The 72,089-nt window shown below is 42.9% G+C and overlaps 2 long non-coding RNA genes across 2 annotated transcripts; one reads left to right on the top strand and one right to left on the bottom strand.

The window, feature by feature from the left end:
- Window positions 1-24,301: 24,301 nt before the first annotated feature.
- On the bottom strand, window positions 24,302-54,747 carry LOC308474413. The gene is made up of 2 exons (XR_013984709.1): window positions 54,706-54,747; window positions 24,302-24,527 (listed from the first exon to the last, which is right to left on the bottom strand). It is a non-coding gene; the product is annotated as an uncharacterized lncRNA (long non-coding RNA).
- Window positions 54,748-55,459: 712 nt separating this feature from the next.
- On the top strand, window positions 55,460-62,338 carry LOC308472551. Its single transcript, XR_013983578.1, has 3 exons — window positions 55,460-56,036; window positions 61,627-61,745; window positions 62,182-62,338. It is a non-coding gene; the product is annotated as an uncharacterized lncRNA (long non-coding RNA).
- Window positions 62,339-72,089: the final 9,751 nt, after the last annotated feature.

Genomic DNA, 72,089 nt, shown 5'->3' with positions numbered 1-72,089 from the left:
TCGGGTTAAGAACTTAATTCGTTCCGGAGGTCCATTCTTAACCTGAAACTGTTCTTAACCTGAGGTACCACTTTAGCTAATGGGGCCTCCCGCTGCCTGTGCACCACTGGTGCACGATTTCTGTTCTCATCCTGAAGCAAAGAGAGCCAGTGTGGTGTAGTGGTTAAGAGCGGTAGTCTTGTAATCTGGGGAACCGGGTTCGCATCCCCGCTCCTCCACATGCAGCTGCTGGGTGACCTTGGGCTAGTCACGCTTCTCTGAAGTCTCTCAGCCTCACTCACCTCAGAGAGTGTTTGTTGCGGGGGAGGAAGGGAAAGGAGATTGTTAGCCGCTTTGAGACTCCTTAGGGTAGTGATAAAGCGGGATATCAAATCCAAACTCCTCCTCTTCTTCTTAACCTGAGGTACTATTTCTGGGTTAGCGGAGTCTGTAACCTGAAGCATCTGTAACCTGAAGCGTCTGTAACCCAAGATATCACTGTATGTTATATTCACACACTTTGATATAAGCTAATCGGCTTGCTTTGTTGTTATCCTTTTATGTGTTCTTGGGGTGCTGGGCTCTTAGCCCAGAGAAAAGAAACTATCTATAAGATTTGGGTATTTGCCACCTATACCCTCATCTGGTCAGGTGAATTGGCGTACGCTGCTTTGTGTATAAAGAATGTATAAACATTTGCTTGGAGGCAGACAAGCCAGCTCCCTGCTGCTGTGTCCATTCCACGTCTGTAAAGCCTGGGAGACGGGGCAGGCTGCTTTGCTGTAAGTCTACACCTTCTTTGGAAAAGCACTGATGTTTTTGACACACTTCTTTGGTATGCCTGAATCCAACCACTGCCACAAGCCCTTCTTTGGGTCTGCAGTTCAGAACAGGGGGGCAGTTGTCCCTCCTGGGTGAACCATAATTCCAACTTTTTATTTGTTTCTAAGAGTACGTTTCTAGCATTTGTAGAACCCAATATATGAGGTAAAATGTACAGGTACTATTTTTCTGATTTGTTCTGTGAGAAATTAGCCTGCTTCCATCTTTCTGTGGTTTTGGCCAATGAATGAAATCATAGCAATGACTGACATTCAGGAAAGCCAATTAGACAATGTTAAGGCTAGAGTGAAACACACATTATCCCTACTTTTTAAAAAAGAGAGAGAGAGAGAAAAGCCTTTTCTGTTGGTCTTCCCTGGTGGAAAAGTGACTGCTGTTCCACAGAAAACAACTTAGGTATCCAGGAGGATAATGTGCTCCAGAGCTCAGGAAGATCAAGGTTCCACTGGTACAGGAAGCACTTTTATACTCTTCCCTCCCTGGAAAAAGTTAATGGCCAGAACGTGTTGGCAGAGTCAGCCTATCATCGAGAAGCCAGCTCCTCCTGTTTGGTGGTTCACCCTTCCGGGGGAGCAACACGTAGATCCAGCAGCTCCTGATGGATCTCTCACACTGTAGGGAGAAGCAGACATCATAAACTTCCACACTCCTGCTTCTTGCATATGCTGACAGTGGAAGCATCCATGAACTTTGCAGTACCCGCATGTCAAGTTGTGACATACATTATACCTGTGGTGCTGAGGAGATCTTGTTGGCAGCCTGACTCAACAGCCTCAGACATTTTATATGGACAAAGTCCCTATTTTCAAGCCCTAGGGTCCTCAACGGAGCACATTTTTTTTTTGTATTTATAACACAGCTATTATGATCACTGATAATGAAAACCCGCCAAGGCAAGCACAAAAGACGAATAAAATAAAAAAGACAGTTGTGGAAAAATTAAACAAAATAAATAAATAAAAATAAGTAAAACAGCTACAGAATTTTTTTCTAAAATGTCATTTAACCATCCCAAAGGCTTCATCAGGCAGTCTTGGCTTGATAAGTACAGTTCAGTCTGAATCCAATGGAAAACCTACTAGCAAGTTTTGTTGCTCTAAGCCAGCTGTCCATTAACAACAACAACAACAACAACAACAACAACAACTAGTTGCTTGTTACCAAGGTCTCCAAGCAAGGAAGATTTTAAAACATAAATACTGTACCATTACAATTCATCTAAAACATTAACCTCCTCACACAAACACCAGCGATTCATATACACACAGATACATGGGGAGGAGGGAGTTAAGACAGAAGCCCAACTACCATAAAAGCCAGAGGAAACTTCGGCAGCGCAGCGATGGCAGAACATAATCAGCTCTGTCCATCAAAAGCCCTGGGGAAATGGCAAGGTAAGTCTACCTGGAGCTGAAAAGACATCAGTGAAAGTGTGAGGCAGGCCTAGCTTGGGACGGCATTGCACAGATGGAGAGGTACAACTGAAAATGCCCTTTCCATATGTAGGAAAGGAGTAACAGCTCCTGTGCATTAACTGAACAGTGGTACCTCGGGTTACATAAGCTTCAGGTTACAGACTCCGCTAACGCAGAAATAGTACCTCGGGTTAAGAACTTTGCTTCAGGATGAGAACAGAAATCGTGCTCTGGCGGTGCAGCAGCAGCAGGAGTCCCCATTAGCTAAAGTGGTGCTTCAGGTTAAGAACAGTTTCAGGTTAAGAACGGACGTCCGGAACGAATTAAGTACTTAACCCGAGGTACCACTGTACTCCTGTAAAGCTCCCATTTCTTTCAGTGGTCCTTGCATAGAACATCTCCAGTTGGATGCTGCCCCGAGTCTCTTAGCTGAAGCGGTTTGCAGAGTGCCACCACAAAAGCAAAGGGAGGAAAAACACCCAGCTGTTATTTCAGGTTAAAATAGTTTGCGGTGGAAAATTTGGATTTATGAGACATAAACCGTACGAATTTATCAGCAGAAAGAGAAAGCGAAGCATGTGTTTATCCCTCCACACCGAGGAAATAAAATATACAGCACAGCAATCGGAGATCTGTGTTGCTGCATAACAAATTCGTTAATGTCTTCTCCCTTGACTAGGAGTAAAAATGGTAAACATTATGTACCACAGGAGGGAGATACTGGAATCTGGCTAGGAAACCTCATTAGAGACTAATGTAGCAGTTGGTCACCTACAAATTATGGTAAATTGCTGTGTAGAATTATGAGACTGGGGTTTTCAGCTGGTGCTTGAGTATTACCTACTGGTAGTCAAAGGGCTCATGCATTCTGTCTTTTCGACTGCCATGGGCTTCGGATTTCAAAAAACAACCACCCAAACCTGACTTCCAATAGCATTGTCTTTGTGCGGACCTGTAAAAGTTCCTTGTTTTTCCACTAGCGTGTGTTTACACTGCTGTTAAACTTCTCGGCAGTTAAAAGGTCCTTGCATCTCACTCCTCACAGTACAGAAATCCTATGTATGCTACCTTAGATGCTTAATACCACGGGCAGCTTCCAAACGCCTCAGTGACCTTCCCCTTCCCCTCCCTTCCCATCACATGCTGACACATCCAGCCTAAATTTGCGTCTTGCATCACCTCAGGATACTCATGGCTAATTTCATTATTTTGGAGAGAAAATGCAAATGAGGCCAGACAGCTGGTGCTTTCCTTGTGGCTAGGAGTGATGGAGAGGCCTGAGGCCTACCTCATCAGAGGCTCTAATACCCTTTTGCTTAGACAGGCCCTGGTGAGAAGAGAGGAGGGAGGCTGCTTGAGCAGCAGGAACAGATGGCAAGGAAGGGGAGAAGATGGGGGAAGGAAGGCGAGCGGTAGCTATTCGGAGGAAGTTGTAGTGTCAGTTATCTGGGCAGACTGATACGGCATATTGCAAGAAGGGGGGAAAGAACGGCGTCTTTCGGATTCCTGGGCTTTTCAGGTTCATAACCTGACGAAGAGTTTATAGTCAGAAACTTGTTTAAAAATGCATATAGTTCTGAAATGCAGTTTATTTGACGCAGCCAGGACTAGTCAGAATCAATAAAGGCGCACCCAGCACAACTTAGCTGTCTGTTAGCTCAAGTAGATTGAATGGCTATCCCCCTTTTTAGAAAGATGCTGCTTTTCAAGAAACATTAAAGGACTGTTCATTTTTTATATAAAATGCTTTTTAAAGGTTATCTTTGCTAATTATATATATAGAGAGAGCTCTCTCTCTCTCTCTCACACACACACAGCTTTTTTCTGTGGTTTGCAGAGGTAAAGCTCAGCTACAGATCTCCATATACCCAGAGAAAACTAACATGTGAAGGGATAAACGTCTCGCCATCACCAGTCAGAACCAGCCATGCTGCAATTCATTTTAGTACATGGATCTAATTACAGGTGTGACCTGTGTGCTATTTCTTTGTATGTCAGGTATCATCTGGAAGGCATACCATGAACTTCCATAGCTACAAAGCTTGAAAAGAGAATTGTGCATCGCATCAGCCTTGTGAAGCTTCCTGTCAAGGAAACTATAAAAGAGGCTGTCTGAGGATATATTCTGCTGCAGCTATCTGTACAACTAAAAGTGCAGCTCAAGTTCGTTTCAACATAACAAGGGCAGCACTTAGGACCAGACTAAAGTGACCAGGTCTCCTTACTTTGCAGATGTTCAACGACCTGTTAGAGAAGACTTCTCATGCCCTACTTTACAGAGGATATTGATGGACCGCAGTTTCCATCATCCCTGACCGTTGGCCTGTGGCTGAAGGAAGTTGGGGCCCAACAATATCTGACTCCTCTCTCAGCAGCCATCTAGCACAGGCTATTCCAGAGATGGAGATGGCTCTGTCTGGCTTCTCCATTGGCTCTGCTGAAAGGCAGTATCTTTTGACTCCTCCCCAAATCATTCTAATCCAGCCAATCATTACAAGAATTTTGCAACTAAAATCTAGTGCATGAGCTTGCTTTCCCCCCTCCTCCATTTTCCTTTTGTTTTAAGTCTTCTAGGACTTAGCTAGATTGGTAAAGAAAAAGGTTTATATGCATTGTATATGCAATATAACGCTGTGCCACCATATGGCGCTGTGGAGCCTTGTCTTTCCCAAGTATGAGTTTACAACACGTTTAACTGAAACACTTCTTTGATGTGTCTAGATCCAGCCCTAAACTGTAAGTCTGAGGGCAGGGGCTGTTTTATCAGTACTATTTTTAAGCCACGTGTTTTTTTTGATGAATAGTGGGGTACAAAAGTGTTGAATGAATGAACAGCAGGTTCCATAAAGGTAAAGGGACCCCTGACCCTTAGGTCCAGTCGTGACCGACTCTGGGGTTGCTGTGCTCATCTCGCTTTACTGGCCGAGGGAGCCGGCGTACATCTTCCGGGTCATGTGGCCAGCATGACTAATCCGCTTCTGGCGAACCATAGCAGTGCACGGAAACGGCGTTTACCTTCCCGCTGGAGTGGTACCTATCTATTTACTTGCACTTTGACGTGCTTTCAAACCGCTAGGTGGGCAGGAGCTGGGACTGAGCAACAGGAGCTCACCCCATCGCGGGGATTCGAACCGCCGACCTTCGGATCGGCAAGTCCGAGGCTCTCCACCCACATCCCTACCCCTGCTAAAAATACTAGTATCCAACCCACTTGCCCAATGAACAGAAGTCTATTCGTGCAGTAAGACTTTCCTCCTCCACCACCACCATGCTTTATCTCCTGGTTGCCTTGAAAACGTTTCCTGAGAATTAGAGGACCCTCATGAAAGGCCTGGGATGTGCCATGGGGAGCTACAGTGGGAGGAAGGAGATTGCCTAAAATTGGGTGGTGCCATCTTGTGCAAGTGGGGAGTTGAACCACCTGACTGCAAATCATTTGTGAGCCATTTTTAGGGGTGCAGGGGAGCAATGGGCTCCTCAGACTTTGGAGAGCCCTGGAAGTAAGAGTAAACAGTACTGGTCAGACAAAATGAATATGAGACAGCCTCTTGCATCCTTGCATTTACACAGTAGGCACCTGCTTTTGTATATATGTGTGTCCAATAGCCAGTGAACACTTGGCTTTCTATCAACAGGCAAACAAAGATAGCCGGGCAAAGTTCTGTTGTATTCCTTTGAGGTGCCTTATGCCTTAGTGCCACAGAGTTAAGGTCATGGATGCCACGCACTTGATCTAACTGGGCTCTGAGGCCCATCTATTTTCTAAAATATGAATAGCAAATGTCTGCCAAAGTAGAGAACACAACATGCTCTCAGTGATTGCCCTTTGAACAGAGGCATTTGCTACATATTTAGAAGTGGAGAGGAGCTGACAGTGGCTCCTGGGGAGGTCATTAGTTTACCAAGCCTGACCTTTGCTCTCCACAGCATTTGCTACAGGCCTGATCCTGACCCCAATGAAAGCAGAAATATCACACACACACCCTACTTATTTAACCAAACGAGACATTCTGTGTGAAAACTGCAATGCAAAGAACAAGGAGAGGATGAGGCCTGAACAAGGAGAGGCAAGAGATGGGGAATCAACATGAAGCACAAGGCACTCTGTGAGCATTTGAAAGTCAGAATTATGTAAGAAGGTTGCCAGTAACGATATAGGAGACTTATTTTGGTCTGAACTTGTATGTAGCCTTCCACTTTTTAACCTGATTCTACAAATAGTTTTCTGAGCTAGGGGCTGAGCGTTATTTATTTAATTAAAATGTTTTAGATCTTACATTTCCATGAAGCATACCCAAGAGGGCACCCTGTGTATTTACCATTATAATTCCCTTAAATAAAATATTTAAGTCAATGTGTTTTCAGTGCATATGTTGCTCCTAAAGCAAAAACTATGTGTGGTACATGACACCCATGATCAAGAATCTCATGGAATTAAAAACAAAACCAATAGCAGCCATAGGGCAGGGTGGGCCACATGAATCTGACAGGGTGATCATTGATGCATCTCCCCAAAAGTGGAAATGTGCCATCCAAAAGAAGCCCAAAGAGGACACAGGTGTGCATAAATTTTAAAGTCGCTAATTTACATGCAGATTTACAAATAATTGCCACAATTAACATGTAGTCCACCTCATCATAGTGGTGGAGACTGTGATCAGGTGACTGTTGTGCTTGCTCAGTTTGCTGTCCAGGTGATAAGTGCTGATGGGCAAATTCACGTCTGCTGCTTGATCTTCTTCTTTAAGTGGGACTTGGACCCAACAACCCTTCAGACTAGAGGGCTGCTCCAAATAAAGGACCATTCTCAGGTGCTTCAAATAAAGTACAGTGGTACCTTGGGTTAAGTACTTAATTCGTTCCGGAGGTCCGTACTTAACCTGAAGCACCACTTTAGCTAATGGGGCCTCCTGCTGCCGCCGCGCCGCTGGAGCACGATTTCTGTTCTCATCCTGAAGCAAAGTTCTTAACCTGAGGTACTATTTCTGGGTTAGCGGAGTCTGTAACCTGAAGCGTATGTAGCCTGAAGTGTATGTAACCCGAGGTACCACTGTACATAGGAACACAGGAAGCCAAGCCATCGGTCCATCAAGTTCAGTACTGCCTACACTGACTGGCAGTGGCTTTCCATGATTTCAGGCAAGGTACTCTACCAGCTCTATCTACAGATGCTGTGGACTGAACCCGAGACCTTCTGTATGCAAAGCAGAGGCTGCACCCTGGTGCTGAAGCTCTTCCCCATAGCCACTATAGAAACTGCTCAGGACTGCATTTGCTGGAGGAAGACCTAATGCAGCCACTCGTTTCTATGCTATTTTTTTCTGTTTTAAAAGACCTGGAAGTTGAAAGGACTATCCACACATTAGTACTCCTAACGCCCTTCACATTTCTCTTTGCTCCAAACCTTGCCCCAGTTCTTAAATCGTAAGGAAGGGTAAACAACGCTTTGCTATTTGCTGTTTCCCCCCTCTTTGTTCTTTGCTCTTCAGCAAGTGCGACCTTGCCCCGCTCCCTGTTATACACTAATCTGTTGATACAAGAATACCTGAGGATGCCAGGATAGAAAGGCACAGTGCAGGTAAACAATATATTAAAGCAAAATGTCAACTAGACGCCTCCTGCTCTTTAAGGAAGATTTCCCTCCTCCTCTTCAAATGTGGAAGATGGTAGTTGGAGACAAGAGTGTGGTCCTTCTAGAATCTGCCACTTCAAACAAGTTCATGGTGAGAACTAAGGTAATTGATCTACCAAACCTAATCTTTGAGTTATATTGAACTAATGTTTCCTCCCAGTAAACCTATTGAAATTTATGGCCATGACTAACTTAGGTCCACTAATTTCAGTGGGTCTACTGCGAATAAGAGTTACTGGAGTACAGCCCTTTGCTTTCCACAGCACCTGCTAGCAGCAGCCTTCCTCAACCTGGTGCCCTCCAGGTGTTTTGGACTGCTACAGCCATCAGCCCAGACTAGCATGCCCAATGGCCAGGAATGATGGAGTTTTAGGGTACTAGGTTGGCAAATGCTGTGCTACAGAACCAATCCTAATCCAAATATACTTTATCAGGTAAGGCATGTTCTTGGCCTGAAAGGCTCATTGCCTAATGTTGGCAATAGAATTAAACAAAAAGTTCATCTAAGAGAGCTCCATTGATCATTACTAGCCAAGACGGTCAAGGTATATAAGATGCAGTACAGCTCTCGTGATAAAGGCTGCTAGTAATCTCACTTCGAGTGCCAGTCCTGACATAACCACAATGGGACATTTACAGACCAGAAAGAGATATCAGTAGGCTTGTGGAAACCCCTAGGTTTGCAGAACAAACAAACAAGCAAACAAACAAGCAAACAAAGAAACAGAAAGAAAGAAAGAAAGAAAGAAAGAAAGAAAGAAAGAAAGAAAGAAATCCTAAGGGAGGACACCTCCCCCTGCAATGAAAACTAAGCCAGGCTTTGCCAGCTATGTTGCTGCATTAATCAACAGTTTTGTGATTTTTTTGTATCTTCCTATGCAGGGGAACACCTAGACGTTGGATCCAGATTTTCTCAAGCTAAGTGTGGTTTCCTTATATAATCACGCAAAATGATCTTGAACATATGGGGGCATTTAAAGGACAATATAAAGTACCCTCAAGAAAAGCAGTTTGTGTGGAGGGGAGGGAGAATGCCAATCTCAGATTTTGCAGAAATGCAATTTATTTGGAAATTCAACATTTATGAAGAAAAGCAATCTTTCTTTCTTTCTTTCTTTCTTTCTTTCTTTCTTTCTTTCTTTCTTTCTTTCTTTCTTTCTGCACAAGAATTACAAATGATAGAGTGAGCACAAGGGGAGATGTCTTATTAAGCAGGTGTTCTGGCTGCAGACATGTGATAAATTGCACTGTTACAGTTTAGGTGGTACGTTTATTTATCATGTAGCTCACAAACTATCATGTGGGTATTCCTTTCACATATCTGCTGTACAAATGTAGTGTTAATGTATCTACACTGTAAACAAAGAAGGATCTTTTCTGTGTGTGGGCTCAGAAAGGCAGTGCAAGGCCTTTTCGAAGAATCATAATTTTGGAAAGGCACAGTCCACGGAAAAGTACTCTACTGTGCATTCCAACAGGGTGTGTGCAGGAAAACTTTCCAGACAGCTGTGTTTTAAAGGGCCTTGCATTCAAATTCCATTTGGAACGCAGGACTACTCAGACACCCAACCTCAGAGTTTAATCTAGGGATGATAGCCAATGTTTAGTCAAGCTTGGAGTAGATCCACTGAAATTAATGGACAATTAGCCCAAAGTCCATTCATTTTACTGGGTCTACTTGGATATCGCACTATGTATTTAAATAGGGCCAACTTACTAGTACTTCTATGAAGTTCTGCCCTCAGACATCAGACTACAAATTCCTCTACATTTTTCTGACATGTCTGTAGATCCAATACCATGGCTGGACTTTTTGCTTTGTTTTGTTCCATTTACATAAAAATAATCACAGCTCTTCTATAGGGCTTCAGGGAGTGTTCTTTTACAGCTGCCTTTGAGAGCGGATTCTTGCCATTTCAAAAGGAGATTGTTTCCATTGTACAGGGTGCTTTTCATAATCCTTATGTCATTGATACAATTGACTGTGTGTCACACATTCTCATCGTTACAGCTAAGAAACTTCAGCTCAGAAATAGCAATCTGTCCATGTTAACACAGTTGCCCCAGCTGAGCTGTGGCTTAATTAATAATATGACAATATTTATTAAGCATTAAGCTCCTGTAATATATGGCCCAGCCCCAAAACATGCAAACTAATCCATGTGCAAATGTGAACGCCTAAATTTTGGTGAACATTGGGGATCCCAGATCTATTTTGACAATGTCAAAAAAATAGTAATCAAGCAGTCCTCTGTTGGGATGCTGACCCTTATCTTAATGACAGCATATGATATTGTACCTAACATACTTAGAATATTGCTTATGGACAGGCACAAATATTTTTACCTGATTGAAAAACCCATTGGAATGCAACATTTGAAACCAAACCATTTCTTTTATGGATAAAGCTTGGCAAATTATGACATTTCTTAATACATATTTTCAGGGGTAGCATATCTGGGCAGTATAACCTGATAAAATTGTCTTGGCGATTAAATTCCAGTGCTGTTTCCCACTAAATTGGAGGCTGCATATATTCTTCATTATTTTTTCCCCCTTTGGTGACCACTGGTACGCCAAAGCATTGCTTGATATCTCATTCAGATTGCACAAGCAGACAGATCCTGTTTAGCAGACAGCTTTTTTGCTCTCTCTCTTTTTCTTTTTTCTTTTTTGCTTTTAAAGAGGCCTCTCATTTGACCATGAACTTTAGACAGTCTAGTTAGCGTTACTGTCAAGCATCCCGCGGTCTTTTTGAAAAGCAGGACTTGTCCGTGCTGCCCTCTGGCCAACTTCAGTGGGACTAAAGCACTGTCGAGAGCCATCAAACTGCCTGACAGCTTGTCACCAGTGTGGCTCCATTAATTTACACACATTTTCCACTGTTTGGCATTTACTATGATAACTCTTTTCTTTCCAACCGGCTCCCCGTTTGCATTTAACACTTGGGTTAATTTTCATCAGAGTTTAAATTTAGCCATCAGTTATTTCAGGGGAGCTGTCAGCTAACATATGGAGGAAGGGGGGGGGAATCCTTCTGAATTCATAATAAAGTTGAATCTGTTGAATGTGAAACAAAACAAAACAAAACAAAAAGCCACTGCAATATACCGCAAGGCCCCGCTGGGGCAACGAGGGTCAAGAAAGAATAGCAGAGTGGATTAGTTGTTCTATTCGCCAGAGTGGCATCTGAGCACCTCAGGAGCGTCTTGATATATCAAAAAATGATGGAAAGACACAGTTCAATTTGTCCCCCTTTTATAAAGGATAATTAACCTGTCAGTCTTGCTACTTTAACAACTTCATTAAATTGGAGCTGATATGGGTGCGGGGAACCCATGCTGGTTTTTTGAAGAGAACACAGAGCACTTGAAATAATTCAGAAGGGTGTCCGGGTGGCAGATCCAAGATCAGGATTATTTGGGGCTTGCTAAAAATAAAATAAAATATTTTTTTAAAGCAATTGGAACATGCTCTTTTAAATTATGTAACCCAGCTGACTTTTATATGACCCTTGAGCGGTAATTTACTTAACTATGAAAGGTGTGCAGGGGGGGTGGAGAGTAGCAGACCATCGAGGAAATAAAGCAGCATAGTTGAAAGATTGAGGTGATAAGGTTGCAAATGCTGTTGAACTGTTAAACAAGCAGCATGATGCCTTCTAGAGGTGAACTACCTTTTCCAAGGAGCATGCCGTGAAAGTGGGGGGGGGGGGACTAATCAGAACCGAATGCAACATTAAGATTTATGCACTGCCCTCTCCGCACAATGATGCAGATACTCAAGCAGCAGCTTTTGGCAGGATGGAGATGTTGGGAGAAGAAGCACAAATACTTTCTACTTCCTGTTCTATGGAAAGGACCGTCGTTTAGGGATAGAGGACATGCTTTGCAGGTCCCATGTTCAGTCCATGGCATCTCCTTTAAAAAAGCACCAGGCAGTAGGTGATGCGAAAGGCCTCTGCCACAGACCCTGGAGTGTTGCTGCTGGTCAGTGCTGGGTTGTTGTTGTTGTTTAGTCGTTTAGTCAGGACCGACTCTTTGTGACCCCATGGACCAGAGCACACCAGGCACTCCTGTCTTCCACTGCCTCCCGCAGTTTAGTCAAACTCATGCTGGTAGCTTCGAGAACACTGTTCAACCATCTCGTCCTCTGTCGTCCCCTTCTTCTTGTGCCCTCCATCTTTCCCAGCATCAGGGGCTTTTCTAGGGAGTCTTCTCTTCTCATGAGGTGGCCAAAGTATTGGAGCCTCAGCTTCAGGATCTGTCCTTCCAGTGAGCACTCAGGGCTGATTTCCTTAAGAATACGTTTGATCTTCTTGCAGTCCATGTGACTCTCAAGAGTCTCCTCCAGCACCATAATTCAAAAGCATCAATTCTTCGGCGATCAGCCTTCTTTATGGTCCAGCTCTCACTTCCATACATCACTACTGGGAAAACCATAGCTTTTACTATACGGACCTTTGTTGGCAAGGGTTAGGTGGGCAAATAGCATGACTTTCTATAAGGCTGCTTTTAGGTCCGTATTGAAAAGTTCAAGTGAAACTTACTGCTTTCTGTGCTCAGTCCACCTTTCCACCTTGTGAATATGTTGCATATGACCGGGGGGGGGGGGGGAGATGTGGAGGTTTCACTTCAGCAGCTACAAAGGACTGTGCAAAATCTACCCTGGATAGCTCAGTTGGGTTAGCGTGTGGTGCTGATAACGTCAAGGTTACAGGTTCGGTCCCCCTATGGGACACTGTTATTGCAAGGATCCTCAAAGTCCCTTCCAACTCTACAATTTGATGGTTCTATGAAATGGGAAGTAGGAGACAATGTGCTTCCTGCTCCCCCATAATGCCCAAAGTTCTTCTCTAAAAGCAAACAACAAAAGCTACCCAAATTCCTGGGACTTTGGTCTTTCAGATTTCAGCGGCACCCTGTGTGAGTCCAAAATGTGGTGCCCCACACCTAGCCTTCTGTTCTTCTCAGTTCGCTACATAATAGTTGTGATGTCTCCCAGGCTCAGCACCCAGTGTGGCAGAACTGTTCGCACTGCCCTAAAATCCGCCTCTGAGTTCTCTATGGTAAAGAGATCTGTGCATAAAAGGAATGTGTACATGAATGGGCTACCTGCACTGCAAGAAATGGGGGAGGGGAATCCCTTGCAAATGAATATCTCTGTATGACAGCACAGACAAGAACATGGGTAGGCAAACTAAAGCCCGGGGGCCGGATCCGGCCCAGTCGCCTTCTAAATCCGGCCCATGAACGGTCCAGGAATCAGCGTGTTTTTACATGAGTAGAATGTGTCTTTTTATTTAAAATGCACCTATTTGTGGGGTCTGCCTGGTATTTTTACATGTGTAGAATGTGTGCTTTTATTTAAAATGCATCTCTGGGCTATTTGTGGGGCATAGGAATTCGTTCATTCTCCCTCCCCAAAATATAGTCCGGCTCCTCACAAGGTCTGAGGGACAGTGGACCGGCCCCCTGCTGAAAAAATTTGTTGACCCCTGGACAAGAACACCTACAAAGGATCTCCTGGTGCACAAGAGAAAAGAGGCAAATCTTGAGATCTGCCTTAAGCATGCCAAGACTGGCACAGATCTCCCTGTTTGTATTTAATCCGACCAACAAGCTGGGACGCACTCAAGATCAATTGGGTTAAATGAATTTATTAATACGGTCACAGACCAGCGCCAATTGGGTTAAACTTTCTTTCTGGGAGCTAGGGGCACTGTACATAGAGTTTTCCTCTTTTATCTTCACAGCAGCCCTGTGAAGTAGGTCAGGCAGACACATTATGAATGATTTGTGACTTTGCAGTTGGCTTTGTTTATTTATTACAATAATTACATGCTGCTTTCATTCAGTGAAAACCAAAGTGGTTAAGAGCATTGAGACAGCAACAATGTAATAATAACATCTTCCAGGAAAATTTTCAATAAATATTAGCAGACACCACCAACTGAAGATACTGAAGAACTAGTTAAAGGCTGGGGAACGCCTGAGCAAAGATTTACAGCTGACCAAAGATTTATACTTGTCTCCCCAATTGCTAAGCTGTAGACTGTGTTCTAAATGCAGAAAAAGAGCAAACTTCTGTACCTTAATTTTTTTAATTAAAAAGTCCACATGTGGCAGCTTCATTTATCAGACAAGAATTCATTTACCAGGTGATGCAATAAACAATATGACAGAGTTTGCCTGATTCCCATTTTTGAGATCTGTCTGCTTGCATTTGTAAACACAGATTAAAATCTTGATTATCTTTCATGCAGGGCTATTGTGTGAGAAGAAATACAATTCAAAATGGCAACTGCTCTTGCCAGTGGTGGTTTCCCAGCTTGAGCACTGCCTCAAAAATTTGGGCAGTAGATGTGGAATGTCAGTGTTTCACCATCTCACTGATGTCTAACTTCTTTATAGAATTTGTCATGCTTGTTAGCTGTTTTCTTCTTCTTTTCAGGCTCGGGGGCCATTGCCAGTTGTGGATTTGTGCTTTGCATTAAACTCTCAAGCAAGCCGAACCACAGTTTGAAGCACGATGAGCATAAACAGAAATGACTTCTGAGCAACTTGGGTAAAAGGTTTGATTGTTATAATGGCTACCGCCACCATCATATGTATATCTGCTTAGACGGAAGTCCTATTCAGTTCAAGAGGCTTACTCCCAGGTAAGTTGGTTCAGGAGTGCAGCCTCAATAAAGTAGGGGTCTTCAAGTGGCAGCCCCTGGGCCAAATTCAGCACATTAAGGGGCACCAACCAGCCCTGGCTCTAGAAGCAAAGAGTGGGGGGAGGATGTAAAGGAACAACAATAGGAAGCTGCATTGTATCGAGTCAGACCGTTGGTCCATCTAGTTCAGTATTGTCTTCACTGACTGGCAGCAGCTGTCTGGCATTTCAGGCTGGGGCTGTTCCAAGTCTCCAGCATCTTCAGGAAATCCCAAGCAATATGTCAGTCGGTAGCTTAGTCAGTAGAACATGATATTCTTAATCTCAAGGTCGTGTTCAAGCCCTATGTTGGGCAAAAAAATGCTTGCATTGCAAGGAATTGACTAGATGGCCCTAGCGGTCCTTTCCAACTCTACAAATCTAGGAATCAAATCTTCTGCAGGTTTGGTTTCCTTTTTTGTATGAAAGAAGCTGAAGACTTATGGTTCTTTTAACAGACTATTTCCAATATACAGATGGAGGGGCTATGGAGCAAGAAGGAACACAAACAAGGCACTGCTCACTCCAAAACAACATCAGTGCTCTAAAGCCTAGAGATTTTTTCTTTCAAAACATGGCTCATACTAAATCACAAAAAAATGTTTACCCTCCCTAGCAATAAAAAACAACACAATAATAATAAATTAGATCTCTATATTTGCACAAGTCAGTCGTTGCACAGCCCCTATTGGAGGATTTGTAGCGCAGCATTGTTGCTGGCATTGTCCATCTCGAGAGACAATGGAGTGCACTTCCGTGGGTGAAGTTGAACTGCTGTGTTAGCAGCACCAAAGTGTCCTCCCCAGGGTGCAACCTGGGCAGAGGTCCTGGGCTGCCCAGATGACGAGACCCCCTCCCGGCTTCGCTGGCGTGGTTCAAAGGAAAGCAGAGCAATACATTTGGCACCAGCTTGGCTGCAGGGACCCTGGTGGCGCTGTGGATTAAACCACAGAGCCTTGGACTTGCTGATCAGAAGGTCGGCGGTTCGAATCCCCATGATGGGGTGAGCTCCCCTTGCTCGGTCCCTGCTCCTGCCAACCTAGCAGTTCGAAAGCACCTCAAAGTGCAAGTAGATAAATAGGTACTGCTCCGACGGGAAGGTAAACGGTGTTTCCGTGTGCTGCTCTGGTTCACCAGAAGCGGCTTAGTCATACTGGCCACATGACCCGGAAGCTGTATACTGGCTCCCTCGGCCAATAAAGCGAGATGAGCACCGCAACCCCAGAGTCGGTCACGACTGGACCTAATGGTCAGGGGTCCCTTTACCTTTACCTTTACTGGCTGCAGGAGTTGTTGGAAGCAGGTGTATAAGGCGCCCATCTTAGGGACTTCACTTCTGATTTATACAGTGGTACCTCGCAAGACGAATGCCTCGCAAGACAAAAAACTCGCTAGACGAAAGGGTTTTTTGTTTTTTGAGCTGCTTCGCAAGACGATTTTCCCTATGGGCTTGCTTTGCAAGACGGAAACGTCTTGCAAGTTTGTTTCCTTTTTCTTAACACCGTTAATACAGTTGTCACTTGACTTCGAGGAGCAACTCATAGAACGCGGTGTGGTAGCCTTTTTTGAGGTTTTTAAAGACTTTGGTGATTTTTGAAGCTTTTCCAAAACTTTCCCGACACCGTGCTTCGCAAGACGAAAAAAATTGCAAGACGACAAAACTCGCGGAACGAATTAATTTCGTCTTGCGAGGCACCACTGTATAGAGTTTACTCCTTAGCCTTTTCTTCTGAGGACATCCTTCAAGGCAGAGGAGGTTTAGGATAGGAGTTTACTTCTCCTAGATGGGCTACTTTCCCAGCATCACTATCCTGGATTTGCATAAAGTCAGAGTGCAGCCTCCATTGGAGGTTTTAGAGTGCCTCATCACATCTCTGGATTTGCATGAAGTCAGGGGAGCAAAAGAGAAGACAGGTTGCACAACCGCTCTCGTTCATTGCAACTGGTCCTGCGCAAGAGAACTTCCTAGTGGATTGTGACTACCTGTCTGGATGCAAATTGGCAGGGACTAGATACACAGCTTGTAAAACCAGATCCATCTATTTGGAGTGGTTCAGGTGAAATCATAGCCTTTTATTGACACATTAACTCTTGAGTACAATGCAAATAAAACCTTCCGCCGGAATGATTTTACATGACAATATTTTACTGTAGGTGCTGTTTGCAGCCATGATTTATAGTATGTGTTAAAATGAAAGGGGGAAAATGCAACTATATACTTATATGGGGAGGGGGTGCTTATTCCCTAAGCAGCTGTAGAACCTCATTCAGCATCGCATTTAGTAGCTGCCACACACAATGAAGAATGAGCTCATAAAAATAGATGAGGACGGGCAGATAAAACATTTTTAAAAATCAGGGAGGGCTCCTTTTCTTTTGTCTTTTTAAATGTATTGACATGTGCTTATCCTGACAGTATCAAAAACTGAGTCAGTAGACAGCGATAACATGCATGTGCCCATAGGGCAGCTTTTGTTAACCTGATGGGAATTGTAGTCCAAAACACATGAAGGGCACCAGGTCAGTGAAGGCTGCCATAATGTGACCAGAGGCAGAAGTGATTGCCTTCGCTCATAATGCATATGCCCACTCAACTGCTTCAATCACCAGAGCTGGCATTGTTGCAGGTACCCCATAATACTTGTTTGGCATTTGTAAGAAGTCAATATTTTAGTATGGCCACAATTACACTGTGGAACTCCTTGCCAATTGATACCAGGCAGCTGCCTTCACTTGTATTCTTTTCAGCACCTGCTAAAAACATGCTGGTTTAGACAAGCCTACCCAGATATTGAGAATGTTGACGTTTCTTTTAAGGTTTTTGTTTATCATGGATTTTAATTTTTTTGAATGTTTTACATTGTTGTTTTTTTAGCCAATAATTTTATAGTTTTATTCTTTTGTAAGTTACCTAGAGGTGGGTTTTGTTTTTGTTCTTTGCAATCAAGTAGTATATAAATTTTTAAAGGTAAAGGTAAAGGGACCCCTGACCGTTAGGTCCAGTCGCGGATGACTCTGGGGTTGTGGCGCTCATCTCACTTTATTGGCCAAGGGAGCCAGCGTACAGCTTCCGGGTCATGTGGCCAGCATGACTAAGCCACTTCTGGCAAACCAGAGTAGTGCACAGAACTGCCGTTTACCTTCCCGCCGGAGCAGTACCTAATTATCTACTTGCACTTCGTGCTTTCGAACTGCTAGGTTGGCAGAAGCAGGGAGCTCATGGGAGCTCACCCCGTCACAGGGATTTGAACCACCGACCTTCTGATCGGCAAGCCCTAGGCTCTGTGGTTTAACCACCTGCGTCCCAGTATATAAATTTTTATAAAATAAATAAATAAAAGAAGATGGTGGCTTTAATTTCTTCAGTTTTCACATGGCACCTGCCAAAATCCCCCTAGTAAATAGTCTGATGCCCCATTCTCTGTTGCATCTGGCCACTCTGCATGTGCACTTGGTAAGTGCTGAAAAGCGCTTGGAAATAAATAGAATGACCGGGTTTCCTGTATGCCTGCCCGGTCTGCTGTCAAAGTGCTGATGGGCAACTTTAGCACATAGTCCTGTCTACATCCAAATGAGGAAACAATAACACCTCCAGAGAGGTATAGATGATAAGGTATGGAATCAATGTGCGAATCTCCACATGGGATTTCTGTATAGCTTACCCCTTAAGCATGAAAACTGGAGCCACAAGCTCCATTTACCTGCTCTTGTTTCAGAATGATGTCTGGAACCACTCTGTGTATAGCTCCTGCAGAGGAAAACAAAGACCTATAATAAAAGATGTGACTGCTCTGTCCTTTCTTGAGTGCATAATCAGCATTTCTGCCAGAGTGGGAGAACAGTCACCTTCTGCGGAGTTCCCCCCGCTTTGCTGTGAGGTAGAGCAACGCCAATGCCTTGATATTAGCAGGCTGACAAATGGCTGGTATAGTGACATATCTTCCATCAGTCAATAGTGAAAATGTGTTTATAGAGTTCTATGTTTCACTCACTTCAGAGTAAATAATTGGTGTGGCCACTCTATGTCTTAATCGCTTCCATTCAGCCGCTCCAATCGTTGGCTGTGCTCCTATTTCTGTAGTTCTTTCTGGTAGCTTCATTTATTAATTGGTAAAAGCAGCAGCTACTAAGAGTCTTGTGCCACCTTGAAGGCTAACAAACATTGTGGCATGAGCTTTCATGGGCCACAGTTCACGTCATCCACTGTTGTTTTTTTTTTTTTTTAAAGCAATTTATTGGGTTTTACAATAAAAGTAAACATAATAAACAATATAACATTTGTCTTAACATAGTTTCACATTTTCTTTGGACTTCCTCACATCTCCCGCTCCCACTTTCATCGTTATAACATTTTGTCAGCAATTTATCATCTTATTTAAATTCTTATATCCCTTCTATATTTCATAATCTTATAATTCTCGAAAGGAGTTAAATTTTCACAGTCTTACTTATTTTCTTAAAAACTTCTAAATTTAGTGGTGCTCAGTTATTTTAGTCTAGCATCTTATTTAGCATTCACTCAAATTACAATGCTTTTGTAAATAATTCTTAAATTTCTTCCAATCCTCCTCAGTCCTCTCTTCTCCCAGGTCACGAATTCTGCCGGTCATTTCAGCCAGTTCCATGTAGTCTATCAGTTGCATCTGCCATTCTTCCAGTGTGGGTAGATCTTGAGTTTTCCAGTGTTTTGCGAGAAGTATCCTTGCTGCTGTTGTTGCATACATAAAAAATGTCTGGTCCTTCCTTGCCACCCCTTGGCCGACAATACCCAAAAGGAAAGCCTCTGGTTTCTTAGTGAAGGTATATTTAAATACCTTTTTCAATTCATTATAAATCATTTCCCAGAACGCCTTCACTTTAGGGCAAGTCCACCAGAGGTGGAAGAACGTTCCCTCACACTCTTTACATTTCCCATCCACTGTTGTTTTTGGAGCAACATGGTTCTCCCTCTGGAAACATGTTAATTGGCAGTTTCATATGGCAAAGTGCTTGTGTGGCAGTGGCTGCTTATAATTTCAGCATGTGTGACCTTTGGCCCTGTGGTAAGCTGCCCCTTGCACTAAGCAACTGTGTGTCTGCAACTGCAACGGAAAGGGTAACAGATTCTTGGGAAACGCCAACTTCTCTGTGTAGTTGGTTCATACAGAATTATCAACTCCAAATGTGGATGCTTCACTTCAACAGTGGCTGCTGCTGGGGTTAGATAAAGTTTCATGCTGATGACAGGAAGTGGTCCTATAGCAGGTGTGGGGAACCTGTGACCCTTCAGGTTGTTGGACTTGAACTCTCATCATCCCCAGGAAGATGGGGAAGGGCCTTAGCTCAGTGGCAGAACATTTGTTTTGTGGCCAAAAGGTCCCAGGTTCAACCTTGGCGTCTCTAGGTAAGGCTGAGAGAGTAACCTCTGTCTCAAACTGTGCAGAGCCCTTGCTAGTCAAGACAGACTGGGATGGGATGGGGGACTGGATCTGGCAAGAGGGCCAGATCCTTATCTCCCCCACCTGCTGTGGACCAAATTTGAATGGTGATGTCAAGGTGGGAGTCGGGTCTGCAGTACAAAACAGCTCAGGCCTACTGATCACAGCAACTCTTCCCAATTTGTCTTGCCCCAATGAGGCAGTTGCAAGGACTGACGGTCTGTACCTTCCACTGTTCTCTATGGCTCATCCTCCCTTAGGTCCTTCCCCAGCAACCTGAGGCTCATTTGTCTTGTCTCTCTTTGCTCTGCCCTCTTCTTTCCTCTTCGTGTCCTGGGAGACCAGGGAGAAGGGGAGCTGATCATGGAAGAAGGGAGAGACCCTCTGGTTACTTCAGCAGCCTGCCTCATCTCTGCCTCTTGGCCCCCCTCCTCTCTGGCTTCTGCCACTGATTCTGGACTGCTCTCTGCCACATCCTCTTCCTGCTCACTAAACCCTGTTACCACCTCTACCCAGTCTGCTCCGCCTTCTACCTTGACCGCTCATCATCACTCTACCACCAATCCCCTGGCTCTGGGACTTCTTCCCTTGGGGGTCCCCCAACTGGTGCCTTCCACCACTTCTCTGCATCTAGCCAGTCCATGACAGGTGAGCAGCTCAAATCACCTAATATCACAACGACATCATGAAACTCTCTCTTTTTTTGCCCACATGGATTGAAAACAGACCAAAAGGACAAAGCAGCAACCTAGAAAATGCTGCACAAGACCAGGCCATCAGCTGATGGCCAGATCTTGTGCTTTGCAAGGAGCTTCTAATAATTTGGTCCTGCAGAGAGCTTAGCAGGAAATGCCGACCTGCTGATCTGAAGTGTGTGTAAGGCCTCTTCAGCTAAACCAGTTCTTTACTTGCCCTTCATCTGATGTCTTATATGATGTTAGGCGCAGGGCAGGTGAGTGCTGCTTGGCCAAAATGAACTGGGGGTCAAATGGGGGTCAGCCTGGTGAGCTGAATTGATGGAAACAGTACTGAGCTAGTCTGACACAGCTTCCTGTACTCTCAGCCAGAATGACCAATGGTTAAGGATAGTGGGAATTGTAATCCAGTAACATGGGGGGGGTCACAGTTCGTTACCCTTGTCCTATAGATTACAGGGAGATGTAGAGGCAAGGAAGCAGCACTCCTGTTTCTCTGTAACATTTACTTCCATCTTCAGCCTTAACACCCTAATCCTAAGCCCCCTTCACATTGCTCCCCCCTCCTCTCAAACAGATAATAAAACGCTTTGCAAACCGTGTGTGTGTCTGCATGTTTCGAGTCAACACATACTAAATGCACTGGATCTAGCCACCTTTTCCTGAATAAAAGTCCGCTAGCAACTCTTTGCACATGGCAGTCTCCAAAAAAAAAGGCACCTGTGGTGAAGAATGAATATTCCGACGTTTTCGAACCTTTTGGTGAAGGTGAAGGGGGCTTGTTGAGAACATTGCTGTGAGCAGATGGACCCCTGAAACCATCTGCTATCCAAGCAACTAAATGTTCAATGATGCATTACGAAATTATTTAGCTCTCAAAGAGCCTGAAAGTAGTTAGCAATGATGGCATCTGTACTGAGAGCAAACAACCTATTTATATATGATCTATCACTTCATAAACTGCTTGGAGACCATCTTTTTATTTTTTTTTTAATTCTCTCTCCCCCTTCCCCACCCCCAAGATGCAGTAGTCATATTGACTCCTGATGTATAAAACTGCAGAACAATACAGACATCAGCCATTGGGTCCTTAGCAGATTCAGATCTTTCCTCCTTTACAAATAAAATAAAATAAGAATCAAGAATATATTTTAATGCATTGAGCATTTTCTTTCTTCAGTGTACTTTGTCGGTTTGATTACCATTTTTTCTCTTGGCTGTTCCTTCGCTATAATTAGAAAAGTCAGGTGTTTTGGGGTGAGGGGGGGTGAGGTGGCCCATGTCTTTGTGCTGGGCTTGAGCTTTATTGTTCTTTTCCTTTACTTTTTAAAAACTGTTGTTATTTTTTGCTTACAAAGCGGCTAGGTAAATTGCCCCTTAATTTGCCCAGAGGCATCTATACATATTGATTGGCATGTGCAAATTTGTGTCATGGGCCTAGCAATCCTCCAGGCTATAATCGTATTAGGGTACCTTCTCCCATCCCGTTCCTCCCCCCCCCCGAACCATGATCTGGGAGAGCTGTTGGTCAGTGATACGTCAATATATACTGGCTCTTAAATTCAACCCATAACTCTTCTTTTTAATTTCCTTTTCCCTCACTGCATTTCTCTCAATCCCATCCCATCTCTCATCTTACCTCCAGCGTACTTCAAACAGAGGCCTTGATGCACTAGGAGCAAAAAATAAAAAGGGAGAGACTGGGGGAAAGCCCCCACGGAAAATGCTCCCTATATATAAGACTGAAACAATACATGCAGCATGATTGAAACAAAAGGCTCCCGCGTGCAGCTGACTCATAGCGCCCATCGCTTCCCTTTCTTGAATACCTGTCAATCAATCACCAGTCAATCACAGGAAGGCCCAATCAGCCACTTAATGACAGCCAGATGGCATCTACTCCCTATGAACTGTACTCCTGAAGTCACACACTTGCTGCCGATAACTAGCAGCGTTGCCTGTCCTGCGAAGTAATGAGATGTTTTTTGTATTCAGGCTAAGTTGTAGTGCCTCGCACCTCTGACAGGACAGCCCCGCGAACAGAATACAAGGCCGTTATTGGGCTGGCATTGTTTGGCCTTTCGTGACAGAATCAATGGTGGCTTTATAAACATTGATGCCCTTCCCATCATCCACCTTGCATAGACATCAGTCAGCTTCACTGGAGAGTAAGTATGACTTGTAAATAACATGGAGATAGATAGATAGATAGATAGATAGATAGACAGGCATTTGTAATTAAACTATGCAGACCAGACAGAACCAGGGTACCTACGCAGAGTCTGACGTGATCTGTTTCATGCTGGTTTACCAACGATTTCAACCTTGACCTGAAGGGAACACTTTTTCTTCAACTGATCGGTAATTTAGCCTCTTTGCTTAGTTCTGGGGCTCTCTTGTAGTGAATTATGTATGGTGCTTCTGTGGTGCAGGCCTCTGTCCACAGAGAACACAGCTGAGGCTGTTAAATAGCTCCTGGAGACCTTAGTTAAATACAATTCCAAACGATTCCCTTCAGCCCTTGTTTGTATCTTTCCAGCTCTGCAGGGGCTTTGGCTGTGTACACATTAGCGGCTTAAAAAGCAGTTCTTTATCTCAATTTGGATAGAAGCTGGTTTGGAGGGAAATGCTTAAAAATGCAGTATTTCATAAGAAACAACAGGAGAGGTACCAGATATGGACTGTGGCTAATGTCATTTGCATCCTACTTCCCAAACCAGTGATGGGAGAGCACTGGATGCCGAGGAAATGGGAGTGTGTATACAGCCTTTTTCAAAGAAACAAACAAAAAAACCCCACTGTACTTCAAAGTCATTACTTGCCCCTTTGAACCCCGATGGTGAATTTCTGGGAAGGTCCTAAGGGGGCAGAATTCCTTTTACAAGAAGAAAATGCATAAAAGAGCCTTCCTGAGTCACAGCGCAACACCCTCCTTTTGGTAGCAATCAACTCATAGATGAGTGGGATTGAACAATGTGTGATACATCAAGCCAGCTGCAAGTCTTCAGCGGTCGAGACTCATATGATATCTCACCACAAGCTCAATAAACCTATTGCTTTAGCGGTCTCCCTAGGACCAGAAGATCATAAGGCTGTAGTTAACTTGGTGGGTTACAATTTTGTGCAAGACTCTTGCAGAGGAAGTCCATAGGAACCCAGAGAGCATTTTCTGTTGTTCACCCTTGGTGCCTTCAGCCACCAATGGGAAAGGGCCCAATGGCAGGCAAGCAGAGGAGGCCTTGACTCTTCCTCTGGTGCTGAGGGAAGAAGTCTTGGTGAAGTTGCTCCCTCTGATGAATCCAGGGACAATGGCATTTCCCTTCTGCGGTATCTCAGCTTTGCCATGTCCAGTTTTTCTTTGCAGTTCACACAAGCACAGGATGTTTTCTCCCACCCGTGGCTCTCTTTTGGGGAGTAAGAGAGGGATGGTCCCTTGTCACTCAAGGGCAGGCAGGTTTGCATCCATTAAGGGTGGAATGTAAATGGAGGCAGGTCCCCTGTGTGAGAAGCGGAAGCCCTCCCTATGCTCTCAGCACTGGCTGCTGGAATGCAGGCCAGGGAATCTCATTAGGAACCTAATACAAAAAGGGCACATAGATCCTGGGTTTGCAGGGGGAGAAATCAGATTAGCTTCATTACTTTATTCTGCACCTCACAGCGCTTCTGCCAGTGGACAATTACATTAGATCAGAAAGGAGATCAAAAGGCAAAATCTTCCTGGAACGCCGCTTTTCATTGTCTTATTGGTAGTGAGGTGTGGAGGTGGGGATAATTCATGCAGATGGAGGCCACATCCACCATTGCTAACAAACAGGTTTGGGATAAGCCATTATTTTAGAAAGAGGGTCTGTAAGAAAGAAAGGAAAAAACGTTACTGCTTCATCTGCTAAAACTGAGAATCTCATGGAGGTGTTAGCCTTCACAGCAATACATTCCCTCAAAATTTGGCCACACAGCTTTATTAACTCATTGTGCATTTTTGTAGGTGTGCAAGTTAGCATTACCTCTCCTGGTTTTCAGTTAAATAAAAAATTATCTCCTGCCCCAAAAGGAAACAGGCCTATCTTGTTAGCTGTGGTACTGGTCAAGAAGAGAATGGCCACATGGCCCACAATACACAATGGTTTGTACTACAGAGTACAGCTGGAAACCCGTGACCAAATAATTGTGGTACTTAATTCTGACTAGATTAGAAAAATAATCTAAATTTATAACCCGTTGGCTTAGTAGATACAGTGCTCTGATTTTTCCAGCTGGGAGCCATACCATAATCAGAGCAAATCCAGTTCAATAAACAAATGACATTAGTATCCCATGTCTAGTATGAGAAGTGACTACTCATGGGAAAAACACGACAAGCTTTGTGTGGAAAAATGCCACCTTGTGAGGTTGTTATTTAGTCTTTGGCTATTTGGTAAATGTATAGCCTTTCCACCACATACTATTCAAAGTGGCTAGCTACAATAAAATACAAACGCAAAAAAAAAAAATCCTCACAAAAACCCCCAAAAGAACAGGTGAGGTAAAATACATTAATAAGACTAATTTTTTTTAAAAAAAGCTTTCCTTTAAAAAGGAATGGCCACAATCAATCAGATTGTGATGATGATTTCATTTATCAATCTCTTCCTATGAGGCATTTCAAAACATATCATATGAAAGTTCTATTTCAATAAAAATGCCTATGGAAGATAGCTAGGGAGAGAGAGGGTCAGGCAGCAGTTCCAAAGCCTAGCAGCAGAAACAAAAATGCCATCAAGTTCTTTGTGAAAGGTGCTTCAGATATTGGTGGGACAGACAGAAGAGCCTCTCTGATGGGTCTTAAAACACACTGGCCGGTTCATATGAGAGAATAGCATATTTCAAATCTTAATTGTAATGGCCAACACTTAGAATCATGCCTGAAAACTGACAGGCAGGCAGCAAAGATGTGATAATCTGGGAGTCACATGCTGGCTTCAGTTAATTGTCTGGTTGCAGCTTTCTGAAGCAACTGGAGTTTCTAAACACTCTTCAAAGGCAGCCCCATGCAAAGCGTGTTGCAGTAGTCCAAACAAGTTATAAACTAAAGCATGTCATTGTGGCCAGATCTGGTAGGGACAGGTGTAGTTTGTGTACTGTCCTTAGCTATGCAAAAACACTCCTGGCCACTGCCACACCCTGGGGTTCAAATTGCAGGCCTAAATTGAGGCGTATATCCTAAACCATTTGCACCCCATCCAAAGATCTGCCTTTCTACTGAACGAGAACATGTCTATCTTGTTCATATTAATCATCAGTTTGTTTGACTTCATTGATTGCTATGTGGGAGGGTGGAGGGAATTTAACCAGCAAGTTCTCTTAGATAGGACAAAAACCAAACCAGCCTCAGAAACCCTTAAAAAGGAGGGAGATGAAATCGCTGAGGAAGAAGCAGAACAACAAAACAAAGACAAGACAGCTCAAGGCAGTCAATAGCACAAATAATTCAAGAAGAATAAGGAACCATTTTTTCCCTCTTCTCCACCGACACACACAAAAATCTATATTGTAAAATATTACTGACAAGAACGTCTGTTTTACAGTCTATCAAATCATTTCAAAAAGCCTTTAAAGGGCGAGATCTCTCTAGTAATTTCAAGGGACATCAATATCTGCAGATTTTATGCTGTGTCTGATAAACCCACTTGAGCTGAGAGGGATGCCTGAGTGCTGGATTCCTTCCTCTACATTCAGGGGTTTTGAACCTGCCGCCTGACAGCTGCATTCTTGTGGCCGAATTTAAGGCGAGTATCAGGGAAAGATCAAAGGGAGAGAAGAGTGAAAGGGGGGGGGGGACAGAGATAAAAGTCGAAAGAGTGGTCCTCACCCCTCTTCCCCCAGAAGCCTATTGGGCAGGTAGGAAGTGGAATAGGGAGGTAGGGGGCTGTCAGAAATGGGGAGACAGAGAAGGTGGCATAAGAAAGAAAGAAAGAAAGAAAGAAAGAAAGAAAGAAAGAAAGAAAGAAAGAAAGAAAAGAAAGAGGCTCCATCTGTACATTTTAAGCAAAAGGATACTACTTTAAAAGTAATGGCTTCCACCAAATAAATCCTGAGAATTTGTAATTTGTTAAAGATGTTGAGAATTGTTAGGAGACCCCTATTTCCCCTAACAGAGTTACAATTTCCAGAATGCCCTGGGAAGAAGTACTGATTGTTAAACCATCCTGGGAATTGTAACTCTGTATGGGGTCTATGCCTGTTGTCTTTGTCCATGGAGTTTTCTTGGCAGGGATACTGGAGGAGATTCTTGAGAGTTCCAGGGACTGCAAGAAGATCAAACCTATCCGTTCTTAAGGAAATCAGCCCTGAGTGCTCACTGGAAGGACAGATCCTGAAGCTGAGACTCCAATACTTTGGCCACCTCATGAGAAGAGAAGACTCCCTGGAAAAGACCCTGATGTTGGGAAAGATTGAGGGCACAAGGAGAAGGGAACGACAGAGGACGAGATGGTTGGATAGTGTTCTCGAAGCTACCAGCATGAGTTTGACCAAACTGCGGGAGGCAGTGGAAGACAGGAGTGCCTGGCGTGCTCTGGTCCATGGGGTCACGAAGAGTCAGACACAACTAAACGACTAAACAACAACAACAATGGGGTCTATTAAAAGCTCTGAGCACTCCTAACAAGTTCCAGTTCTCAGGATACTTTGTGGAACGCCATAACTGTTTAAAGTGGTATAATAGATCTTTAAATGTACAGTGCAGATGAGGCCAAAGGCAGTCTTGTGGTCACAAGGTTGTGTCCCTGGCAGATTACTCCCAAGAGAACACAGCTCCTGACATAGAAGAGGTTCCCCACCACCCCTGATCTAGAAATTCCCCTCACGTGCCCATCCTTTCCTGTTTCAGAAAAGGAGCCCATTGCAAATCCCTTCCGTTTCCTTGCCCGTTAACTTCTAAGCTGACAGAATATGAAACAGGGTTTAAAGGCGAGATGTTCTGACAAGGAGAATTCCTTGTTTAAGAGTTCTAGTCATGAGGCACCCTTAATTAAAAATTGTATTGATTTCTCTCTTCCCTCCCTACTTCCTACTCCTAATGACAGGCACTGCTGTGGAAGTCCCATTGTTAGTCCGGTTGACAGTTTAAGTAGTGAAACAAAGGGCATTTATGCAGCACTTAGTGCAAAATTATTACTGATTAAAAAGTGATTTATCATGGTAATGGTATCTGCTTAGACTTTGGTGTATATAACACACACACGCACGCACACACAAATGGAAGTGAAGAACAACAAAAGAGTGCCCCATTCACTTGATTCCGGATCCTTAGCCGGATGCAGTTGTTGATGGTAGAGATTGCTCACTAGATTTCAGAACAGTCTCTGAGAGCCAAGGTGATACTGTAAGGTACATACTAGGTACTCCCCTGCAAGCATATGCAGCAGTAGCCAAGCACAGCCCTACCACTGGGCAGAGTGAGGCAAGTACCTCCAGTGGCAGAGGCTAGGGAGTGATAGCGAGGTGATGGAGGGTAGAGCTGTGTGTGCCATGCCCCCTGCCCCCTTAAGCTAGCCTCCTCAGAACAGGTTCAACTGCTAGTCTGTACATCAACAATACTGAGATGGACCAGTGGTCTGCGTAGGCATAAGACAGCTTCCTATACTCATATTTTGCATACCATTGCTAAGTCCTGGCTCAGCCCAGCCTTTCTACCTGTTTTCTACTACTTCTTACATTGGGAGGCCAACACAACAGCCTCTTTGATACCAAAGAGGAAAAAGGGAATGGGATCAAAACTGATACATCAATTAAACCATCATGGCTTTCTCTTCTTGCCACATTCTTTTTATTCTACTGTATGCCAAGGATGGGAGCCCTGTAGCACTCTGGACGATGTTAGGCTCCAACTCCAGTTGGCTTCAGCCAACAATGTCCAGCAATCAGGGATGATAGACGTTGTAGTCAAACAACATCTGGAGAGCCACAGCTTTCCCATCCCAGACATATGAAAACAATTGCCTCACTTTGCTTAAAGAAGCAACAATCCACACAGCTTGATGCAGATAATTTATCACACATATGGGATTTGGGTTCATTCAGTTGACTAGGCTTAGTACTTCTCTTGCTAAGGTGGCCGACATGTGACATATATCCTACTTCACAGGCTCTGGCCCAAGACAGGAGGACTATCCATGCCAAGTCTGGTTTAAAGATAAATAGCAATAAAAGGAAGAGCCAGGGCTCTGAAGTTGCCCACTGACCATTAGCACCTGCCTTGCAGACTTAGCAGGTATGCAGGTCACCTGATCACAGTATTTCCCACTATACTGAGATGTACCGTATTTTTCGCCCCATAAGGCGCACTGGCCCATAAGACGCACCTAGTTTTTTGGGGGGGAAATAAATGAAAAAAAAATTTCCCCCCAGGTGCGAGGCTGGGGCGGGAAGCTGTCCCCCGAGCTTGTGGGGCTGGCGGCGGGGAAAAGCAGGCTTCTCCCACCGCCAGCCTTCAAACTAGGTCCGGGGACAGCGGGAAAGGCGCGCTGCGCCTCTCCCTCTATCCCCCAAGTTTGCGGGGCTGGTGGCGGGGAGAAGCAGGCTTCTCCCGCCGCCATCCTTCTAACCAAGTCGGGGGACAGCGGGAAAGGCACGCTGCGCCTCTCCCTCTATCCCCCGAGTTTGCAGGGCTGGCGACGGGGAGGAGCAGGCTTCTCCCCGCCGCCAGCCTCCAAACCAGGTTGGGGGACAGCGGGATGGCGGCGTTCCACCTCCCCGCTGTCCCCCGAGCTTGTGGGGCTGGCGGTGGGGCTCTCCAGGCTTCAGCGAAAGCCTGCATTCGCCCCATAGGACGCACACTTTTTGGAGGGGAAAAAGTGTGTCCTATAGGGCGAAAAATACGGTATTTCATCCCCTTCTTTGGTGATGCATTCCCCCACCCCACTCTTCCTAGGACGGATCCACTAGTAGCACACTGTAATTATGTACATTTTGTATGTGCTGAAGAAAGTAGCTGTATAAATGACAGCTAATTATGAAGAACTCTCCTGGGCATTAGTATCATTCTACCTGACTACTTTTAATGCTGTATACCTAGGCAGCTATCGCAGCAGTTCATTTCACAAGAGAATTATACTGCTGACCCTTCAGAATTAATTTACAGAAAAGCATAGCAATCCTCAGTGTAATGGAACAACCACCCATTATTTCAAAAATAAAATGGGGCACAATCCAGCCACCTGTAAGTTGCTTTGAGTCCCCTGGAGATCAATGGGAAGAGATGAGTGCTTGACTTATAGTTATTTTTCCTTTGTATTATCTCCATTTATCCAGGAAACTTTCAAGTGATGTTACAGATATCCACTGTGAACCAGCAAACACAGGTTTGGGATTGATTGATTAATTGATTTACAATATCTATGCTGGGGTCACCAACATGGGTGTCAAGTGAGCCTGCTAGTATCTGTTTTCATATTATTGTGTGTTGGTGACGAGGGTCGGTCTGTATGATGTCCCTTCTATTTCCTGGGATCCTGGATCCAGCAAAGGTTAAAATCTAGAGGAGGATTCCGTTGTTGAACTAGTCAGGCAAGTTTCGTTGTGAGTTGACATATGTCCGGAATATCCCGAACATACTCAGATTACTGTAGCCCCCCCTCCAAAAATAGCTTAACAACTTTCCCAAAATAAAGCAAAAGCTCAACAACTTTTCTGTCCGGATTTTCACTTTTTGAAACATGGCAACCCTAGAGTTAATAGACCTAGGTATCATCATTAGATGAAGCTGATAGCTAGAGAGACTGAACCATTCTTGATTTCTGCTGGAATCCAAAGCTATGGGGGAAGCAAGACTTCAAATAAGAGCAGATTTATTTTTATTTTATTTTTAAAAAGCATTAACATTAAGATTAAAATACAGAGACAAAGCAAATCAGATCAGCACAGTAGGCCAAATAACTGTTTCAATAAAGTAGAAGTTTCAACAGCATAATATTACGACAAAAGTTACGGTAAGTAAAATGCAATAAAGCAATCTAGTTATTTTTGCACTGTTTTGAAAACTATTTTAGACACCCTTATATGTTTGCAAATCATATTGGCATGCATGTAAAATGCAAAGATTTGTTGCTGTTGTTAGCAGTAGTAGTATTTCTGAAGCAGGAGGAAAAGTCATGCCTTTTTAAATACAAAAACCTACTCTTTTCCCTGTGACTTAGCAATGTACAACACTGAATCAAATAGTGCAAAAATCTATGGCCCAGGCATGCCCTCCAAGTGAATCTATGCGATCTGTTTTGACATAGCTGAAATCCAATTTATATTACCAAAGGATCTGGCAAAGTCCTTTAAATTTGGCATCAAGATACTAAACAGGATCTAAACCAAATGAAACAGCCAAATTGTTCATGGTGGCAATAAAACCTGCACATTAATCTTGAGTTTCAGGACAAAACAAATGTGCCATAAAAGGACCAAAGACAACAATAAAAAGGAACAAAAAGAAGCATCAATTAAATATAATAGGTTTTTTTTAAATAAAGAAAAACTAAAATAGCAAGCACCGCAATGCCTCGCAACAGTAGGAACGAGAGTGCAGGTGAGATCTTTGCCAGAGTCAAAGCCCTGCTGCCTGTGCTGTGATCTTTCAGACTAATTTTCTTAGCAGTCTGCATCTTCCCCCCCCCCTTCCTCGTTGACAGACTGCGGCTGTGCTAGTGAAGTGGCATTTATTGCATAAGCAGGTGTCCTAGTGGAGATGCAGGTGTTCTCTCCTCATTCTGGCATAATCTAGTCCTATGGGGATAAATAAAGTTGCTTCTCTGTAGAAAATATTTTCTACGTGCCCTTGAAGACAATGCTTGAAATTCTAAGCGCCTGATTATGCAATGGCATCTGAATGGAGCTTGGCCACCTGAGTGCTGATTTCAAGCAAGGGAGCTGTGAATTCGCAAAGTGTTAGCCAAAGGCTAAAGTTGCAGTCCAGCACTGTGATGCGCAATTAACCAGTGCAATCCTATGTGCACGGAATGACGTATTACAGTATACAGTGGTACCTTGCGTTAAGTAATTAATTCATTCCGGAGGTCCGTTCTTAACCTGAAACTGTTCTTAACCTGAAGCACCACTTTAGCTAATGGGGCCTCCTGCTGCTGCCGTGCCTCCAGAGCACGATTTCTGTTCTCATCCTGAAGCAAAGTTCTTAACCCGAGGTAATATTTCTGGGTTAACGGAGTCTGTAACCTGAAGTGTATGTAACCTGAAGCGTATGTAACCTGAGGTACCACTGTACACTGGTGTTTATTCTCAAGCATCCATATGGTTGCATCCTGAAGCAACAAGCCTACGTAGACTGCATGATTAATGTAATATTTAATTTGGCTCTAGACTTGGACTATAACTTCCCTAGTTGTTGATGGCTGAGTAAGAGTACCCATTTCCCTCTGCAATGGTGGGGAGTGGTAATTGCAGCCTCCTTGGCCATGGAAAGCATGCACTTCGTCCTCCTGGTCATGGCATGAAAGGAGGGGTCACTTCATGCTCCTCTGGTTGCACTAACAGCTGGGAATCACTTGCAAGGCTCAGTAGCCAATCGTAGGTGCTGAGGAGGTGCAGCTTTGGAGCAGACCTGAGAAAGAACTTCCTGTCTCTGGTCTGATCCCTGTTCTGGGGTGCAAGTGCCCTCGGTGGCATGGAGGGCCTTCCACAAGCTTCAGCTGGTAGCCCAGCTCTGACATCATCTGGGTACAGTCTGGCTTTAGTCGTCTACGCTCTGGTAACTTCCAGGTTAGACTATTGCCATGCATTGCACATGGGGCTGCCTTTGAAGATGGCCCCAATATGTAGAACTGTCCATGTTTACACAGCACAGAAGTTAAGGCAACATCCTTTGGTGTATGTGGATTGGTTCCAATTGTTCTATGAAGCTGAAAGGCTTTTGTTTTTTGGTCTTGAAATATTTTACAGCATGACCTGAAGTGACACTTTATTATCTTATAGGAACGAGCAGATAACAAGCAATGAGTCTTAGTATCTGACAACATTTAATAGACAAAATGCAGCGGTAATTAGTATTTGAAAGTTGAGAGCTTATGAAGTTTTGTGACTGGAACCTGGCAAAAGAAAAAAACATCAGAATCTGGAAAGCAGAGCGAAAGGGGTCACTTTCAGACCACAAATGTGAGTTCAGGATTCAAAATTCAGAATTTGAACAGTGGGAATAGAAAATTTGTAAACATACATCTCAGCCTTCAGCACTGAAATGTAACTTACATAAAAGGCTTTGCACATGCTGCTAGATCTCCATAAAAGCCAATTGTTAACAACATGAACCCAATTCCCCATTCTGTCCACCTTAAGTGTGCTTTCCCATCCTTGCTGAAAACAAGGATGGTATTCTTTTCCATCCAACAAAAGTCCCCCCCCCCCCCCTGCAATTCATCATCATATCCTACACTTTGGCTCTTTGGTTTATAATAGGGAATGTTAGGATTTGTCCATAGGAAGAGAAGGCGGCAGATATACTTTTGCCTAATGTTCTCTTTCCTGTATCTCATGAGTTCCCATGTGAGCAGCTGGAGGTAATGAAAGGTAGGAGAGAAGCGGCTTGATAGGATTACCTAGGAATTAAACCCATTCTTCTCTACCTTGCTTCCCCGGCTCCCCCTTCTATGAGGGTTTTTCTTAATAGGCTTTTGAGCGAGGAGACAGAAAGAAGGAGTAGAGGGCAACTTGCATTGTGGCAGATTGGAGCAAAAGTAAAAAAACTGCCCAGGCTGGGGGCAGGAAGGAGAAAGCCTTCTTTCCGATGGTTGCTAATGGCCTGCGGAGGAGCTGCACAGCAGTCATTTCACAGATAGTATGGCAGGTCACCGCGACAGATGTTCCCAGCATATGTGGAGAATTAATTACCCACTAGTAAACAAAATCTGTGATGCGGAGAGTCATTTTATCCAAATTTCTTTCGATTTTGCTGTTATTAGGAGCTTAATTTTTCTTGATCAGCCAGGCTCTCTTGAATTAAAGCGTTCCTTAATGGGCTGCGCCGAACGTTTTCTGAAGTAAAGTGTGGAGCGAAAGTGGTAAGGAGGAGGGGGCTGGGGCGAGAGAGATGAGTTTAACTGGAGATGAGTTGATTGGGATGCCACAGTGAGCGATTAGGAAATTATTTGATTAAAAGGCTGGGTACTGTTCATATAGGATTTTTTAAAAAAAGTATTCTTACAGCCAACCTGTATCCAATAGCATTTTCACTCCATTTGCTGCATATTATGAAACAGCTGGAGCCCAGGGGGTACATTATAATGTTTCAAGAGGAAGGGCTTTGGAAGGGAAAATGGCTGCGTTTTCATTCGCTGTCAATATTCGGATGTGTTAATGTCGGGGGACCATATTGTGCCATTGAATTTTAAGCAAAACTCTATTTAAATCCACGATGAAATTGGGTTAAAAAAAATCAATGGTGGTAATAAAGGCCTTGCAACATTAGAATACTATTCATATGTTCATGACCCAGATAGTGGAGCAACAAGGCCAGGAACCACATGCTATTTCTCACACACTTCCAACCCACTCCTTATGGTGAAGTAAAGCATGGATAGAAGCAGATTGTCAAGGGACAATGAGAACTGAATGTTCTGAGGCAAAGGTCATTTTACAAGTGTGAGTCTCCTTCATTCTATGGAAAGGATGCAGTTGTGTTCTCAGTCCTCTAAGCAAATTTGCACACGATCTCTCCATTCATGTGCTGAACTTCTGTTTCCCCAAGAACACGATTCTTCTTCTGAATTGCTGTGTTGTCCATGTTTACTCTTCTTTGGCACCACCATGTAATGCTTGCTGAGTGCTTGACGCAAAACAATGTGCCGAATCTCCACAAAATGGATGTGGGTAGTTGGCCATATTTGACTTTGAAGGTGATTATGGAGTTGAAATCTGTGGCTCTTATCAGTGCTGTATCTGCATATTCTAAGGTATTCATTTTCATTACCAACACTTGTTTGATACATTCTTTGGCGTTAAATACAATCTATACATCATCTTATAATAAGTTTCTTTCAAGCCGTAACGTACTGTAAATCTTATATCTGTTTTCCAAAGCTTTTCCCAGGCAGCAATATCTATCTTGTGTCCAACATCTTTTGCCCATCATTGTTGTTTTAACCATTTCATCCTTCGTTTCCCATGCTAGCAACAGTTTATACGTTTTGGAAATTAATTTCTCATTGTTTTCATGCAAACTAACTTCAAAGTATGATCGTTGCTCAGCAAATCCATTCTTTAAATCCTCTTTATAAATTTCATTTAACTGGCGATATTGAAACCAGTTGCTCACTAGGTTTCGTATTTCATTAAATTTTCAAAGCTTACATTCATTTTCATGGTTACGACGGCAGCTCTGATCCAGCTGCTGTAAGCAGAGCCTGCAATTTTGTGCCTACTATTCCACTTGCTTCCTGCCCATTACCACTTGTGTCAAGTTAGCCAGAGGGCCTGGTTACCTTCCCTCCATCAGAAGGAAAAGGAAAAAACCAAAATCCACTACTGACTGACGGGGGGGGGGGGCAAGTTAACTTGGGAAGGGAAGTGTGGTACTCCTGCAGTGCTCTTAGGTAACTGTAAAGCTTTTTAGGGTTTCTCACTGGTTAATCAACTGAAACGGTAGTTGACTAATCTACCTAATAAACCTTATTTAACAAGCTAGCAATTCTATACCAACAGAAGTGAAGGACAGTGAAATTTCATCCAGTATTTTAACACTCCTTTGGCTGAAAGATCACCCAGAAGAGATAGAGAGACCCAGCAGCATGAAGGCTGGTACAAATCATAAGACACTTAGTTACAGCAGTGATGAAGAGAGGAAACAGCATGCCTGAAACCAAGGATACTTTTTATTTTATTTCTTGCTCTACTTATTGATTTCCTGTCTCTGTTTTTACAGGCTTGACCCATCGCAGGAAACACAAAATTCCTTGAATAAAAAGGGATTTGATATATAACACCAGCTTGGGTTATATTTCTACTGCTAGAGTCCACATATTTATACGGGCAAAAGCTTATTGCACCTGCTTCCTCCGGCATGCTCGTTTTAGGGGGTTACAAAGAATCCATCACCCTATCTCTCAGTATAGAATCGTCAAAGGCAATTTAGATGTTCATGATGAAATTCTAGCTTACTGGTTTCAAGAAGCCAATGAGAACGTTGCTGTTGGTGGCATTGAGTGAGGATTACTATTTAGTTCAGTATAGCCTAGGAAGCTGCTTTATAAGGAGTCAAACTATTGGTCCATCTAGCTCAGTATTGCCTGCACCGATTGGCAGCAGTTCTCCAGGATTTTTGACAGGGGTCTTTCCCAGCCCTACCTGAGGATTCAATCTGGGATCTTCTGCAAGCCAAGCAGATGCTCTTGTGGCACAGGCAGAGTTAGGGAAGCACAACTGGTTTGCCCACACTGAGTGCCAAGCCAAGAAGGCATCACAGCAGTCGCAACAAGAATGACTTAGAACAAAAAGTGAAAGCTGGGGAGCACCGAATTTTGGCATCGCAGGAGACACAGATGAAATGTAAAAACACAAGGCTTCTGGTTCCGCTCTGCCTTAATGGAGGCAGCCCAGGTGGGACATCATAGGTGAAGGAAAAACTAGGATGACTGAGGGTAAATCATCCTTGCAAATCCCCCCCCCCCCGGGACAGGGAGAAAGCAGTGTGTTTTGGTACCTGGCTCTCACTCCAGCATGCAATGTGTGGGGCAGGGAGGTGCTGGGTGCAAAAGCACTTCACCTGGTGAAAACCCTCCAACGCCGTCATTAAGAAGCAGAGGTTCTCCTGTTAATTAGAGCTTAATTGGACTAAAGGACACACATGTGCGAGAAGAGATGAGATCACAAACTGTGGAGCAAACCAGCTGCATGACTTTAAGGTTTGAATTTGAGATAAGACTTCATTCAGTGCAAAAGACGTGGGGGGGGGGAGGGGAGTCTATGGTATCTTTATTTAAACTTTTCTTCTTTACATTTATGATTCAGCAACCCTCCTCTGAATGTTAGTTCAAATTATATTTGTACAAGTGAGGGTGGACGAAATTGGATTATAAATATGGAGTATAACATCAAATGGAACTGTGTATGTAAAAAAAATAGGGAAAAGGGAGCAAAGCTCTATTTTGCAAAAGGTTTACTTAGAGCTGACTCTTCCTCATCCTTTATTATGTTACAAAGTGAACTGAATAACGCTAAGAGAACTTGGAATTTAATTTAATTGGAAGGATAATCAGCTGGAAGGAAGGATGAAAGGAGTCTGTGAGCTGCCAAGGAACTGATAAGATTATTTACTGAGTCATCTGCAGTTCAACAGACTGCTCTTCTTCCCAGGCTGAGAGAAAAAATGGTGACAACAGTTTATTTACTGGGACAGAGTGACTTTTGCAGCTGTCATTAAAGTTCTCAGTGCAAAACAACGAAGCACTGGATGGAGATATGGAGAAATTTCTGGAACAACAATGGGATATCAGCTTCGCCCAAGGCATGATGGATAACAGCAAATCGGGGGAAAGAAAGACATAACATCTTAGAAGGACAGGAAGAAACACCATGGGCATAATAATTGCCACACACAGGAAGAACAAAGATATAGTTTGAGTTCCTCACTTGAAATTTTATAACTCATTTAATGTGTCAACACGAATAGAAGTTGTTAATATTGCATTTGTTGTATAAGGGATAATTATTATGACTGGAATGTAATTGATTTTGGAACACAGAAATAAAATAAACCATCAAATCATCAAATCTAGCATGCAGGTGGCCACTTTAACTAAATTGTATAATTCAATACTTGAATGAATGGTATTAATAATTGTATTATAAATTTGTATTGTTATAATGAGACTATTATTGGACTGTAATTGAAAACTAATACAAAATTATTCAAAGAAAAGAAAAGAAATTTGAAAACGCAAAGTCTGCTTCTGGAAGGTTGCCTGGAAGAGAATGTGCCCCTAGGGCTAAAAAAAAAATTCCCACCCCTGTTCTAGTGGGGACATGGAAATATTTAGAAGAGCAGATGATCTTCACAATAGTTCTGTGGGCTTTACCTGCCTGCTCTCCTCCTCTGTAGCATGGAAGCATCTCAGTGCACGGGAAAGAGACTTTGAAGTTGGCTAAGATGTAAATTTGAAGTGATTTGGAGGAGGACAAGCACCTCCTCCTGGTCTTCCAAAATGACGAAATGATGGTTGCCCTGCCACTATTTACTCCTCTCAAAAGTAATATAAATGATTAGGTGTAAGTCAGATGGTAGAAAAATGCCATGCCAGCAAGTTAGGGAGAGCGCAATGTAAACCAAGCAGTCTACCAACACTCAGAGGTCATTAACTGCCCCCCCCCCACAGGTAAGGTAGGCTGTCCCCTGGATTCTCTTAAGTGCTGCTTATGCCCAGAAAATGCTTAGTTCAAGAAGCATCTTGTATGGACTTCATCTGCTCTCATTTATTATTCCCAGCAATAGATGATTAGACCAATTCTCTGATTAATCAAAGGCTCACTTTGTCACCAGCTGTGTGAGACCAGAATTTTAAATCAAACGCCAAAGGCTGGAGCAGAACAATCCCGAAAAAAATTAATTTTTTGCAAGAAATATTTAGCAAATAAAGTCTAATTTTATTTTCCACTCAAAGTTCGTTTCACAGCCAGGCGTCATTTATCCCATAATTGTCCACTTCAGTTCCTGACACACAACCCCCTCCCTGTTTGCTTCTACAGAAACACTTCATATTACTAACTGCTGGAAAGAGCATGCCTGCGTATCCTATGTGTGCAATTTTCATGTGGGGACTCAGTTCTTTTCGTCTAAACACATTTTGCAAAATCTCTTTCCTCTTTCTTTCTTTCTTTCTTTCTTTCTTTCTTTCCTTCTCGCCCTTCCCTATCTCCACCCTGTGTGCCCATCTTTGCCTCTCCCAATCTTTCCTTCTTTCTTCCAATGTGGACTTTGTCTACAGCAGGTTTTTGGTTGTTGCTGATGTCGTTTACATTTGGATTGGGGATGACGACATAGAATTTATATACAGTGGTACCTCGGGTTAAGTACTTAATTCGTTCCGGAGGTCCGTACTTAACCTGAAACTGTTCTTAACCTGAAGCACCACTTTAGCTAACAGGGCCTCCTCCTGCCGCCGTGCCGCTGGAGCCCAATTTCTGTTCTTATCCTGAAGCAAAGTTCTTAACCTGAAGCTTTATTTCTGGGTTAGCGGAGTCTGTAACCTGAAGCGTATGTAACCCAAGGTAAAGGTAAAGGGGACCCCTGACCATTAGGTCCAGTCATGACCGACTCTGGGGTTGAGGTGCTCATCTCGCTTTATTGGCTGAGGGATGACTAAGCCACTTCTGGCAAACTAGAGCAGCACATGGAAACGCCGTTTACCTTCCCACTGGAGCAGTACCTATTTATCTACTTGCACTTTGTGCTTTCAAACTGCTAGGTTGGCAGGAGGTAACCCGAGGTACCACTGTAATTTAATATACTTGTTAGTCACTTGTTACCTGAAGGGCTCCAAGTGACTTACAACATATTTAATACATTTATATTAACACATCATGCCACAAAAATGAATATGAAAATGGAAATACCCGCGTAACGGCCAGTTTGGCAGTTCACTAACAAAGCAAGGGCCTGAGGAAAAGAAGATAAGTCTTTTCCTGGAGCCAAAAAGATGTTAGTGAAGGCACCAGGGAGGCCCTGTTGGGGAGAGCATTCCACAGATGGGGAGCAACAACTGAACAGGCCCTCTCCCTTGTCACCATCCTCTTAGCTTCCCTATGACGGGGTGCCTGGACTTATTAAATAATTGTAACAATCATACTGGGGTGACGGTCACAAATATAGTGATTTGGTTCATACCAGGGCGTGCAGGGCATCTGAACACTTATTTACAATAATTTTTACACCTCCTGCCAAAGCAAAAGTCTGCTCAAAGGTGATGAACTGAACTGATCTTTTGATGATGATGATGATGATGATTATCAATATTTTGTCTGCCTGCAATGCATCCGTGAAGTCTAGCAATGCCTCTTGCTTGTCTGGATGAGGGACACAAAAGTGTGGGTAGACAGAAACTAGCCTACAGCAGAAAGGTAACAATTTCATTCATTGCTCTGCCTGCTTTTGCCTTTGGCCCTGTTCACCATTCACCACTGGCATGTGGCCCTCAGAAGATTGTGCAGGGGAGAATGCGGCCCTCGGTCTGAAAAAGGTTCCCTGTTCCTGTACTATTCTGATGGGTAGCAGCTCTCCAGGCTTTCAGGTCGAGGCCTTCCCAATAATCAGGTAATTACGTCTTTTAACTGGAGAAGCTGGAGATTGAACACAGAATATTCTGTATGCAAAGAAGGTGCATTAGCCTTGGGCTTCAGTAACTCCAATAAGCAATTCCTGAGCTAGCTGAACATTTTTTTTCAGTCAGGTAATACTTCTAGCTGTTCCTCTGCTTTTTCCTTTGAACTCTCCAGAATCCTATAGCTCTCTTTCTCTTTGGCGATCACTCATAGCCGAGTAAGATTGTCTTCCATAAACACTGTTTTAACAATAAATCCATAAGTGACTGTGGAGGCAATTCTGGATCCACACGTCCTTCCACAGTGGGGACATTGGTTTCCGGGTAGGAGTTGATCATGATGTGGATTTGCCAAGTGTGCCTTCCTTTTAGCATGTTTCTCCCTTGTGTCCTGAGTTCAAGTGTCTTCAAAGCCCATGACACCTTTGGTAAAGGCTGTTCTCCAGTTGGAGCACTGGCAGGCGAGTGTTTCCAATTGTTGCTGTTTATACAAAAAAATTGCCTTGAGACAGTCTTTAAACCTCTTTTGTTGACCACCAGCATTACGCTTTTCATTTTTAAGTTCAGAATAGAGTAGTTGCTTTGGAAGATGATCATCAGGCATCCACACAACATGTCCAGTCCAACGAAGTTGATGTTGAAGAATCATTGCTTCAACACTGGTGATCTTTGCTTCTTCCAGTACACTGGTATTAGTTCACCTATCTTCCCAAGATCACCGACTAATACGCTCCTATAGCATGACTCACTGAAGGAAAGCTTTATTGGAGAAACTATACTCATTTGCCCTCGTAGTTTTCTCCTTAAACAAGCAATGCAAGCTTACTTCATGCCCATGGGTTTTCCCCTCGGCTTTTTGATGTTGTGATCATTTATACACACATATTTACCAGAGAGGTAGTGTTTGTCCTGAACTTACACTCAGAACTTCATCCGTAGGAATAGCAAGTGGTAGGCGGGTTACTTAAAGGATGAAATTATTTCCATTAGCAAGTTACCTAATGGCACTACACATTTCTAATTAGTCACAGGTTCAAATGATACTGTTATTGGTTTATGCTTCAGGGCATGAACAACCTTGAATTAACAGAATAAACTTATTATAAACTGGTAATTAAAGGTAATTATAAAGTAGGTTTAAGAAATCAAGTGATACAACTGGCTTATAAGAGAATACAGAGGATTGAGATTAATATTGTGCGACATAATTTTGGGCCTTGAAACTAAATTAATGTATATAATATTTAAATGCATTTTGTAAGAAAATTTTGTAATTGCGGGAAGACATTAAGGGATCATTCATGGCTTGTTGCATTGATGGTAATATTAATTCATGCTTGATATACCTCTTGATTATCATCAATATACAGCTAGACATGAATTAATTCACCTTGGTTCACACACTGTCATATTTGGGCTTCATTACTCTCAACTTTGCTTTGTATCCACTGACTTGGTTTGAAGGATCCTAAAATATCATGTTCCATATGTAAACAGGTACGTTAGCGCATGAATTCCCCTAAAAAACACTGGAGGAGATGAACATAATTTGAGAATAGGCCTTTAAAACTTTTTCTAAAAAACATGAGAGATGGGACCTGCATAATATCCATAGAAATTGCATACTATAATAGGGGTACCACTGCCAGAAGGCCCTGTTTTGCATGTTGACCAGGCTAATCACTTTTACAGGCATGAGTTACAGCTGGTTCTCTGAGCTAGATGTCAAGATATGGGTACAATTATATGGGTGCAAGTGGTCCTTTAGGTAACCTGGTCCCAAGCCCTTCAGGGCTTTAAAGGCAATAACCTGCATTTTGATCTGGGCCCAGAAACACACTTTCAACCAGTACAACTGATACATAATGGGTGTTACATGTTATGGCTGCCTTGTCCCTACCAGTAATACAGTGGACCCTCTGGATACAAATTTAATTTGTTCCGGGGATCTGTGTGCACCCCAAAGAATCCGTATCCAGAGGTGCCGCTTCTGCACACACGTGTGGCGTGATAGAGAGCTTCTGTGCATGCGCGAGCGGCGAAACCTGTAAAAATACTTCCGAGTTTGCCACTTTCGCAACCCGAAGTTTACGTTACTCAAGAATAACGTAACCCAAAAGTCTACTGTAACAGGGTGGCTGCATTTTGTACCAGAGCCATTCCCAAAGGCATGCACTGGATGTGACAGTGCACAGTCAACTGAGTTGTGATCTGACTTCTCTAGATAGGGTTGCAGTTGGTGCACTAGTCTAAGCTCCTACAAGGCACTCCTAGCCATCATCATGATCTGAGCTTCCCCAGTGAGCGATGAGTCCAGCAGTACCTACAACCTGCAAACTTGTTCCTTCGGAGTAAGTGCAACCTCATGAAGGACAAGCTACCAGTCCTTTCTCTGGGGTTTACCAGTTTCCCCACTTGCAACATGTCCAACATCCCCACCTCTGTATTAAGCTTTGTATTGCACCTTCCCATACATCTGAAAATGGCCTCCAAACACTGGTTTAGGAGCCTCTCTGAGATGAGTTGGTGGGAAGCAGAGGTAGAATTGAGTAATGTCTGCATACCAATGGCACTTCAGCCCAAGCTTTCAGATTATGCCTCCCAGTAGCTCCACGTAGATATTAAATAGCATGAGTTTCAGAATTTGAATTTGAACACCCCACAGACCAATGGTCATTGGGGGGAGAAAGGCTGCTCTCTCATGATGACGTCTCAGGAAGGACCAGAAACACTGTATATCACCATGACTCCTAAGCCCAGTCCAGATAACTGGCCCAAGAAAATGCCATGATTGGTGGCCGAAAATGCTGCTAAGAGGTCTAGGAGAACTCACTGGGTTGTAGTCCTTCTACTTACTGTATTCCCTGATGCAACCAACAGAGCAATCAAGGCTGTTTCTGTTCCATAACTAGGTCTAAAACTTTATTGAAATGCAACCAAATAATCCGTATCATCCAGCACTGCCTGCAGTCAGGCCACTAAATATCGACATTAAACTAGAAGATTAATACTTAAGATCCTAAACATGTGTCCTCCGAAGTCCTACTCATTTTGATAGAGTTAGCCATTCCACAGGCACCTTTAATATTGCATCTTTATTTTAATTTTCAGTTTATGAGTCCTAATTTGCACGTGAATAGTGCCTTTCTCTCAAGTTATTAAGTTCTGAGTGTCCAGAAATTGGTGGTGGTGTGGGACAGAAGCAGAATCAGTGGCCTGAGTCAGTCAGTATTCTGGCAGCTTCTTACGTCATATGTTCACCACGGATGAATGCAGGTAAACTTTCAAACTTTGATTCAGTTCACTTCTAAGATTGATATGACAGCTTCGTACAGCCCATAACCTTGGAGAGCTTATAACAAACTCTGGTGAAAAAGGAAGGAAAGATGCTGAGTAATAGCCTATATAAAGAAGGCCGAGAGTCATTAATACTTTGCACAATAGCAAATCTGGATTTGCCACCAAGTATCAGTGTGCATGATATACATGCTAGTGCCATCACACTATGCCTCTTAAAGTGTACACTCAAAATATCTTAGCAGTAAAATTGTAATGTGTGAATTGGCTGCAGAGATGCCTCTTTACCAAGTACGCTACCACCCTGCCAGCAATGATTGAACTTGATGCAATATTCTCAAGGACCATTTGAAAATATGAATGTGTTTTGTGCCAAACTTGGGTTGGATCCAGACTAAGCTATTGAGTCTAGGTTGCATTGATATCAATGGGACAATTTATTAATGACTTCTGTAGTATTGGGGGACTTATATTCCATTGTTTTTATTATTACAGTGGTACCTCGGGTTACATACGCTTCAGGTTACATACACTTCAGGTTACAGACTCCGCTCACTCAGAAATAGTACCTCGGGTTAAGAACTTTGCTTCAGGATGAGAACAGAAATTGTGCTCCGGCGGTGCGGCGGCAGCGGGAGGCCCCATTAGCTAAAGTGGTGCTTCAGGTTAAGAACAGTTTCAGGTTAAGAACGGACCTCCAGAACAAATTAAGTACTTAACCCGAGGTACCACTGTATTACTACTACTACTACTACTACTACTACTACTACTATTTACTAAATTTGTATACCACCACTGAAAGATCACAAGGCAGTTTAGAAAATAAAAATACAAAATGAGAACACAAAAGACACAACAGAAAACAACAACAAACCAATAACCCACTTCCCACAAGCACAATTAAAAGGTCATAGATTGTTTAATTTGCCAAAGGCCTGGGAGAAAAGGGATATTTTTGGCCTGGTGCCTAAAGATATGTAATGAAGGCCCCAGGTGACGCTCCTTGGGGAGAGCATTCCACAAACAGGGAGCCACCACAGAAAGGGCCCATTCTTGTGTTGCCAGAGAGAACTTTCAGCCAGCTTTATCTTGATCTGACCCCATTTCCAAACCTTAATAAGAGAAAGAGATGAAAATAAGAAAGCATTCATTAAGTTGTGGAGAAGCTAACACTGGAAAGAACAAATGGCACAGCTAAAGCAGCAGATTTTATTCTTAAAACAGAGATTAGCCTTTGTTGTGTTGTGTTGCCTTTGTTGTGTTGTGGACTACAACTCACATCAGCCCCAGCCACCATAGTCAATGGTCAGGAATGATGGGAGCAGTATTACCGGATATCTGGGGACCCCCACATTGTCTACCCTTGCTCTAAAGAAATCTATCATATGGAGGCATAGCTATGAAAGCTTTAGTTCTGCATTGTGTGTGTGTTTGTGTTTGGAAAAAAAGAGAGAGAAACAGTGCTTGAGAATGTAGGTCAGAGCATTAATATAAATTTGATCACTTTCTTTTTATTCTTCAACATTCCCTATAATAAATCAGCTCACCTCCTCACCCCTACCCCCCTCATACATTTCACCCTTTCCGTCCTGATTTCGGATCACCGAATGTAAATCTGTGACAAGGGTATCTATATATAATATTAATGGGGCTGGGGAGGGTTGGTGTGAAATGTGAGTGCTTGCCAAATAAGGAGCGATCAGAGCCGAGCTGTTCATTCTCTGTAGCATGCTCTACATCATCTGCAGGACAAATGTAACATCATTAGGCAAAAAACCTAGCCATTCTGCACGGAAACGGCTAAGCTGGAGGTACCAATCAATCTAGCCGAGCCAGGTCCCCTCTGATACTGTCAGAGGCAACAGACAAAACAGATTGCCGTCTTGATCACAGAGCTTCCCAAAGCAGAACAAAAACAACCCTGCTCTTATCTATGAGATGCCCGTGTAACCAGTTGTTGCATTCTCAGAATAGATTTAGCCGGATGGACCGAACTTGTATGCTTCATTTCCAAATAAAGGAACATTCACATGATATCCAGCCCAGCAGTTCAAATACTGGGGTTGTGCACTTATACAGTTGTCCAGAATCTAAACCTGACCAGGCAATGATCTGTCCAGGACAAGGGGAAACATATCAACTTCCAGCACTCTCAGAACATCTTTTCCCTATCCAGAAAAACAAACAAGGCCCAGTATATGGGAACAGGTCCTATTTCATTCATTCATTTATTTGAAAGCATTTGTAAAGGGTTAAAAAAATTAAAAATCATTTGGGACAGGCCCATGGCTATGAAAACCTGAACTGTTCCAGCCAGGTATGAACACAATATGATCATTGAAGTCATCCAAGACAATAAGCCTTGGGAATTCTAATGCCAATGTGGAGACCACCCTGGTCAGCTTGGGTAGAGAGACTTTAGGCTATGGGATGGGTGCTAAACCAACACTAAATGCAAATGTTCAATTCCAGAAGATTTTGGCATAGGTTATGTTTACTTTGGCAGGGCATGTTTACATGAGAGACTTGCACGTTCATTTCGAAGTAAGTGCCACTGAGTCAAATACACTGATTTCCAGAAAAATTAATAGGTCTACCTGAATAGTTTAGAGTTTACAAAAATGTATCACGCACACAAGTTTCTCTCTCTCTCTCTCTTGTATATCATGCAGAAAAAAGGAATCTGCAAGGTTCCAAAATAGTGCTGAAGAATCCGCTGATCATAGCACTCTCTTTCCCCACCAAAATCTTACTTTTTGATCTAGCAGTAACATTTAACTCATTGATAATTCTATTATTTAAAAACTTGCTCGTGTTTTCCCCCCAGAATCTATTTTTAGCACCCAGAAAGGGTTAAATATACCATAGGTTATTTCTGTATCTCTCTGTCAAGGTCACAAGGTGCAGGGAGCCCAGTTCATCGTTTGCAGGACTAATAAATCTCTCCAAAGGTCAGCATCTGCACTCATTATCAGCCAATCAGTTTTAATTCCAGTTTTAATACATAAACCGCTTGGAAATACACAGAAAACATTTTGTGGGTACCTGCATCCTATTTTATTCCCTTCTCTTTTTTTTAAAAAAGAGACTGTTTGAGTCAGTTTATTAATAGTTTAAATAAAGGAAATCAATAGATGCATTAGAGGTATTTATCTTTAAAAGCATTTCTGTTTCTAAAAAATATTAACTATAACAACAATTAACAGACAAATATGTCTCCAGCCAAGCTTTTCATTATATCTGATGCTTCATTTACAGAACCGGGACTTGTGAAGGCTGTTTCTCTGCTACATATGTTGTGCATCTATTTCTTCCAAAATAATCTAATTCACAGATGAGTAATCAGCGATGAGTTTCATATTTTACTCACTATTTCAAATTTGGGTTCTAAAACCATAGCCAGAGCAGCCTAGTGATAAGAGAGTTGGGTCTGAAATATATCTGTCAAACATGGCTGTGACAATGTCATGAGCAAACCACAGTTCCATGTTACACCCAAACACAGGGAACTGAGGCTTGTTCTAACCGAAGTCACTCATTAAACCAAATTCAGAAATTATTCCAAATAAGAATGTCTAGTAGTAGTATAAAAGGAAGAAGAAAACAGAAGTAGGGCATTCTCTCAGAAGGGAAAGTGATGGAACACTGTAACTGGGAATGTTAGAAGTTTGGAAAACCTCTGAGGAGGTTCTCCTTGCTATGAGAATACAGCAGAAGCTGATATTGAGGAGCACTTCTAGCCTAGTTCACTTTATATTGTAAATGGCCCTGTGATCCTCACAATGAAGGGGAGTACAGAAATTGAATAAATAAGTAATTAATAAGGGGAAAGCACAAAATTGTATCCAGTGCTGCAAAAGCATCAACTGCCATTTACGAAGCAACCCAAAACCAGTAATGGCATCTCAAGTAGCAGAAACCAGCAAGTTAGATATGGACTGCAAATCCATTTACAGCTTTTCATTCTTATAAGTGTGCTTCCACTTGGCAAAAAGGAGCCCTGCATTCTGTTGGGCACAGCTCATGGGTGGTAAAACTCCATATAACATTTCAGTGTAAAAGCATCCACACTCTCTCTTTGGAAAGTCTTCTATCATGTCAGAAGCAACTCAGAGGCACAAGTATGTGAGATGTTTCTGCTTGAAACAAATAGTTCCTTTCCTATTATCTTGCTTCTCTTCTACCACAAGGAGGAGCACTGCTAAGAGGGACTGTAGCTCAGTGGTAGAACACCTGCTTTGATTGCAGAAGGTTCGAGTTTCAATCCTTGACATTTTTAGGCAAAGCTTGAAACTCTGGTGAGATTGCTACCGATGTAGACAAAACTGAACTAGATGGACTTACAGTCTGATGGTACTAGACAGCTTCCTGAGTTACAATGAATTTTTATTGTAATACTTATGTATCAGTTTACAAATTGCCTTCTCTGTGTGGGTCAAGGCGATTTACAAAACAAAACAAAAATCCTGAAAATAGATTTTAAAACAATACAAAGATGACCATCTATGGCAAAGGCCTTTTCATCCATCTGGAAGAGTCTCACCTCTTGGTGTCCTTTCCCTGTATAAATTGCCCATGCAAACTCACCATGGAAACCCTTTATAATGCAGTCCTGTTTTGTTGTGTTTTAAACAGAAACTTCCAGGCATCTGTATGTGACACTCCAAGTTGCACCTGGATAACTGCAGCTATGTAATCATAGAAGCCCTTGAAAATAAATCCTACATTATGTATAGAGTTTGCCTTATCGCCTACCGTACCCTTCGAGGGGAGATAATAAATCTAATTGATTCACTCGTGCGTTATCTTAATGCCAAAGAGTCCAACACAAAATTGTACAGCAATATTGAAATGACCACCACACAAAGTCAACATGATGCCAAGGAAAAGAATAGAACAATATTCTTAATTCTGAAAAACTGTATTGATAATCAATTGAAATGCAGCCACCATTGAAGAGCTGTCCAATTTTCAACTGCAGTATAAGTTGGGAAACAATTTGAAAATAATGGCTCATACAAAGAGGGTGGGTTGCTGGGTAGGTTTTTTTTTTTAGACAGTCAATATGGACTTCATCTGAAGGACAAATAAGATTTTGGCAGCCTTTGTGCTTTAGACATTATCTGCAGTACACGCCAAAGTGGCCCAACTCCTCTCAGCGCGTGAAATCCTTGTGCTTGACTTTAGTGAACCTGCATTTAATGGGATACTCATCCTCCACAGCTATTTCCAAACAGTGATCACAACCACCAGTGCCACTATTATTAGTATACAATCACTGTAAGTGTGGGTGTGTCGACTCACTCCACATATGTGGCTTGCTGAACTGATTCTCATTTGAAATGTTTAATTACTTTGTAATACTTCCTCTTATCATGTCGGGCTGCATAGTCTCTGGGAGTAAAACAGTTGCAAGTTGTAGCTCACCTCTGCAAAAGAAAGTTAATAATTTTCTTGCCCGTTGGACAACACAGTTTTCAGTGAAATTCATTATTTCTGCTCCTTTGATTGAAGGAAACGAGCCTCTTTATCCAGGTTTGATTGCCCATCTGCTTTAGGAGGCAAGGCCTGGCCTTTGAAAAGTCTTTAAAAAACACACACATAAACACATTTTGGTGGAATTATTATGGATTTGTGAGTAGGTATGAATGGCAGCATGCAATAAATGGCTGTTGGGAATAAGATGGCAGAGTCGGAAGCCATTATGAGCAATAGGGAAAGGTCCAGGAATAAACAAAATGGAACGTGAGGACGGTACGAAACAGAGCGAAGAAAGTGCCTCAGGCAACATATGCTAGCGTAGAGGGAGGGCCATTCCTCTGGAGCACCCCCCGTGATGTTCTAATCTCTTGGAGGACAAAACTGCAAGTGCCATAGCTGGTTGCCATCAGGTCTGGTGAAGGAAACTGACCCCTCACTGGTGCTGTAGTAAGAAGCAACTGAGAGTCTGGTCAGCAAGGAAGCAGTACCATGGACAGCTCCAAAAGAAGCAAAGAGAAATCTACAGGCAAAGTTCAGGTTGGGTCATACCTACAACCAGCAGAGGTTCGGAGTAAACTGAGAATTTACATGTTGTTGTTGTTTAGTCGTCCTGTCTTCCACTGCCTCCCGCAGTTTGGTCAAACTCATGCTGGTAGCTTTGAGAACATTATCTTGTCCTCTGTCGTCCCCTTCTCCTTGTGCCCTCCATCTTTCCCAGCATCAGGGTCTTTTCCAGGGAGTCTTCTCTTCTCAGGAGGTGGCCAAAGTATTGGAGCCTCAGCTTCACGATCTGTCCTTCCAGTGAGCACTCAGGGCTGATTTCCTTCAGAATGGATAGGTTTGATCTTCTTGCAGTCCATGGGACTCTCAAGAGTCTCCTCCAGCACCATAATTCAAAAGCATCAATTCTTCGGCGATCAGCCTTCCATGCATAGCCCCTGTTATTTTTTTGGTGTCCTTGCCTCTGACGAAACTGCTAGTGCTTACAGGGAAGAGATGGCGAACATGTGGCTCCCCAGAAGTTGTTGGACTACAACTCCCATCATTTCTGGCTATTGACCATGCTGGCTGGGGTTGGTGGGAATTTTATACATACATACATACATACATACATACATACATACATACGTAGCTTTATTTGTATGCACCTTTCCATTGTTGAAACCAGGCTCAAAGGATGCTCTGCCATTGGAACTCTAGCTGAGATTCCTGATGGGTGCTTCTGTCTGAGATCTTGGGAAAAGAACACGTTCCATCGAGGGATCTGAGGAGCCAACTGTTATTCACCTGCCCTTGCTCTCTTCGTTGTTCTCTTTAGCTGTCTGTCGATGGTTCAAAATGCTCCTCTGAGAAAAGTATTCAGCCATTTAAGGTGCTCTATCTTTTCCAGGCAGAGCTAACTACACATGGTTAGGAGATTGCTTATGACATAATTAGTCGGCAATCTGGCACCAGGTGGTGATCGGTGAATCTTGCAACACATGGAAAGGTTAACAAAATGAGGTTCATACCTCCGAAACAACCATGGGAAACCTTTTAAAAATTATTATTAAAAAGGAAGGCCCTCCTGTAATGTTAATCGATTCAATGTAATCGGTTTAATTTGTAACACCATCTAGGGGGAAAGCATTAACAATTTAATTGCTGCTTGGTTTTGAAAGAACACAATCCCTATCTTTCCCCTTTCCTTTCAAAAGCGCTGCCGTTCAAAACAGGCAGCGCCTCTTCTGTTGTATAAGTGTAGGGAAAACCTATAGGCTCGCGACCCAGGAATGTTTTCTTGCCGGGGAGAGCTGGTACTTAAAATTCTTTGCACAGATAATTGCATCATGTCTAAAAGAGTAAAGTGTTGCAACCTTCCTCTGATATTTTTAGCTCGACTTATTTCATCCTTGCGCAAGCCAAAAAAATTTGATACCAGTAGCAAATCAATATTATAACAGAGAAAGAGAGGGCGGAAGCTCTCGGAAAGCAGCCAGATTCCCAAGCTGAGTTGCTAAGCAGATAGGAACAACTTCATCACCGTCCCTTCGAAGTAGCCTGAAATGACCATCTTTTGTGGCTTGTTTATGACACTTGGAGCGGTGGGGTGTGTGTGCACAGATTTCTCCAATGCACTGCGCGCTTGCTGCCATCTCATGTTCCCTTTTTGCAGTTTGCTCTTCCTTTTCCCCTCCGTTTGGGCAGCGGGGAGGAGACAGTTTGAAGAACATGTTAGTCCGCAGCTGCCTATCTGTCGAGGACAGTGGGCTTGATTAAAGGGGAGCTCCCTCCTGAATTTCACACATCACATCAATCATATTGATCAGCCCCCAGAAAGGCAACATATTGTCTGGGAATAAGCCAAGAAGGGATATCAATTTCACAATAGCACTTATGTCTTTCAGCCAAGAACTGGTTTATTTTTGGCCACTGAAAGCCGAGACTTGCTGTGGAGTTGTCTCCCACCGCACCCCTGCCGCTCCTTTCAGGTTTATATTTTGCCTTTATGTTGACAGTGGCAATTTTGCTGTCACAAAAATCTTAAAATCAAGGCTTGAACAGCTTTTAATATATGTTTTTTTAAAAAAAAACACTCCTAGATCACTCAAGGATGCTATGTGCAACCTTGCTACATTTGATACTTTCATTCCAGGGAACACAGATTCAACCTTCTCGTAAACATATTGTTCGAAAACAGCAACTCTGTCACATACAAAAGACAACATCTCTCAGCCACACATTTATGTAAAACAGATTTCCACACAAGAGGATGCATGTACAGCTCGCTCTGGAGCCATGCTGCCTCCTATCACACGTATTTTTTGTTGAATAAGAAATACATTTGCCAAAATGATTTAATAACTTAGACACATCATATACTTAAAGACATAAAATGCACAATTAGAAGTTCCATGAATCACCTAATAAATCAGGTGTGGGAAATTTGACCTTCCAGATGTTGATAAACTACAACTTCCATTATCCTTGGTAATTGGCTGTGCTTGCTGTGGCTGATGGGAGTTGTAGTTCAGCAACATCTGGGGGGGGCAAAGGTTCCCCACACGTGTAATAAATAGAGCACCAATCCATGGTGAAAACATGACAAAACACAGAACATACCTCTGGTAGGGAGGCCAGCTAGGGCTAAGCTGCTTTCACACATGTGTTTTGTGCATCCCCAAACTGTAAAATTTGATGCTAGCTGGGAAGCCAGCACAGACTGTAGTTTGAATGATATATTTTGAAGTATATAAAACAGATGTAAGTAAAAATCAGGGCTGGAGAACCTGTGGCTCACTAGATGTTTTGAATGACAACTCCCAGCATCCCTTACCAATGGTTGTGCTGGCTGGGCTGATGGGAATTGGACTCCAACATCTGAAGGGCTACAGGTCTCCCACCTCTGGTATAAATGAGTAGACAATTTTTTATTGCCTAATTACCAGAGCCCCCTCTAATCTGTAAGGGTTAAGTTAGCATGTAAAGGGTGTTAGTGTGCTTGCTCTGCCCCTTCATCACCATTCTTGTAACGTGAGTTGGAGGGTGACCTTGTGGACTGATTGGAGAGTCTTCGGGGCTTGTGGAGGCTCCCCATACGTAGGGCTTTAAAATGTATAGTGATCCTCTGCAAATACAGGAGGTTCATTGCTTGAGGAGATCACTTTTCACGTTTGAGGTTAATGAGAATGGTGAAGAGGGGTGGGACCCTCTTCAGACATTACCTATAAGCCACCATCGCCCTTCCTTTCCAAATGGTGGCTTAACCCTTCTAGAGGTGGGAGGAATAGCACTGCATGTGGTAGTTGCCTGGATTCAATCTCCTGTTTACTTGGTGCTGAATACAGAAAATTATTCCTTGTACTTATGGAAAATTATTCCCTCCTGTACTTATGGAAATAGCTCTGATGGATGACCCATGTGTAGGCAATAGTTTTTTTTATGCACAGCTAGACTTCTGTGTATTAGGGATTCTGCCTTCAAATCAAACAGATTATATCCAGTTGTGCCCCTCCACTTACAGAAAGTTCTGACGTCCAGTGGATGCTTCTGTGAGCAGTGCATGAGGGAGATAGCTCCCCATGGCCCCCGAGACCTGGTCCAGACAGTTGGTTTGACTTTTGGTAGTGGTGTTGGAGGAATATAGAAAGCTGCTGAGTCAGACCACTGATCCGTCTTGCTCAGTGTTGTTTACGTCGACTGGGTGCCGCTCTCCTGGATTTCTAACGGTGAACATTCTCAGAGGTCACTGGAGACGCAAGGTGTGGCATTCGTACAGAGCCCCCGGTCGTCTCACGGACTATTGACCCGTACAACACTAATCTACTGCCACCAACCAGGTAAAATCACTTCAATCTTAGTCAGATTCTCAAGTTAATAAAGAAGAGAGTATTTTATTTCAGACACAAACAAACTTTTACGGCATTCCAAATGTTGTTACTCTTTACTTTCTTAGTCTTATTTTCCTCTCTCTATCTCTTCTACCTCCCCTCACTCAAGAACCCACTGCCCTGTCTCTCTGTTTCCAACTGCCTGCCAACTGCTTCTCCAATTGCCTTTCCCAACCAGCCAACCCACTAAAACCAACCCACCGACAACTCTAACAAACCTCGGGCTAAGCCCTTTTATACACATCTAGGCTCCGCCTCCAGCTTTCCTATTGGTCTACATTTTTAACCCTTTCTTTTCCCCTGTACAGACAGGCTCTAAACAAATGGGCAAACACCACACAAGGGATTGAACCTTCAGCATGCAAAGTGGATCCAGTCTACCTCTTGAGCTACCATCCTTCCCCTACAAGACAGCGCACAGGGCTGCAGACAAAAGGGGGACTTTGCAAAAACCGTTTGCCTCTTCTGTTTGCAAAAGCTTCCATTGTGAGGGGCACACGGCACGGCACAACGCAGTGCAGAGTTTGGAGCCCTCCTATAAACATTCCGCAGAGAATTCTTGCAACTGAACTTCAGGGTCCAGTGGCAATACTGTGCAATGCAGGGCACCCAGTTTCCCTATGTCTGCCTGCCTCTTGCAGTACTCTGTGCCACATCCTGTCCTGTTCAGGGAAGTCCACCAACCCTCAAGAGGGGGTTACAGGAGGGGGTCACAGGAGGTATGAAGATCAACAAAAATAAGATGCCCTGCCTTGTATGATCAGAAGTGCTTTCTCCTAGCTCAGAAGTTTGATGACCCACGTGTGTTTAAAATGCTACCCAATCACTGGCTATATTTTATTTTTTAACTTCAGTAGCAAACAACAACTTTTCCAACCATTTATGTATTTTTGAACCAAGATAGGAGCTCATGCTACTTTCCTGCAAATTAAGTAGTTAATATTCATGTGCAATCCCTTCTAACAGTCTTATCTTAAAAAGTTACTATGCAGCTTGATTAATACAAGCCTTGATTTGCAATCCTATACACACCTACCTGGGAGTAACACCCACTGAACTCAGTTGGGTTTACTTCTGAGTACACATGCGCATCGTTGCAGTGTTGATGTCCTATATGGTTGATCAATACTGCAATCCTATACATGTCTACTCAGTGATATGTCTGACTGAGTTCATTGAGGCTTACTCCCCAGTAGCTAAAGTGATTAAATATGTTATTATACATTAGTTACAATACAATTTTTAATGCTGTTATAAAACTTTATTATTATAATTTCCCCCTATATCAACATCCCTTTCTCATATTTCTGCTTACTCAATATGTTTACTGATTTTTGAGAAGTTTACATTTAATTTACTGGGATGATTAAATTTCGTGACCATTTATTGAAAATCCCTTTTTTTAAAAGTACCATTATTATTAGCATTAACAAACAGATTTATTGTTACTAAGTGAACATGCAGGAAAGGGTAATTGAATGTTATTTTATTTTCTAAGCAAGCACAAATAGCTATGTTTATCCTTTAAAACAAAACATGAGAGAAATGTTGTGTTTAAAATTCCTTAATTAAAATGTTTCTTCCAACTTACAAATTTCGGTTTGATTGGCAGCACGTTTCAGAAAGCTCCATCCATAAGAAAGGTTAGCAATAGGTTGTGTTAGATGACTGAGCTTGCAAGGGAATCCTATTCAGAATTCTGCTGATCGATAAAACTCAAAAGATACAGCAACAGAAATACTATTTGCATAAGTAAAGTACACACACATTGGGATGCAGTCGACAAGAATGCGTTTAAACACAGGGCTTTAAAAAACAGAGAGAAATAAAAATGTGCCGAAATAGATTTTTCAGGCTTCGATAATTTATCATCATTTCCATGGAGTTTCTTTACTGTTTTCATCTCGATCTTTCTAGTTATCTCTCGACCATTTCCATATGTAGCCCATATTATCATACGCTGAACTAAGTCAGCAGTTCTGACATCTTCATTTCGGTGTCCTTTCCTGTACCTTTAGCAATGTTAATGTTACAAATTACAGGAAGGCATATTAATAGCAGTACCAAAGAAGCAGAAAGAAATGAGCATGGGCTGGTTTTTTTGTTTTGTTTTTTTTTTAAACATTTTAAAGAAAAGGAACGGAAAGGAAAGGAAAGGGGGGGGGACCCTAAGTACTGACTTGGGATTTCCTGGGCCCATTGTCAAGTCAGCCGAACCCTCCGCCACTTCCATTGTGATGATAATGGATTCCGTGTTGTTGGCTCAAAGGTCATGAGGTCACCGTAAGCTCCTTAATGGACTGTGAAATAACTTTAACTGCATTAACCTCTCTGGATCACGTGGGGTCGCACCAACATCCCCTCCTGAAATCCTCATTCGCTTATAGAGACAATACCATTAGATTATTATTTTTTCTTCTCCTTTTTGGAATAGCAATAGCTGCTCAATGTAATTATGCACCTAAGCATTTCCATTAAGTGAATAAGACTTTAAAAAAGATTAACTGGGGTTTCTCCTGCGTCCAGGATAAAGGTAAACTTAAGGCAGTGGTTTTCAAACCCTTTGAAAAAAGAAAAACACCACCTCTGCTGGAGAGACAACACTGCTTTTAAAGCAGGAAGTCATTAACAGAAATGTAACACTCCCCCCCCCCCTTTTCGTACAATCATCTGAAGAAGAGTTTAGCTGGTCGGGTGCCCACATGGTGGGCATGGATTACTAATAGCTTTATAGAATGGCTGCACACAAACTGGGTGATTATTGGCAACACGGGGAAAAATCGCTTATGCAGAAAACATCAGATGAAATGTGACAGCTTGTTACCCTTACAGTACTCTGTTGTCGGAAATCCTGGCCATTTGGACTCTCTGAAAAGACATTGTCTCCAAAATACATTTATGGAGATCGCCTCGGAATTCCAGGTCTGACGCCGGTTTGCCAACTACAACTTTTTAATTTATTTGAAACTTCACCAGTTTAATTAGCCACCGTTCGAAATACAAATGTTTTCCTTTGGTGACTCGCAACATTTAAAATGATTAAAGGCCATATAAAGTATAAAGCAACATCGCCGCTATCATAAAAACAGCAGCAAAAACGTTGCAGATCATTCTGTATCATTAATTCCCTTAAATATATCACAGAAAGCTGTACCTGCATAATAGAGGGTGCTAACTAAAAGCCTGGTTGGCATCTGTCTGTCTTGGGAGACAATGGAGGAGTGTGCCTTTGGGGGTGAGGTCAAGCTGTCGGGAGGTTGCAGCGCCTGCTGTGGCTGTAGAGACCAGTGCAGAAGAGACAAGTTTTGTTGCAGCTGGGGCAGATGAAGGCATCCAGTTGTGCTGTTACAGATGCACCATGGCGTTTCTTCTCTCTGCACTCCTCCCAGCGGTCATTCCTCCTCTGGTCACTGCTATGGATGTACAACCTGACTGCCTGTCTCCAGGCAGTGCGGTCGTCTGCAAGGGATTCCCACACAGCAGGATTGATGCTTCCAGCCTTCATGTCACAATTGCAGAAATCTTTGTAATGAAGAGTTGGTCTGCAAATGGGCCTGGCTCCTGAAGCCAGCTCCCCATAGAGCACGTCCTGGGGGATACTGCCATCTTCCATTCTGTTGACATGGCCAAGCCTGAAGAACAATGTGTTTGCAGCCTGCCACAACAAGGCAAAGAAGACTAATATGCATGGGTTTTATAATTGATTTCACATTTGTAAACCACTTAGAAGCCATTCTGGCATATGAGTGGTATATAAATTAATAAAGAAAAAGTAAATGTCTGCAGTAGCAACTGGCCAGGGCTGCATTGGTGAGGCTGCCTGACTCTCCTGTGTTTCTAAAGTCACATGTCACTGCCCCTTACCGAGAGAGGTGCAACATCAGAGCTAATTTGATGCTCCTGATGCTGCGGCCGCACCATGCCAGCCTTCTCACTGCCTTGCTCCTTCAGCTGTCCTACTTAGTAACTGGCAGGGATGTGTGGCATTGGGAAGACAGTAAAGCAACACAGCCCTGCCCATGCAACCCTGTCGGCTGCTACTGGCGAACTGTGTATCTTGGGAGGTGAAGTTCCATAGATGTGGGGCCACGGCAGAAAAGGACCTGTTCTTTTGGATCTACCAGTTGGACCTTCTGGCAGGTGTATGAGCAGGATCTCCGTAACCTTTCACCTCCTCCATTGCTTACAGTGTGAGATGCCAGGGCCAGTGCAAACAGACAGCTCAGGCCCAGCCCACTTGAATAAGTTCCCATTTGCTTGCTCAGTCCAAAGAAACATCCCACTTGCTACACCACCCCATTCCTTGATAACGGGAGCCCAGTATGTTTGGGTCTCACTTGCTGGATCAGCATCTTCGCTTGTGTAGGTACCTGGCATGCCTTCAAGTCTTGTTCCTGCTTATGCCCTGGACTGATTTTAGCATTTTAGCTTTTGGCAGAAAACATACTCCAAGTCCACCATCCAGCGAAAACCAGGACACCTCTGGGCCCCCCCGATGTTGAAGAGGGCCTTGTGTGCATGACCCAATGGCTTCTTTTTGTGTTTATTGTGCACACCTAAATGAGTCTTCTCTCTCTCTCTCTCTCTCTCTCTCTCCACTCCCATAAAAGTTAGCACAGGCAACATTTCCATAGCATTACATCTTTGCTGAAATTAATAGAATGGACAGCTGATGTCTGTAACATCCTTTATTTCTGAAACTCTGATGTATCCGTTCTAGTGCACCAGCACTTATAACTGTCCATTAGGAGCTACATTGAGATGGTCACAATCACTCAGAAGCCCCTTTCCACTTCCTAAAAGCCCCAATTTAGAAAATGCACATTGGAAGTCAATGGGGATTTAAGACACGCTTAAAGTTAAACATGTGCATTAGTGCTTTGCTGGAGAGTAATGGATTTCAACATATGCTTAATGTTTAAGTGGCCCTCTTAAGTATCTTCCCAGAGCTGGCAAGCAAGAGCAAAACTATGAAGCTCATCTTTCCAAATTGGAAATAAAAATGTTAGCATATAGATGCAATACGGAATGTATAAATACAAGGATATGCAATCGATTAAAAAAAGCAACCCTCCACCATTTAAAAAAATATTTTGGATACATTACTAAGTATGTTTAATTTGTTTCTAGGCCATTCACCTAATATGGAGAATCACTCAATTATTCCGTTATGTCCTTGAGAATACTCACAAGCTGCAAAATATTGGAGCTAAATATCCAGTATAATCTAGTAAACCCTGAGGCTCCCTTAAGCAAGATATAACACAAAAATCCCACCTCCCATATGCTATGCAATGGATCTTAGGATTCCTTTGCCTGCTGATAGTCCCACAGCTAAAGTAACTCTCTCTCCTCCCTGTGGTTTAGTGCACTGACCCCAAGTCCTGATGGGCTGCTACTATCGCTGAACCACAGCGACTGATATTGCTGGCCCACAGATCATTCCCAGGCAGCTTAGCTGATGGTCAGGCAAGATGGGAGTGGTAGTCCAACAACATATGGGGACCCGGGGCTGAAGAAAACCACCCTGCAGCTTTGCCAATGCATACCCTCCAACTGCCCCATTTTGAGGGACACTCTCAGATTCATAGACCTATTCCCAGATTCTGTTTGGATCCAGGAATTTCCCGCTTTCCCCTTCCAGCACTGCCACTGCCAAGCTTGGAGTGGAGCATGAGCTGGCCGGCTGAACCTCCCCATGGCTGCCACTGCAGGCCTCCCTTCGGCAGCTTGTAACAGCGGCTGGAGAGCTGTGAAGATGCTCTCCCTGCAGGGGTTGTTCTCACCTCCCTTGCATGCCCAGTGGAGGAGAGGAGTGGTGGCGGCTCTCCACTGCTTCCACCCCCGTCTCAGGCATGACCCGGGAGTGGAGCTGTGGCCTGGTGGTACTGAAGAGCAAAGGAGAGGTGCAACACTGCCGCCACCGCTCCTTCTCCCTGTTGTTTCTGCCTCTGATGTTCTGAGGCACATATTCATGACCCAGATCCAAAGGTAAAAATGTTGGAAGGTATGTTGATAAACCCTAGTTTCATTGCCACACGGTTGCTTGCTGCCCCGTAGTGGCTGGCAGCAAGGCTTCAGTACCCTCTCCTGATTACTCTTCTCGGGCGCCCAATCAGCAAAATCGCATGCACTAAACACAGCATGGGGAAAAGAGCAAGTTGCTTCCGTTTACCGAAATAGGAAGTGGGCTGTTTTGGCTGCAAACAAACAATGAGGACAAATGTTTAATGAATAAGTTGTCTGGAAGTTGCTACCTTGGCCTTTCCCCAACCTGGTGCCCTCCCCGCCTGAAGTTTTGGAGTCTGTTGTGATTGATGACCTGGGAGAAGATTGCGAGCATAAGTGGGCAGTAAGAGAGTTTGGATCATTACATTTTTTAAGTTCAGCAAGTATAGGTGTTCAAATGTGTCTACCTATTTATTCAACTGTCCATCTGTCAGATATTCCAATAAGTGGCTCTTGTCCAGGTTTGTTAATTGTCTTACTTTAAATGTTGTGAGGATCCTATGCCCTTTTAAAATGTGGTTTTGGGGTTTGTTGGGTTGTTGTATTTATTTTAATTATGTATTTTGTGGCTTTATATTTTGATTTTATTCTGCAAATCACCCTGAGACCTATGGGTATAGGGCAGTATATAAATTCAATAATAATAATAATAATAATAATAATAATAATAATAATAAATGCATTATAGCACATAGAATGTAAGTTTCAAAGGAAAGCATGTACGTTGCAGATGTGGGTGTGAAATACATAAGGAGCACAGAGAGGCTGTAGCTAAAACAGAGGTACAAAACCTTGATGGGAAAGCAGGAGGGGCAGAGGGGTCCCAAGGGTGCTGCATTTCATCTTGTTCATCATTATGTCAGCCCCTGAGACCACGTAACTAGATAGATAGATAGATTGATGGTTCCTTGACCTTTGCTTTTTTTCCACGGTTTTATCACTCTACGGCCACATCCCCAAATTTCTTAGTCTCTTTGCATCAAGCCTTGTGTCAAGCGCCATCATTACTTTTAGTTCCACAGATGTTTTAGATGTCCCAAATCATTTTTCCAGGTGTTGTTTGCTGTGGTCTGCCATCATAAATGAACCAATAAGTTTTTATTTATTTAGATTATAGTATAAATAAATCTGGTCTCGGGTTTGCCTAGGCTTCTGCTTGCTATAGCCTTAACAAATTTAGGAGGCTGCATTTAGACTCCCCCATAAGCAAATACTATCATAATTATAATGTGGTTTGTATTAATTCCAAAACATCCAGAAGTAGCCCAACAACGAATTCTTTCCAGCTATTCGTAGCCACGGTTTTTGCTATCACTCCTTCTTTGTGCACTTGTTGCTTGATTCAGCTGTAACTTTGCACATGCCCCAAGACTTTGTGTACATTGTGATTTTGTTCTGAGCATGGGTGTAGCCAAGGGTGTGTGTATGTGTGCCCTATTCATGTCCTATTCAAGGGTATTCCCCAGAAAAGCTCAATAACTTTGCTTTGTGGCTCTGAGCAATCAGTATGATGCTCTTGCAAGGAATCAAAGGAAGTAATCCAAACTACGATATTCCCAATGGAGGAAGCACAAGCAAAGCATCAAGGGAAGCCCTAGTGCAGGGCTGGGGAATCCTTTTCAACCTGGGGGCCACATTCCTGTTAGGCAACCATCTGAGGGCCACATGCCAAATGTGGCTGGGACCAGATGCAAACACAGGCAGGGCAATGCATGTGAATTTACCTTTATACAATAGGCTAGCTTTTACACCCACACCCACACCCACCTCTATCCTGCATCCAGAAGGGCTGTGCCTGAACTCCCAATTTTCCCTGTGGCCCCAATCGTTGGCCCTCTGTGGGGTTTCTACAGAATATCTTCTGCCTTGTGGCTGCTGTACAGAGGAATTATCTCACAGTGACCAAATTCCTTGCCTTGTAATCATATATAATGCAAGGAAATGCCCTCAGTTAGTACTACTTAATTCTGGGAGCACCCTACAGCAAGCTCCTTAGCTTTCACATTTCCTGGGTGCTGACTCCTTTCCCAATGCAGAATGCTCCAAATAGCCAAGAGACTCGTTGCGATTTCCCTGCCACTGTCTGGTGGTTTGTTGGAGTAGGAACATGTGATTAACTTGAACACTTCTTCCTTTGTCAAGCAGTTGGAACTGTTAGCAAGAGGGCTGGCCCAAGACATTTTGGCACCTGAGGCAGACCCCAAAATGGCTCCCCCTCTTGCTGCCAGGGAAGACGGGGCAAGAGAATACCTACAGTAAGAACAAGGGGAGGAAGAAAGATCAGTATCGTGATCTGCTGCCACCTGAGGCAGTTGCCTCATGATGCCTTATGGGTGGGCCGGCCCTGGCAAGCAAAACCGATAAGTGATGGAAGAAAATAGTGGCCTTGGAAATTGTAACTTAAATACTGATGATCAAATTGTAGACATTTCCATTGTTTCTGTTGTGATTTACGGTTTATTAATTTTCTTACCTTAATACCTCACCTTTCTGGAACTCCTAGGTATGGCTCCCAGGCACTCACCCATCCAGGCACTAAACAGACCTTGGACTTGCTTGGCTTCAACAAAGTGTTGGCCTCGTGGGCCTTCAGAAATGAAATGCTGCTAGGAGCTACATGAGGCAAGGGGAAAAAAATTACGTTTGTACTTTTTGACACTGTGTCCATATTTGAGTTCCCCACCGACTCATTCAGTTCCAGAACACTGGTTAGATTTGTTTCAGGCCCTGATTGTCTCTAGTGAGTAACTTTTGACAGCACACTTGTCAGTTTCGAGGTTTATATTTGAAACTCTTTCTCTCTCCCTTTCTCCCCGCTACTCCTTACATACCTGATTGGGGTTTTCTCTCATGGCTAAAAATCAACCTGTTTTCGTTTAATCTATCTGACATTTCAGCCAATATTGCGGCCTCGCGTTTCTATGATTTTCAACATTTGTCACAGCTTGGGATGAGAGGTAGCCACTCACTAACCAAGCAATGCTGTTTGCTTGCTACATCTTTCTTTTATTTCTTTGGCAGCTGAGGAATGTCAACTGGGTTTTTTTTTGGCTTGCAGCCTGACACCGAGAGATACTAATCACCTGTAAGTCTCGCTGAACATTGGAAGAACATCTGAGGCCCAGGGACTGAAGGAGTGAAATGTATTTCTGATTACGGATCCTGCAAAAGCAACTGTTAAGAAGACAGCTTCTTCTTTTTTAAAGGCATCTTGCTCCGGTCAATGAATTAAACACGGTTTGATTTACAAAATGTACTGGTTTTTTCAACATCCAATTTGAAAATATAAGGAATCAACTGCAGAAGAAGAGAATAAGGTTCTGTGGAACAAAGTTTGAAGGGGCACGCAGGCAGTTTGCTTTGAGACATTTAAACTACGTACTGCTCCATTTTGCGGGGGAGGTACTTTAACAGAGAATAAATAACTTTTGAAGATGGCACTGTATGTTTCAAGAAACACAGAGATGCTATTAAACATAAGCATCTACCTATAAATTTATTTATATATGTAGAGTCTGAAGAGCAGCTGTGAATTAAAAAAAAAATTTAAAAAGCAAGTTCACATATTAAAACAGCAGCAGCATTTATTAAACCAGCATTCCTCAAGCTGGGCCCTTCCATGTGTTTTAGACTGCATTTCCCATCATCCCTGGCAAATGACCATGCTGCCTGAGGCTGACAGGAGTTGAAGTCCAGCAACACCTGAGAAGCACCAGTTTGGAGAAAGGCTGTATTAAACCAATGGCGGTAACATAAAAGCGTGTATCAGCAGTATGTAAATGATCTGGTCATTCCATAATTGCAGAACTATCCCCACAAGGCCCTTTTCTCAGGCCATCCATGTTATCTGAGTTGGCAAGGAGACCCTCAGAAGAGTCTCTAATTCCTTTCCTTCCTCAATAAGGTGTCAAACATTTCTCATGTCTGGATGTCACAAACTGTGTTCAGGTGCAAACTGCACATTTAAATAACTATCACACTCCTTGAAAGAGTCACAGCTTTCCCCAAAGAACTGTAGTTTGCAGAGTTGAGAGCCATTAGGGATGCTCTATTCCCTGCACAGAGCTACAATTCCCCAAGTTCCAAGGGAAGACTGACTGATTGTTAAATCACTATGAGGGGAATAGGGGAATGACTCCTAGTACCCTTAAAAAACTACAGTTCCCATGATTCTAGAGGGAAGCCATGACTATTTAAGGTGATAAGATAGTGCTTTGAATGTATAATGCAGATGGGCCCATGACTCACATTGGATACAACCCATAGGGCGGTATTCAGCTAAATCACTGGTCTACTAGGGAGTCACAGCCTTATTCAAGGTGGATCACAAGCACTACCACTATGCAAATATATGGTTAAAATTGAGAAATGGGTCCTCAAACGCATGCTTGGATTCAAAGTGGTCGGGAAAGGTTGAAGATACTTGAACAAAATAATTGCACTAGCATCATGGAAATTTCCTCCTCTCCTTCTCTTCTTCCCATGTACTCTATGCATATTACCAACAGACTCCCACAAGGGCCTTAGGATCAGCATAGCAGAGCATCCTGGTCAGAAATAAGAGAACATGCTAAGCTAATGGCAGATTTTGTGTGCAGGGGAAAATTTCTGTGCGCATACAGAGACAAAGAACTTGATTAATCACCCAGGAAAATGTGTGTGTATATATATTCAGTGAACTCTGTCCCCGTGTAACTGTTCCATAGAAACTTTATATATTTTAGTTCTTAACATATAATATCATTTTCACATGTGGTGCATTTATTTTCATAAGTCATTTGCAACCTTGGATCAACCCCCATCCAAGAACACAAGCGATGGAAGCCTTACCCCGATGGGTCTTGCTCCCATTAGTTTCCCAATAGATGATGGATTTTTAATATGCAAAGGCATTTTTCATATATTGGAAGACAATTAAGAAAGGAGAGCTTTGCGAGCCCGGAGTTCCCCTATGTTCACCTCATGGTAGTCAAGGACAATTCCAGGCCTCTTGGGAGATATTAAGCCTCCATTTTCCTGTTACATCTGAAGAGAACAGCCTAGCAGAAATACAAAACGGTGTCTCTGTATGTGGATGCTGCACATTTCCCCCTTACAGTTGTTAAGCAAAATCTGTTGTGAGGACTTTGCTCATGCCCAATTAAGGTTAAAAAATATTGCTGAAATTAAAACCTACATGGCCACAAAATACATTAGCCTATGTGGTAAGTTTGCCAGCATCCATCTTGCAGTCTGATCCACCCGATGTTCAGGGCCTCCTGTCAAAGATTGTTTAGGGTAGATATTGGCTTGTTCTGATCATTTGTTTTCAGTGGCTACTGCCCACAAGAGCGCTTGTTTTAGTGCCACTTGTCAGGGGCAGCACACCTCACAACCAGTGGCTGAGAATCACAAGAAGGGAGAGGGCTGTTGAGCTCAGTCTTGATTGCAAGCTTCCCATAGGTATCTTGTTGGCCCTTGTAGTTGGATGGGTTCTGTAGGTAGTATGGGAAAAATCATTTTACAGTTTATTGCTCATATGTGTGAGCAGAAGTTTTAAAATAATCAGTTTAGTGTTTAGACTTAAAACCATTAGTTAGCAGAGTTTAAACACCATCCCTTGCAGCATTAAAGTGTAAACTTTGGGACCAGACTGTGCAGATTTAATTTTATTTATCCAGGCGTTTCCCCACCAGAGAACTCAAAGGAAGTGACATCACATAGTGCCTTCTCTGGTAATCAGGAACTCTGTCAGTCTTAACCCCTTCATATCCTAATTTAGCAAACATAAATTGTTATGTTGACTGCAAATTCCCACAACAGTGAGAATAGGGAGCTGGACTAGATGGGCTTTCAGCCTGATCCAGCAGGGCTCTTCCTATGGACTTGTGCTTTATTCACAACCTGATGCTTCCATGATCTCAGCCTGAGCACAATCGGAAAACCCTCTTCCCTCCAAACATTATATACTATAGAATCATATTCTAGTTTCCCAGAAAGGTACGATATGAAGCAAATGGGGGGAAAGCATTGAAACAAGCCAATACTTGCCCCTAGTACTGTAGCCCAGACTTTCCTTGCTCTGCTAATTTTTCTACTTGCATATTCTTTCTATTTTTATTTTTCGTACCCAGGCGATCGTTTTGTGGTGCAATCCACCTTTTCACCTCATTCTGCTGCATGGGCAGATTCAGGCTAACTTGGCTCCTTTCAGGGTCCCATTGGTTCTGCTCTTTGCTTCCCAGCTGGGGTATCATTTGTAATTCAGCTGTTCTTAAGCTTTGTGGGGCAAGAATGATACACAAAGGGAGGATGTTCCACTTCTTCGGCTTGGTTAAGACAGCCATTAGTGCAGTGTTCTCTGTTTGAAGAAGGTGCTGTCCAAGCCTGGTTTCAAAACAAAGAAGCATGAGGGGAAGCAAGGTCTTTGATGTTGCCCACCAACGAAATCTAGACAGAAGACTGAGCAAGCATAAAGATCCCTTGGTCACAGTGTTCCCCAGTATGGCGACATATGTCCTATTTCTATTTAAATTATAGCAATTATTTCCAAATCTTTACATATACATTGGCAATTTTATGCAAATTTGCATCTTATTTTTGGGTGGCTCTTTCTTTCTTTCTTTCTTTCTTTCTTTCTTTCTTTCTTTCTTTCTTTCCATAGTCCTGGAATTGCAATGTGAGCAAAAATCTTACTTTATTTTGTGCTGAATTCAAGTGTTATTTTTGCACTGAAATGCAGTGCGGATTGATGCAAGTTTGAATTTGGCCAAAGACCATCTGGATTCAAAGCCCTCTTCTTCTGCACAGACTTACTGCCTTGCCTCAGGAAAGTTCACCAACTCTCAAGTCACATTTCTTCTTCTGTGAAATGGGAGGAGAAATGCCCTAATAATGTAATAAAAAGAGCATTTAAGACTTTGCAGGATTATGACACCTTCCCATAGAAGATCACTGAAAAGAGGATGTCTGGAAAGAGATACTGGACTATTTAGTAAGAAGAAGCCCTGTGAATGATTGCAGTTTCCAATACCTTTTTTTCTAGTAAAGTTCTTGCATTACCCTTATTCTCCTCTAGATCATTTTTGTGTGTTAATTCTTCTATGCAAATAAACCTTGCCACAATCCTTAGTTAACTGCCACCTCATAGATATATTATATATATCTATATGTTTTATCAAACTTGTGTCGTTTTCAAAAGCTATGACCTTAGAGTGCATTCCTCTATCAATTACAGAATTTAGGTAGAAAGTACTATGGTCAGCAAGGCCAAAAAGGATCCAATTATTGGCATAGCCTCATTAAAGGACCTCTAATAAATTACTTAAGTGGACTCCAACAATTATGAAAACTAATGAAAATAATCTTAAATGGCTTAGAACAAGCCTATATCATTTTAACATTTACATCATAAAAATAATACTCAAAAGGCTTTTTAGTTCTGTAAGGAATTATTCTAGATACTGAGCTAACTTCAGCTCTGTCAAATTTAATGACCTAATTTGGGGCAGGGGGAGAGACAAAGTTGAAGGAAAGTTTAACAGGTTTGGGTGGGTTGAATTTTTCGATATGCACCTTCCCCTCATTTTGACGGACGAGGCTGCGTTATATGTAAAAGTCAGGAATGTAATGGTTGCTTCTGCCACTGCTTGTTTGTAGTGTAAGAGGCTGCCATAAAACAAGAAAAAAATAATTCTGGGGCTGTTGTGTGAAGGAGAGAAGATTCAAGGGAAGATCTGACTGACTCACACATATTTCCCTACGAACTCACATGTTCATAACTGAATGGCACAGGAACTCTACATTCATACATCCTGCTCAATTTTTATTTAGTTTGTCTACATGAGAATTTATATCTCACTATGATAAATCGAGGGGTGCTTACAGTCATCCTGGTTTGTTTGCAGGGAGATTAGACAATGTTGACTATTTCATTCTGATTTTTGCCAGAATGTTAGTGGATGTTGCATCAAAGCAAGTGTTGCTATTTTTTCTAATTATTATTTCATGGAATCATAGAGTTGGAAGGGACCATGAGGGTCATCCAGTCCAACCCCCTGCAATGCAGGAATCTCAGCTAAAACATCCATGACAGATGGCCATCCAACCTCTGCTTAAAAATCTCCAAGGAAGGAGAGTCCACAACCTCCCAAGTGGAACTGTCTAACAGCTCTTACTGCCAGAAAGTTTTTCCAAATGTTTAGTCAGAATCTCCTTTCTTGTAACTTGAAGCCCTTGGTTAAAGTTCTATCCTCCGGAGCAGGAGAAAACAAGCTTTTCCCCTCTTCCCTTGAGATATTTGGGTAATTTCAGTATTGCTTAATATATAACACTATCCCACACTTTCCAGGATATTTTCTGTCACTTTCTTCCACACACACACACGCACAATCAAATCTTTGGGATTTGCTGTGGGCTTGTTGTGCAAGAATATAATTAGCCAACCTGACTTTGCCAGTGTGTGAGTCAACATCACCTGAAAACAGTGATGGCCTGGAAGCACCCAGTAAGAGAGAGCAAGGCAGTTTGGCTCATCACCCATGTTAGTTGGCTCTAATTAAGTCCAGACGGACTGGCTAAGAATGTGGGTTGGAAAGCAGAGACATGGGATGAGTAGGAGGGACTCGGCCCCCTTTATATGCAGCAGAAAATAATGAGGAGAGAAGGGAAGAGGGAGGACTTACAGGACGTACGGAGATTGTAAGGGAGGATTCTTAACAGCAACAAATCTGGAGAAGAACAAAAGTTCTGTGAATTCTAGTTAGTCTGCAGGAAGGAAGTTCATACAAGTCCTCAACCTTCCCCTGTGATGAGCTGGGCCTCCTCTGTCCAGGAACAGAAATTAGGAGTGGCTTTAAGCTGCATCCTCTAGCATAGGGCAGGGAGGGGCTGAAAACACTCTGTGGGGCTGTGATCTGGTAGGCAGTTCCACACCCATGTTTTCCCAAATTCATCAGTGTGGCTAGGCAATTGACTAACGTTAAAGAGCACCATAGGACAACGAAAACAGCAATAATTTTGTCATTTATAAACCAACTTTTTTCATTTGTAAATTTGAGAAAGGGGGGGGGGGAGATTCTAAAATAAGAAAAGGAAATAATGTATGAACAATAACAAACCACCATGTCACAATAACCACCACTACATCCATCTTAGGGTAGACATCAACATGGCTTATATTAATTTATAACAATAATTTTGTCATGAAGCTTTATTGGCCAGTGCCAGTTTGGTAGGAGGAGGCAAGCTGTCCACACAATGTTCTCTTGATAACAGCCAGAGCCTCTAGTTGCGGGATACTGGTATATACAGAAGATACATCAAATGTGGCTTGCGATACTAATCCCAAGGAACCGAAACAGCCCTTAATGTAGTTCTCTCGAGTGGAGCAAAGGGTCTTGAATAAAATCCTACATACTGAGGGATAGGGGTAGTTCTACCTGAAACTCTAGGTGTGCTGGGGGAGGTAGAAATGGAAAATTCTCCTATGCAAGAAGCTTTGGGTTTTTTTATTGGGGCAAGAGGCTTCAGTCATAGGGCTCCATCCCTTGTTGTAGTTTGGTTAAAAAGATGGGGATCATCATCGCCATCATTTGCTTCTCATGCTATTCCTAACCATTTGTGTGGGTTGGTCCTGTCTGTGCACAATATATACAAATATAATTTTATTACAGATCCTTGGTATTCAGTTTAGTGGTGCACTTTTTCCCAAGAAAAAAAAACCACTTATGCTGAACGTGTGATGACATTACAGCACTTTCTGTTCTTAAGCATTCCTGTGCACCATGGTTTACTGTTGAACAATATTTTGAAGGAGACGTAATTATTTTCCACCAATTTTCTCTTCTATTCCTTCCTCACACTGTTGTGTGAAATCTATTGATTTATTTCTTATATTTCTAATCTTGCAAATCCCATTATGAGCGCGCGCACACAAAGGAAAACCCCTCTATGGTTTTCAAGGGCACTCTTGGATTGAGCAAATGCAGCCATTGGAGGCTCCTTTTCCTGTTACACATAGGAAAGGAGGGCAAAAACATGGAAAGGCTCTTGCCTGGGATGCAGGCTGCCAGCAAGGCAGAGTTAGATAAGATGCAGCTGTAGCTGTCCCAGGTACCTAGTTCCCTTTTGGCATAAAACGGCACAGGCAGGCAGTTCAGAGAACCCACCAGGTGAGAAGGAGGTTATAAAGAGGTTCAGACATAAAGATGGAAAATAAATAAATACAAATATTGCTTAGCTGTAAATCTTTTCAGGCAAAGGACATGACCATAGCAAGGAGACTTCTGGCCAATCACTAGGACAATGGTCCATATCAAGTTGTTGTTTTTTAAAAACAAAATAGATGCTTAGTTATCACTTTGCTCCTCTCTCTCTCTCTCTCTCTCTCTCTCTCTCTCAGGAATGGGGAACCTGTGGTTTCCAGATGCTGCTGGACTTACAACTCCCATCAATCCTGACCACTGGCCATGTTGCCTGGGACTGATGGGAGTTGGAATCCAAAAACTTCCGGAGGGGCGCAGGTTCCCCTCCCTTGTTTTAGATGTGGCCTAAATCCCCCCTCCCTGACTACATAAAAAAAAAAAGTTTACATGCCACAGAAGAGAAAGTGTGGGCTTTTGTTATTAATGTTGTAGAAATACAAATATGTCCACCTAAGAAGAGGAGTCTTTATTAACTCCCACAGCCCAGAAAATTAAGGCACGGCTCATCAGGATCTGAGCTTGCTCTCGGCTAAATTGCAAGGGACTAGTTGAGTTTTGCCGGGGTTCATAATGCTGATAGAGCGGTTTCCACGTGAATGAAGGATAAACAGCGATTAATTTCAGCCAATAAATAATGGTTTGAGGTCCACATTGAAAGAGGAACAATTACTTTTCCATTTTTCCTGCCAAATGAGCTGATAAGAGAAAACAGGGGAGTTGGCCACGTAAATCAGTCTTAATTTTATCTTCCCCATTAAAAAGCAGCCATTAAGACCATCTTCGGCTCATTTCATCCTCTTCTTGTTTCACTTTTTCAATTTGCACAAAAGGGGGGAGTTTGCTCGTCATAAAATTTCACTTTGGCCAACCTATCATTTGCATCTGAGCCAATAAATAGCAATTAGCATAAACATTTAAATCAGGAACTGGAACAAATTCTTGTTCCCTGAGCAAGCTGTTAACTTACAGTATTTTGCGATATATAAGAAGTGTTAAAAACAAGATCTGCTGGGCACAATTATCCCTCCCCAACAAGATATGTTGGAATGAAGGGGAAATGTCTTCCTTGCCAGAAGCCAAGAAGCTTAATCAATGGGAGGCTTTGTGAACATAAATGCATTAAAGTTTGTGAGGTGCTCAGACAGCCAGTGGCAATAGGCACCACATAAGTGCCCTTTAGTTGAAGCAAAGACTCCCGTTGGAAGTTTGTCTTCCAAAAACATCCAAAATGAGACACACACACACCAAAAATTGGGTGAGGGGGAAGTGAATAATCATGGGAAGGTCTCAACAAAATCCAAAAATGGATAGTGCAGATATGGCTGCAATTTCTTCCAAGGAAATAAAAGTCCATTGAGAAATAAGGATCCCTTCCATGATCAGACAAAGCCTTCTGCGGTGGAAGGAAACTTTGGATCCAGCTCATTCAATGACAAACCCCACATTCCATTGATAGAAATGAATATAAGCAGGCCATATGGTCTTCAAACTCCAGGCATCTCTGTCTGGCTCCCAGGACTCTCCTGAGACCATTGACCAAGCCCTGCTCCATGCCTTCTTTGAGAGCTTTTATCTGGCTGGAATGAGTTCTGTAACTGCAAATGCTTCTTGCCTGCTTGGATGTGATATGTCTGTGTACAGAAACCCCTTAGTTTTGCATGGTTGGAATGTAGTCAGCTGTACCCCACATTCAGCAGTGGGTGCCTTCCCTAAATTATGAGTTGTGTGAAGAAGTATTCTGATGTGGTTCTCTGCTCCTGCACTCCAGATCTCATGTGGCCACTTTCAACCTCAAACATAGAATGGGTGAGCCTTGCCTGCTTTCATGCTTCCATAAAAGATAGCGGGTTGTCGCCAATTCAGTTATATTCAGGAGAGCCATTGAAATTAGTGGATCTATGAAATTCATGTTTTCAACGGGTCTACGCTGGATACAACCTAGTGGCCATCTATGCAACAAACCGCTTCTCTTGAAGTGTCTGCCATAAAGCATAGAGGAAAGTAACCTTTTTCCAAAGCAAGGGATCTCTGCCCATAATATACAGAGCTAGTTACTCAATGTCTCTGCATCATCACATGGAACGCTGTGTTCCTGCTCGGTGTTTCTGATTACTTGCTGATAGAAGTACAGAGACCCTCAACACAACAGGCGGAGTGATATATGCGGTAAATACTCTATATCTTCCAGTATCAGAGCTGAGCTGTAGACAACAGCCGGAGTTGGACCAAGAACCAGGAGCCATGGGTGGAAGCCAGTAGTCAGGACTGAAGAGGAAATCAGAACTGAAGGCCAAGCCAAGAGGTAGGATTGAGGAGCAAATCAGAAGTCAGTACCAAAGACTACAGGAACAGGCCAGAACTCAGGAAAACCTTGTTGTTCAATCACAACTTAATGAAAACAGGAAGCCCTATTATACTCATTTCTGTCTCTGTTTTGAGCCCTAGAAACTTCTTACATGTATTTGAAACAGGGATGGCAGAAGTTGTGTTCGCTGACATACTTTTGGTGACTGTAACCATTGCTGCCCATAGAATACATAAACTCCAGGCTCTTGGTTATTCAGTTAGAACCAAGGTACTAACGAAAGAGGAACCACTTTGTCTCTGTTTAATACTCCTTAAAGGAGCCTATGCCAACTTTGCCAACTTTGGTCTACTAAGACCTTGCATTATATTTAGACTTCACCAGACACCTTCCCTAACATAGCAGTAGATAATGTTTTGTACCCTAAGCTCTGTACTACAACCACATTGACCCACACTCTGGCTAACGACCCCTCTG

The sequence above is a fragment of the Podarcis pityusensis genome (genome assembly GCF_964106645.2).
Source record: "Podarcis pityusensis genome assembly, chromosome: 3".
NCBI lineage: Eukaryota > Metazoa > Chordata > Lepidosauria > Squamata > Lacertidae > Podarcis > Podarcis pityusensis.
This window is presented reverse-complemented; position numbering and strand designations above follow the sequence as displayed.